At 43.6% G+C, this 72,089-nt stretch overlaps 2 protein-coding genes across 3 annotated transcripts in view; both read left to right on the top strand.

Moving 5' to 3' along the window:
• The window catches only part of oprk1 (opioid receptor, kappa 1), a 22,500-nt gene extending 20,947 nt beyond the window's left edge, over nt 1-1,553 (top strand). The window contains exon 6 of the mRNA XM_029703912.1: nt 961-1,553. Coding sequence (XP_029559772.1) covers nt 961-1,553 — 593 coding nt within the window. The remainder of the gene's footprint in view (nt 1-960) is intronic.
• Nucleotides 1,554-46,452: 44,899 nt separating this feature from the next.
• On the top strand, nt 46,453-63,444 carry LOC115157690 (charged multivesicular body protein 5). Of its 2 annotated transcripts, XM_029706137.1 has the most exons (9): nt 46,453-46,653; nt 47,185-47,289; nt 50,966-51,012; nt 56,014-56,107; nt 58,721-58,792; nt 58,873-58,981; nt 60,326-60,441; nt 63,100-63,146; nt 63,193-63,444. In XM_029706137.1, the coding sequence occupies exons 1-9, from the start codon at nt 46,585-46,587 to the stop codon at nt 63,194-63,196; spliced, it is 663 nt and encodes a 220-aa protein (XP_029561997.1). In that variant the 5' UTR covers nt 46,453-46,584; the 3' UTR covers nt 63,197-63,444. The 2 variants fall into 2 exon arrangements, with proteins under 2 accessions (XP_029561997.1, XP_029561996.1); XM_029706136.1 differs by having other exon boundaries at nt 63,100-63,444.
• Nucleotides 63,445-72,089: the final 8,645 nt, after the last annotated feature.

Raw genomic sequence — 72,089 nt, 5'->3', positions numbered from 1 at the left:
TGTCTATACACCAGACCACTGTCTATACATCAGACCACTGTCTATACACCAGACCACTGTCTAACTGATACACCAGTTAGATTTAGGGTTAGTTTGTGTTATTTAGAGTTAGTTAGGGATAATGTTATTGTTATATCTCTAGGTTAGGGTTAGTTAGGGATAATGTTATTGTTATTTCTCTAGGTTAGGGTTAGTTAGGGATAATGTTATTGTTATTTCTCTAGGTTAGGGTTAGTTAGGGATAATGTTATTGTTATATCTCTAGGTTAGGGTTAGTTAGGGATAATGTTATTGTTATATCTCTAGGTTAGGGTTGGTTAGGGATAATGTTATTGTTATATCTCTAGGTTAGGGTTAGTTAGGGATAATGTTATTGTTATATCTCTAGGTTAGGTTAGTTAGGGATAATGTTATTGTTATATCTCTAGGTTAGGGTTAGTTAGGGATAATGTTATTGTTATATCTCTAGGTTAGGGTTAGTTAGGGATAATGTTATTGTTATATCTCTAGGTTAGGGTTAGTTAGGGATAATGTTATTGTTATATCGCTAGGTTAGAGTTAGTTAGGGATAATGTTATTGTTATATCTCTAGGTTAGGGTTAGTTAGGGATAATGTTATTGTTATATCGCTAGCTTAGAGTTAGTTAGGGATAATGTTATTGTTATATCTCTAGGTTAGGGTTAGTTAGGGACAATGTTATTCTTATATCGCTAGGTTAGAGTTAGTTATGGATAATGTTATTGTTATATCTCTAGGTTAGGGTTAGTTAGGGATAATGTTGTTGTTATATCTCTAGGTTAGGGTTAGTTAGGGATAATGTTATTGTTATAATTCTAGGTTAGGTTAGTTAGGGATAATGTTATTGTTATATCGCTAGGTTAGAGTTAGTTAGGGATAATGTTATTGTTCTATCTCTAGGTTAAGGTTAGTTAGGGATAATGTTCTTGTTATATCTCCAGGTACTACAGAGTGTGCCCTCCAGTTCCCTGACCCCTATCTCTACTGGGACACAGTGATGAAGATCTGTGTGTTCATCTTCGGCTTCGTGGCCCCCCTCCTCATCGTCAGTGTGTGTTACACCCTCATGGTTCTGCGCCTGAAGAGCGTGCGGCTGCTCTCCGGCTCCCGGGAGAAGGACCGGAACCTGCGACGGATCACCCGTCTGGTTCTGGTGGTGGTAGCAGTGTTCATAGTCTGCTGGACGCCGATCCACATCTTTATCCTGGTCAAGATGCTGGCGCCCCCCGGTGGCGTCCTCGAGACCACGCCCGTCATGGCGGCCTACTTCTTCTGCGTTGCCCTGGGTTACACCAACAGCAGCCTCAACCCAATCCTCTACGCCTTCCTGGACGAGAACTTCAAACGCTGCTTCAGGGACTTCTGCTGCCCGGGGGGGAGGGGGGCTGCGGGGGACAGCCAGGGGGGGAGTCGAGTGAGGAGCACGTTGAGGAGCTACACCTGCCCACCTAGGGCTCGGGGGCAGGGGGGAGGCCAGGGGGGACAGAGGGAGGCCTGTATGGCTAGCGGTGGTGCTGGAACAGTCCTCCCTTAACTCCAACGGGTTGACTCAGATCACATCGTCTATCGCCGGGAGAGTATCACAGCACCGTCTTCTGATGTGCTCTTCTAGAGCAGTACGTCTTTCACCTCACCACCGCTATCTTAACCTGACCCAGTCCTAAAGAGACCCAGGTCTTCTAACTGAGGGACAGCAGTACATCCTTCACCTCACCACCGCTATCTTAACCTGACCCAGTCCTAAAGAGACCCAGATCTTCTGAGGGACAGCAGTACATCCTTCACCTCACCACCGCTATCTTAACCTGACCCAGTCCTAAAGAGACCCAGATCTTCTGAGGGACAGCAGTACATCCTTCACCTCACCACCGCTATCTTAACCTGACCCAGTCCTAAAGAGACCCAGATCTTCTAACTGAGGGACAGCAGCACATCCTTCACCTCACCACCGCTATCTTAACCTGACCCAGTCCTAAAGAGACCCAGATCTTCTGAGGGACAGCAGCACATCCTTCACCTCACCAATGCTAACTAATGTTCAGTCTCAGTTAATAGAGGTGACCTACTCTGATGGCTGTAGAAGATTTCACATTTCTTGCTTATTTCCTCCTGATTCTGGGTAATCTCCAACCGGGATTTCTGGAAGACCTGCTCATTTTCTACAGCCATCTGAATAGGTCACCTCTATTAACTGAGACTGGACATTAGTTCCCTTCCTGCTAGTACAGAGTGAAAAGCAAGACAAAGTCAACCATCAGTTTTTCACTAGTCTAATGTGTTCAGACCAGTCTTCTGTTCCTTTACTAGTCCTTAGATCTGAAGGGTTCTGAAAGACATTCTACTCCACTTTACCACATTGGGATAAAAAAAAAGCACAACGTTTGACCAGTTGAAATACTGTACTCTCTAAGGTTTGGCCGCTTGTGTAACCTTTATTTAACTAGGCAAGTCAGTTAAGAACAAATTCTTATTTACAATGACGGCCTACACCGTCCGAACCCGGACGACGCTGGGCCAATTGCGCGCTGCCCTACGGGACTCCCAATCACGGCCGGTTGGGATACAGCCTGCATTCGAATCAGGGTGTCTGTAGTGACGCCTCAAGCAGTGAGTATCACAACCGGCCGTGATTGGGAGTCCCATAGTGAGATGCAGTGCCTTAGACCACTGCGCCATTCGGGAGGCCTTGACCAGTTGAAGTACTGTAGTTTCTAAGGATCATTCTTTATTTCAAGGTCATGTGGAACCATCCTGTGTATCTAGACCAGGGCTCTCCAACCCTGTTCCTGGAGAGATACCATCCTGTAGGTTTTGACTCCAACCCTGTTCCTGGAGAGATACCATCCTGTGTATCTAGACCAGGGCTCTCCAACCATGTTCCTGGAGAGATACCATCCTGTGTATCTAGACCAGGGCTCTCCAACCCTGTTCCTGGAGAGATACCATCCTGTGTATCTAGACCAGGGCTCTCCAACCCTGCTCCTGGAGAGATACCATCCTGTGTATTCAGACCAAGGCTCTCCAACCCTGTTCCTGGAGAGGGTTGGAGTTAAAACCTCCAGGAGGGTATCTCTCCAGTAACAGGGTTGGAGTTAAAACCTCCAGGATGGTTTCTCTCCAGGAACAGGGTTGGAGTTAAAACCTCCAGGATGTTTTCTCTCCAGGAACAGGGTTGGAGTTAAAACCTCCAGGATGGTATCTCTACAGGAACAGGGTTGGAGAGCCCTGATCTATACTCATGTTGTCAACGTTCAGTGGGTTCGCATTACTGTAATACTATGCTATGGATTGTAAACTGTAACTTCACATTACTGTAATACTATGCTATGGATTGTAAACTGTAACTTCGCATTACTGTAATACTATGCTAAGGATTGTAAACTGTAACTTCGCATTACTGTAATACTATGCTATGGATTGTAAACTGTAACTTCACATTACTGTAATACTATGCTAAGGATTGTAAACTGTAACTTTGCATTACTGTAATACTATGCTATGGATTGTAAACTGTAACTTCGCATTACTGTAATACTATGCTATGGATTGTAAACTGTAAGTTTAGATGGATCTATCCGTTATATTTGTTAGCTTCTGTTGAAATACTAATTAAAATCGTAACAGAATGTAAACATTCATTTGAGACAACTACAAGGATTTAGTGTGAGCTTATCTTGTATTCAGTGTATAAAGGCTAGTGTTTCTGTTTGATGCAGCTCAACATATATTTACAGGATTTAGTATACAGACAATGTGTTTCTTAAAAAAATACTAAATTGACATTTCTGTTCATCTAAAATTTGTTTCAATCAACATATTTGGTGTTTCTACCCGTTGTGTTGTCAGTCAGTGATGTCTGAAAATGAGGTGTTTTTAAGAACATGAACAATTATTATTGCCTATCTCATCGTTCACTTGTGTAGCATCGTAGTTTCCACCATTAACCCACCAGGGAAAAGACAACCTGACATATAGCATATAGTATGAACAGAAAGCAGACATGTTTGTTTTGACTGTCTATACTAATATGTGTAGTAGTTCTCTCTGAGAAAAAAAAATATGACCATTTTTTAAAATTCTGAGCCTAACGGATCAGAACTATGAACTACGTAGACCTCTTATGAATCGGACCCTTTTTTTCAAATTTTCTCCTAAAATGACATACCCAAATCTAACTGCCTGTAGCTCAGGGCCTGAAATGACATACCCAAATCTAACTGCCTGTAGCTCAGGGCCTGAAATGACATACCCAAATCTAACTGCCTGTAGCTCAGGGCCTGAAATGACACACTCAAATCTAACTGCCTGTAGCTCAGGGCCTGAAATGACATACCCAAATCTAACTGCCTGTAGCTCAGGGCCTGAAATGACACACCCAAATCTAACTGCCTGTAGCTCAGGGCCTGAAGCAAGAATATGCATATTCTTAATACCATTTGAAAGGAAACACTTTGAAGTTTGTGGAAATGTGAAATTAATGTAGGAGAATATAACACATTAGATGTGGTAAAAGATAATACAAACAAAAAAACATGCATTTTTGAAATGCAGGAGAAAGGCCATAATGTATTATTGCAGGTTAGGCACAAATTAGATTTTCCCCACTAGATGGCAGCAGTGTGTGTGCAAAGTTCCAGATTGATCCAGTAAAGCCTTTCAATCCTGGACAATATTTTTTATCAAGTCTGCCCAAATGTGCAGAATTGGTCAATTGATACCTTTTCAATCAATCAATCAAATGTATTTATAAAGTCCTTTTTACATCAGCCTATGTCACAAAGGGCTATACAAAAATCCAGCCTAAAACCCCAAACAGCAAGCAATGCAGGTGTAGAAGCACGGTGGTTAGGAAAAACTCCCTAGAAAGGCCAAAACCTAGGAAGAAAACTAGAGAGGAACCAGGCTCTGAGGGGTGGCCAGTCCTCTTCTGGTTGTGCCGGGTGGAGATTACAACAGTACATGGCCAAGATGTTCAAACGTTCAGAGATGACCAGCAACAGGTCAGCACCACAGGAGTAAATGTCAGTTGGCTTTTGATAGCTGAGCATTCAGAGTTAGAGACAGCAGGTGCGGTAGAGAGAGAGACGAAGATAGCAGGTGCGGTAGAGAGAGAGTCGAAAACAGCAGGTCCGGGACAAGGTAACACATCCGGTGAACAGAACTATAGAGTACATAACTATAGAGAACATACAAAAATGATATGGCAATACAAAATGTAAGTTGACACACTCCCAGGAACGTCATACATGATGGATCATTAGCTTATAGACTAACTTTCACACATCTAGATGGCCGGGTGGGGTGGGTGGGGAGCCAGAGACAGCAGGGGTTTAAACTGCAGAATCCAGTTCCTACATTTTATTATAAAATTGATTTTATCAAACAAAACTATGCTACATTTTATCTCTGGGACCCTCAGAATGACAAATCAGGAGCAAGATTACTGAATGTAAGTACATTATTTACCTTCAGAGGTGAATGTATCAAACCAGTTGCCGTGATAAAAGTTGTTGTTGTTGTGCACTCTCCTGGAACAATAGCATGGTCTTTTTTCACTGTAATAGCTACTGTAAATTAGACGGTGCAGTTAGATTAATTCGAAGAAGTGCCCTGGGAAATTTTCTTGTTACTTACAATGTCATGCTAATCACATTAGCGCACGTTAGCTCAACCGTCTCGGTGGAGGGACACCGATCCCATACAGGTTACACTGTCTAGTTCTGTTCCTACTCTTTATGATATTAATATGATGCATTTCTTTCAGTCAATATTGGTGAATATAATGAACAATATAATGTCAACGTGTGATGATACTGTCAACGTGTGATGATACTGTCAACGTGTGATGATGCTGTCAACGTGTGATGATACTGTCAACGTGTGATGAGACTGTCAACGTGTTATCTCTGTATTAGAAGAGGCCACCCAGGAGCTTTGCACCTGCACCAGCATTGCTATGGTAACAGGGATAAATATGTTGATCTGTCCCTAACATTGACACATACATGACAGTGTTTACATCCCAGCCAGTCTAAAACATCACTACATACACTACATGACCAAAAGTATGTGGACACCTGCTCGTCGAGCATCTCATTCCAAAATCATGGGCATTAATATGGAGTTGGTCCCCCCCTTTGCTGCTATAACAGCCTCCACTCTTCTGGGAAGCCTTTCCACTAGATGTTGGAGCATTGCTTCGGGGACTTGCTTCCATTCAGCCACAAGAGCATTAGTGATGTTGGGCACTGATATTGGGCAATTAGGCCTGGCTCGCAATCCATCCCAAAGGTGTTCGATGGAGTTGAGGTCAGGGCTCTGTGCAGGCCAGTCAAGTTCTTCCACACTGATCTTGACAAACCTTTTCTGTATGGACCTCACTTTGTGCATGGGGGAATTGTCATGCTGAAACAGGAAAGGGCCTTCCCCAATCTGTTGCCACAAAGTTGGAAAGCACAGAACAGTCTAGAAGATCATTGTATGCTGTAGCGTTAAGATTTCTGTTCACTGGCAATAAGGAGCCTAGCTCAAACCATGGAAAACAGCCCCAGACCATTATTCCTCCTCCACCAAACTTTACAGTTGGCACTATGCATTGGGGCAGCTAACGTTCAGAACAGTTGTTTTGCTGACGTTGCTTCCAGAGGTAGTTTGGAACTTGGTAGAGAGTGTTGCAACCGACGACAGATTCTTTTTTACACGCTACGCATTTTAGCACTCGGCGGTCCCGTTCTGTGAGCTTGTGTTGCCTACCACTTCACGGCTGAGCCGTTGTTGCTCTTAGACCTTTCCACTTCACAATAACTTTAAAGGATTGTATACACCTGTCAGCAACGGGCTGATATAGCTGAATGCACTAGTTCGAAGGGGTGTATGTAGTATGTCTATTGTCAACTACTGATTAATGAAGAAACCTGCACACTGCTCTTGCTAGTATCACTGCTCTTTATTAAGCTTTACATATTGGCCTCAACGCCTTAGTTGTCTCCCCTGTGGGGGAGGGGAGAGCTTAATTAAGAGCAGTGATACTAGCAAGAGCAGTGTGCAGGTTTCTTCTTTTTTTCTCTCATATTATTATTTTGTTCCCATGTACTGTACCTGCAACAAAGACAGCTCAAATGTACGAGTGCCTTTTGAACTATAGGTTATTAACATGGTGAAATAACTACATCCAAATCTGACCATAATTCTATCCTCCTGATTCCTGCTTACAAGTAAAAACTAAAGCAGGAAGTACCAGTGACTCGCTCAATACGGAAGTGGTCAGATGACGCGGATGCTACGCTACAGGACTGTTTTGCTGCACAGACTGGAATATTCATCTAACAGTTTTGAGGAGTACACCACCTCAGTCACCGGCTTCATCAATAAGTGCATTGACAACGTCGTCCCCACAGTGACCGTACGTACATATCCCAACCAGAAGCCATGGATTACAGGCAACATCCTCATCAAGCTAAAGGCTAGAGTTGCCGCTTTCAAGGAGCTGGACACTAATCCGGACGCTTATAAGAAATCCTGCTATGCCCTCAGACGAACCATCAAACAAGCAAAGTGTCAATAGAGGACGCGCGTTGGATGGGAATCCCAAAGGGAAACCCAGACGCGGGCTGCCCAGTGACACCAGCCTACCAGACGAGCTAAATGCCTTTTATGCTCGCTTCGAGGCAAGTAACACCGAAACATGCATGAGAGCATCAGCTTTTCCGGACGACTGTGTGATAACGCTCTTGGTAGCCAATGTGAACAAGACCTTTAAACAGGTCAACATTCACAAGGCCGCAAGGCCAGACGGATTACCAGGATGTGTACTCAGAGCATGCGCTGACCAACTGGCTACCGTCTTCACTGATATTTTCAACCTCTCCCTGACCGAGTCTGTAATATCTACATGTTTCAAGCAGACCACCATAATCCCTGTGCCCAAGGAAGTGAAGGTAACCTGCCCACCCCGTAGCACTCACCTCGGTAGCCATGAAGTGCTTTGAAAGGCTGGTCATGGCTCACAACAACAGCATTCTCCCGGATACCATAGACCCACTCAAATTCACATACCGCCCCAACAGATCCACAGATGACATGATCTCTATTGCACTCCACACTGCCCTTTCCCACCTGGACAAAAGGAACACCTATGTGAGAATGCTGTTCATTGACTACAGCTCAGCGTTCAACACCATAGTGCCCACGAAGCTCATCACTAAGCTGAGGACCCTGGGACTAAACACCTCCCTCTGCAACTGGATCCTGGACTTCATGACGGACCGCGCCCAAGTGGTAAGAGTAGGCAACAACACGTCTGCCATGCTGATCCTCAACACTGGGGCCCCTCAGGGGTGTGTACTTAGTCCCCTCCTGTACTCCCTGTTCACCCACAACTGTGTGGCCAAATACAACTCCAATACTATCATTAAGTTTGCTGACGACACAACGGTAGTAGGCCTGATCACCGACAATGATGAGACAGGCTACAGGAAAAGGCGGGCTGAACAGGCCCCCATTAACATCGACGGGGCTGTAATGGAGCGGGTCGAGAGTTTCAAGTTCCTTGGTGTCCACATCACCAACGAACTATCATGGTCCAAACACACCAAGACAGTCGTGAAGAGGGCACGACAACATCTTTTGCCCCTCAGGAGACTGAAAAGATTTGGCATTGGTCCCCAGATCCTCAAAAAGTTCTACAGCTTCACCATCGAGAGCATCCTGACCGGTTGTATCATCGCATGGAATGGCAACTGCTCGGCATCTGACCGTAAGGTGCTACACAAGTTAGTGAGTATGGCTCAGTACATCACCAGGGCCAAGCTTCCTGACATCCAGGACATACACTACTGTTCAAAAGTTTGGGGTCACTTAGAAATGTCCTTGTTTTTGAAAGAAAAGAAAAAAAATGATCCATTAAAATAACATAAAATTGATCAGAAATACAGTGTAAACATTGTAAATTACTATTGTAGCTGGAAACGGCATATTTTTTAAGAAGTATCTACATAGGCGTACAAAGGCCCATTATCAGCAACCATCACTCCTGTGTTCCAATTGCACGTTGTGTTAGCTAATCCAAGTTTATCATTTTAAAAGGCTAATTAATCATTAGAAAACCATTTTGCAATTATGCTAGCACAGCTGAAAACTGGCCTTCTTTAGACTAGTTGAGTATCTGGAGCATCAGCATTTGTGGGTTCGATTACAGGCTCAAAATGGCCAGAAACAAAGCCCTTTCTTCTGAAACTCGTCAGTCTATTCTTGTTCTGAGAAATGAAGGCTATTCCATGCGAGAAATTGCCAAGAAACTGAAGATCTCATACAACGCTATGTACTACTCCCTTCACAGAACAGCGCAAACTGACTCTAACCAGAATAGAAAGAGGAGTGGGAGGCCCCAGTGCACAATTGAGCACAGACTGTGTTGTCCCACAGGTTGGGACAACACAGAGCAAAATGGCAGACTGAACACAGCTATGTAGACCACCTCAAACATAAAAACGTAATATTCAATATCGGTAAATTAGACTAAATATTAGCACTACACAATCTGGTGGGTAATAACCTTCAATCTGGATAATAACACAAAACAAATCTTAAAACTAGAGAAATGTATCAATAAATATTATGAAAACAAGCAACACCCAAACATGACGGAGAGTAAGACAGGGGAACCGATTTCAAAATGAAAAGTGACTCTTCTACAGACACAGACGATTTAATATTTTCCCCACCGGGAATGGTAAAGGTCAAAACTGATCTGTTAAAATAAATAAATGACAAACTGGGTATACTTGAACTAGTCAGTAAGGATATAAAAGAGTTGAAAGCCTCGAGATGAGTGACGAAAACGCTGCAACATTGGAGAAAGATACAAACAAGCTAAAAGGGACAGTCAATAAGATTGAAACCGAAATGAATGAACTTAAAAAGGAGAACATTGTTCTGTGAGAAGCCTTACTTGACATACAGACTAGATCCATGAGAGAGAATCTGGTACTAACAGGTATCCAAGAGAAAGAAGGAGAAGTTCCTGAATCTGTAGTTAGAGAGTTCCTCCTTACAGCGCTTCAGATTCCATGCCAAGCTATCGACAAAATCCAACTCGAACATGTACACCGCTTCGGGCAGAGGTATGACCGCCCAATCATTGCCAAATTTGCTTCCTTTAAAGATCAAATAATGGTTAAAAGCCTGGGTAAAAGACTTGCTGGCACGAAAATAGGCATGAGAATGACCAGTTCCCGAAGGAAGTTGCAGAACGACGTAAAGTTCTGTATCCAATTTTCAAGGAAAATAGATTAAAAGGGAAACGAGTAGCTCTCGTCGTTGATAAACTATATATTGATAACCAGTTGTTCAGAGACAAAGACTACTCCATGGCTATTTAAACAATTACGAAGTTCTTATAGACGAGGAAAATAATGAAACATAAAATTCTAGCACTGTTATGAATTGTAACAATACAACAAACATATATAGATTTTTTATCTATCTTCAAATATAACTAATTGGAACACAAAAGCACTAATTCAACATGGTGAAGATAAAAACTCAGTAAACAGAAGGCACAGTATGTGTGGATGGTGTGTGTGTTTTTTTGTTGTTTTTTTGTTGTTTGGGAAAGTGTGGTGTTGAGTGAGAATGGAAATGCATATCCCAGAACCAATGTATTGCTGTGAGCCGGGGTGTGAGAGAGCTTTCAACTATACCTTAGACACCCATCTGAATGACCCAGATACTAAGGAGAAGTCCCTATCTGTTTTATGGGCCTGCTGTAAGCGGCTGTAAGCGGCCTGTATGCAGCCAAAATGCGGTCAGAGACCTAGAGCAGCAATCGCCATCACACTGCACACTGCCCTATCCCATCAGGATAAGAGGAATACCTATGTAAGAATGCTGTTCATTGACTACAGCTCAGCATTCAACACCATAGTACCCTCCAAGCTCATCATCAAGCTGGAGGCCCTGGGTCTCAACCCCGCCCTGTGCAACTGGGTCCTGGACTTTCTGACGGGCCGCCCCCAGGTGGTGAAGGTAGGAAACAACACCTCCACTCCACTGATCCTCAATACTGGGGCCCCACAAGGGTGCGTTCTCAGCCCTCTCCTGTACTCCTTGTTCACCCACGACTGCGTGGCCATGCACGCCTCCAACTCAATCATCAAGTTTGCAGATGACACAACAGTGGTAGGCTTGATAACCAACAATGACGAGACAGCCTACAGGGAGGGGGAGAGGGCTCTGGGAGTGGTGTCAGGAAAACAACCTCTCACTCAACGTCAACAAAACAAAGGAGCTGATCGTGGACTTCAGGAAACAGCAGAGGGAGCAGCCCCCTATCCACATCGACGGGACAGTAGTGGAGAAGGTGGAAAGTTGTAAGATCCTCGGCGTACACATCACAGACAAACTGAAATGATCCACCCACACAGACAGTGTGGTGAAGGCGCAACAGCGCCTCTTTAACCTCAGGAGGCTGAAGAAGTGTGGCTTTTCACCCAATACCCTGACAAACTTTCACAGATGCACAATCGAGAGCATCCTGTCGGGCTGTATCATAACAACGCTGCAAAGACTACTCCGCTACACGTAGGGTTATGTACAACAACCTCTGCTACCAGCCCTTATTGAACCTCTTCAACGCTGCAAAGACTAGTCCACAGCAGGTAGGGTTATGTACAACAACCTCTACTACCAGCCCTAATTTTGATTCAGTTTCATAATTACAGTTGTTTAGGATGTTGCTTTATTGGAATCCACTTTCCATGTTATTTTATCAACCGCTACTCTTCCTGGGGTCTACACATTAACACCAAAAACACACCATATAGACGCAGCGATGAATTCGATCTTGATTGGTCAATTCATGTTAAAGTGAGTTTTTCCCTTCTTTTCTCCGTCAGCACATCTGCTGACCTCAGCTGAACCCAGCTGGGAACTCCATTCCCTAAATGGCCACCAGATGGCGGCGCAATCAATTCACTAAGTTTTCTTGCAAAAAGGGGGATTTAATTTATTATCATTATTATTTGATCATGAGTCACTACTGAGACCAAGGTCTCTTTTACAGATGAGCCCTGAATGACAGAAAATACACATCAATATCAATACAAATGCAAGCAGAGAGAAAAACACGGTCATAAAGAACACATTCATCAGTATTAAGATCCTCGATCAGCTTCCTGAATTGCCCTAGAGGCACCAGAACAACACATTGAAGAACATTTTGAAGATTTTTTTTTCTTACACTTTATTTGTTGAACACTGATTTACCTAACTCAGACCAAAGGAGAGACCAAAGGATTTCCCAGAGTTAGCCAGCCCTGAGACCAGGTGTGGTGACTCGTATGTCTATAGTTTAGTAATGATGTTAGGTACAGTAAAATGGATTTCTAAATGAAAACAGCAATGTATCAACCTACGTGACATCAAAAGAGGGCCAACCAACCTTCTGGTAGAGAATGCCGTGATGACATCACAGAAGGCCAACAAACCTTCTGGTAGAGAATGCCGTGATGACATCACAGAGGGCCAACAAACCTTCTGGTAGAGAATGCCGTGATGACATCACAGAGGGCCAACCAACCTTCTGGTAGAGAATGCATGGATGACATCACAGAGGGCCAACCAGCCTTCTGGTAGAGAATGCATTGATGACATCACAGAGGGCCAACTAACCTTCTGGTAGAGAATGCCGTGATGACATCACAGAGGGCCAACCAACCTTCTGGTAGAGAATGCATTGATGACATCACAGAGGGCCAACAAACCTTCTGGTAGAGAATGCCGTGATGACATCACAGAGGGCCAGCCAACCTTCTGGTAGAGAATGCCGTGATGACATCACAGAGGGCCAACCAACCTTCTGGTAGAGAATGCCGTGATGACATCACAGAGGGCCAACAAACCTTCTGGTAGAGAATGCCGTGATGACATCACAGAGGGCCAACAAACCTTCTGGTAGAGAATGCCGTGATGACATCACAGAGGGCCAACAAACCTTCTGGTATAGAATGCCGTGATGACATCACAGAGGGCCAACAAACCTTCTGGTAGAGAATGCATTGATGACATCACAGAGGGCCAACCAACCTTCTGGTAGAGAATGTCGTGATGACATCACAGAGGGCCAACCAACCTTCTGGTAGAGAATGCCGTGATGAGTACTAAAATTGGCACCTGTTATCCAACCTTTATTTAACCAGGAAAAGCCCACTGAGACCCAGAGTCTCTTTTTCAAGGAAGACCTGGCCAAGAAGGCAACAATCAATAGATTACAGAATTAAAACATACAACAATACAATACAACATGATCCAGCCTAATAGAAGCATTTACACTCCTCTGTAACAGAGTTTCCCATCAATATTTTAAATTAATTCAGTGGCACTAACATATCTAGATCAAATCAAATCAAATTTATTTATATAGCCCTTCGTACATCAGCTGAAATCTCAAAGTGCTGTACAGAAACCCAGCCTAAAACCCCAAACAGCAAGCAATGCATGTGAAAGAAGCACGGTGGCTCGGAAAAACTCCCTAGGAAAAACTCCCTAGAAAGGCCAAAAACCTAGGAAGAAACCTAGAGAGGAACCAGGCTATGAGGGGTGGCCAGTCCTCTTCTGGCTGTGCCGGGTGGATATTATAACAGAACATGGTCAAGATGTTAAAATGTTCATAAATGACCAGCATGGTCAAATAATAATAATCATAGTAGTTGTCGAGGGTGCAACAAGCACGTCCGGTGAACAGGTCAGGGTTCCGTAGCCGCAGGCAGAACAGTTGAAACTGGAGCAGCAGCATGGCCAGGTGGACTGGGGACAGCAAGGAGTCATCATGCCAGGTAGTCCTGAGGCATGGTCCTAGGGCTCAGGTCCTAGGGCTCAGGTCCTTAAGAAAGAAAGAGAGAAAGAGAGAAAGAGAGAATTAGAGAGAGCATACTTAAATTCACACAGGACACCGGATAAGACAAGAGAATACTCCAGATGTAACAGACTGACCCCAGCCCCCCGACACATAAACTACTGCAGCATAAATACTGGAGGCTGAGACAGGAGGGATCAGAAGACACTGTGGCCCCATCCGATGATACCCCCGGACAGGGCCAAACAGGCAGGATATAACCCCACCGACTTTGCCAAAGCACAGCCCCCACACCACTAGAGGGATGTCTACAACCACCAACTTACCGTCCGAAGACAAGGCCGAGTATAGCCCACAAAGATGAAGCATGGATTGTAGACTAATACTGTGAATGTCCTTGGGACTTTAAGTAGCAACCACCTAGCAGACCGGGTATGGTAACATAGCAACCACCTAGCAGACCGGGTATGGTAATGTAGCAACCACCTAACAGACCGAGTATGGTAACATAGCAACCACCTAGCAGACCGGGTATGGTAACATAGCAACCACCTAGCAGACCGGGTATGGTAACATAGCAACCACCTAGCAGACCGGGTATGTTAACATGGCAACCACCTAGCAGACCGGGTATGGTAACATAGCAACCACCTAGCAGACCGGGTATGGTAACATAGCAACCAATTAGCAGACCGGGTATGGTAACATAGCAACCACCTAGCAGACCGGGTATGGTAACATAGCAACCACCCAGCAGACCGGGTATGGTGACATAGCAACCACCTAGCAGACCGGGCAAGGTGACATAGCAACCACCTAGCAAACCAGGTATGGTAACTGCTGGTGGTTGAGGAGACCAGACTACAGGTAAAGAGGGAGTTTACCCAAAATGGCTTTGTAGATGAACACATATAAATGTATCTTTCTGCGCATATAAAGTGAGGTCCAACCTACCATTTGGTACAATGTGCAATAGTGGGTGAGTGACTTGGCATTTGTAATAAAGCACAAGGATGCCTAGATAAACAGAGTCCAGTCTCTGGTAGATAGAGGAGGCTGTTTGATAAACAGAGTCCAGTCTCTGTAAGACAGAGGAGGCTGCATGATAAACAGAGTCCAGTCTCTGGTAGACAGAGGAGGCTGCATGCATATACAACAAGTCACCGTAATCAATTACAGAGAGAAAAGTGGCCTGAACAAGCTTCTAGCCATAAACGGGAAGCAATCCTTATTACAAAAATAAAAACCCAATTTCAATTTAAGCTTTGTCACAAGATTATCCACATGAATTTTAAAGGACAACTTGTCATCCAACCATATACCTAGGTATTTGTAGGATGACACTTTTTCAATGGATAAGCCACCAGAGGTGACAATGCTAACCTTCTCTGGCAGAGTTCGAACTCTGGTAAAGGTCATGAATTTATGTTTTTGTACATTCAAGACCAGTTTGAGACCATAAAGGGAGGCCTGCAGTGACTGAAAAGCAGTCTGGGAGCACTTCAACAGCCTGAACCAGAGAAGGAGCACATGAATATATGACTATCATTTCCCAAATCATTAATAAACATTGAGAACAACACGGGAGCTAAAACGGAACCCTGGGGGACACCTCTATTAATCTCTAGAAAGCTAGACTTGTGATCGTCAGTATATACACATTGTGTTCTGTCGGAAAGATAGTTCCTAAACCAATTTACTGCCCCTTCACTGAGACTAGCTAGCAACAATTCATGGTCAACCCGAATCAAAGGCCTTTGATAAATCCACAAACAGAGCAGCACAATGTTGCTTTTTATCAAGTACATTAATGATGTAATTTGCCACTGCCATAGCTACAGTTGTGCTGTGCCCCGATCTAAAGCCAGACTGAACCCTGCTCAGTATGTTCTTCTCAATTAAGACATTTAACTGGGAGTTCACTAGGGATTCATAGACTTTGTCCAGGATAGGGAGTTCACTAGGGATTCATAGACTTTGTCCAGGATAGGGAGTTCACTAGGGATTCATAGACTTTGTCCAGGATAGTGAGTTCACTAGGGATTCATAGACTTTGTCCAGGATAGGGAGTTCACTAGGGATTCATAGACTTTATCCAGGATAGGGAGTTCACTATGGATTCATAGACTTTGTCCAGGATAGGGAGTTCACTAGAGATTCATAGACTTTGTCCAGGATAGGGAGATTAGAGAGAGGACCATAGTTATTAGCCTCTGAGGGATCTCCACCCTTTAGCAGTGGGAGGACATCAGCTGATTTCTAAATGCTGGGTATGGAATTGGTCAAGAGACTCAAGTTGAAAATGTGAGCCACGGGTTCAGTAATAATACCAGCTGCTATCTTTAAGAGGTTGTCTGGACCTGCAGACGTTAGTGTCCATTGCTTTTAGCGCTTTATAGATATCAGCATAAGAAACAGGCTCAAAGTTAAAATGGTTGACATGAGAGCCTATATCATAGTTGACTGTAACAGAGCTTACATTAGAGGCCTGGGCCCCACCATTATCAAAAACTGAACCAGCAGATATGAAGTGCTTGTTAAAAACTCCTACAATATCGGCTTTATCCTTCACTTCATTAGAATCCATCATTAAACGGTCAGGAAGGCCACATTAAAACCTGACACTGATTTGATTAGCTTCCAGAACTTGGTAGGGTTGTTTAGGTTCTCTGTGACTGTATTTAAATAGTCATCTGATTTGGACTTCCTGATCAATCCTGTGAATTTGTTTCTTAAAGCTCTGAAGGAGGCCCAGTCAACAGGAGCATTTGTTTCTTAAAGCTCTGAAGGAGGCCCAGTCAACAGGAGCATTTGTATGTCTAGCTTGATTCCAAGAGAAATTTCTCTTTCTAATTAATTCTGCCAAGTTATCTGAAAACCAGGGATTGTCTCTTCCACTGATTCTACATTTCTTCACAGGGGCATGCTTATCACAAATGGACACAAATATCATATGAAAATAGTCCCAGGCAGTGTCAACATCAGGAATCAGACTTACTCTGTCAATATTATGGTACAGATCATATAAGAACGCTTGCTCATCAAACTGTCTAAAATGTCTTTTAAAAATATAACGGGGTTTGGCTTTGGTCATTTTTGTATTTCTAACACAAGTGATTGCACAATGATCACTGATATCATTACAGAATATCCCCAGTCCATGTGTATTTCATCACTGACATCATTACAGAATATCCCCAGTCCATGTGTATTTCATCACTGATATCATTACAGAATATCCCAGTCCATGTGTATTTCATCACTGATATCATTACAGAATATCCCAGTCCATGTGTATTTCATCACTTATATCATTACAAAATAACCCAGTCCATGTGTATTTCATCACTTATATCATTACAAAATAACCCAGTCCATGTGTATTTCATCACTTATATCATTACAAAATAACCCAGTCCATGTGTATTTCATCACTGATATCATTACAGAATATCCCAGTCCATGTGTATTTCATCACTGATATCATTACAGAATATCCCAGTCCATGTGTATTTCATCACTTATATCATTACAAAATAACCCAGTCCATGTGTATTTCATCACTGATGTCATTACAGAATATCCCAGTCCATGTGTATTTCATCACTGATGTCATTACAGAATATCCCAGTCCATGTGTATTTCATCACTGATATCATTACAGAATATCCCAGTCCATGTGTATTTCATCACTGACATCATTACAGAATATCCCAGTCCATGTGTATTTCATCACTGACATCATTACAGAATATCCCCAGTCCATGTGTATTTCATCACTGATGTCATTACAGAATATGCCCAGTCCATGTGTATTTCATCACTGACATCATTACAGAATATCCCCAGTCCATGTGTATTTCATCACTGACATCATTACAGAATATCCCAGTCCATGTGTATTTCATCACTGATATCATTACAGAATATCCCAGTCCATGTGTATTTCATCACTGATATCATTACAGAATATCCCAGTCCATGTGTATTTCATCAATGATATCTTTACAGAATATCCCAGTCCATGTGTATTTCATCACTGATATCATTACAGAATATCCCCAGTCCATGTGTATTTCATCACTGATATCATTACAGAATATCCCAGTCCATGTGTATTTCATCACTGATATCATTACAGAATATCCCAGTCCATGTGTATTTCATCACTGATATCATTACAGAATATCCCAGTCCATGTGTATTTCATCAATGATATCATTACAGAGTATCTGTCACGGTTGTCGTCGGTGAAGGAGGACCAAAACGCAGCAGGCACGCGGTTGTTCATTTTGAACATTTATTAAACTCCAAAATGAACATACAAAAATAACAAAACGAAACCACGAACAACAAAACAGTCTGGCAAAGCCTAAGGCTCAACACAGAACAATCACCCACAAATAACAAACACAAACACACCCTAATATATGGGACTCTCAATCAAAGGCAGATAGACAACACCTGCCTTCAACTGAGAGTCCCAACCCCAATTAACCAAACATAGAAAACGACACACTAGACTCAACATAGAATTCATGAAACTCACCCAGTGCCCAAAACCCCGGAATACTAAATCAAATGCCCTCCTAACTCATACAACACCCAGAACCACATAAAAAAAATACCCTCTGCCACGTCCTGACCAAACTACAATACTAATTAACCCTTATACTGGCCAGGACGTGACAGTATCCCCAGTCCATGTGCATTTCATCACTGACATCATTACATAATATCCCCAGTCCATGTGTATTTCATCACTGACATCATTACAGAATATCCCAGTCCATGTGTATTTCATCACTGACATCATTACAGAATATCCCCAGTCAATGTGTATTTCATCACTGATATCATTACAGAATATCCCAGTCCATGTGTATTTCATCACTGATGTCATTACAGAATATCCCAGTTCATGTGTATTTCATCACTGATATCATTACAGAATATCCCCAGTCCATGTGTATTTCATCACTGATATCATGACAGAATATCCCAGTCCATGTGTATTTCATCACTGACATCATTACAGAATATCCCAGTCCATGTGTATTTCATCAATGATATCATTACAGAATATCCCCAGTCCATGTGTATTTCATCACTGATATCATAACAGAATATCCCAGTCCATGTGTATTTCATCACTGACATCATTACAGAATATCCCAGTCCATGTGTATTTCATCACTGACGTGATTACAGAATATCCCAGTCCATGTGTATTTCATCACTGATATCATTACAGAATATCCCAGTCCATGTGTATTTCATCACTGACGTCATTACAGAATATCCCCAGTCCATGTGTATTTCATCACTGATATCATTACAGAATATCCCAGTCCATGTGTATTTCATCACTGACATCATTACAGAATATCCCAGTCCATGTGTATTTCATCACTGATATCATTACAGAATATCCTAGTCCATGTGTATTTCATCACTGACGTGATTACAGAATATCCCAGTCCATGTGTATTTCATCACTGACGTCATTACAGAATATCCCCAGTCCATGTGTATTTCATCACGACATCATTACAGAATATCCCAGTCCATGTGTATTTCATCACTGATATCATTACAGAATATCCCAGTCCATGTGTATTTCATCACTGATATCATTACAGAATATCCCAGTCCATGTGTATTTCATCACTGACGTGATTACAGAATATCCCAGTCCATGTGTATTTCATCACTGACGTCATTACAGATTATCCCCAGTCCATGTGTATTTCATCACTGACATCATTACAGAATATCCCAGTCAATGTGTATTTCATCACTGATATCATTACAGAATTTCCCAGTCCATGTGTATTTCATCACTGATTTCATTACAGAATATCCCCAGTCCATGTGTATTTCATCACTGATATCATTACATAATATCCCAGTCCATGTGTATTTCATCACTGATATCATTACAGAATATCCCCAGTCCATGTGTATTTCATCACTGATATCATTACAGAATATCCCCAGTCCATGTGTATTTCATCACTGACATCATTACAGAATATCCCAGTCCATGTGTATTTCATCACTGATATCATTACAGAATATCCCCAGTCCATGTGTATTTCATCACTGACGTCATTACAGAATATCCCCAGTCCATGTGTATTTCATCACTGATGTCATTACAGAATATCCCCAGTCCATGTGCATTTCATCACTGATATCATTACAGAATATCCCAGTCCATGTGTATTTCATCACTGACATCATTACAGAATATCCCAGTCCATGTGTATTTCATCACTGATATCATTACAGAATATCCCAGTCCACGTGTATTTCATCACTGATGTCATTACAGAATATCCCCAGTCCATGTGTATTTCATCACTGATATCATTACAGAATATCCCAGTCCATGTGTATTTCATCAATGATATCATTACAGAGTATCTGTCACGGTTGTCGTCGGTGAAGGAGGACCAAAACGCAGCAGGCATGCGGTTGTTCATTTTGAACATTTATTAAACTCCAAAATGAACATACAAAAATAACAAAACGAAACCACGAACAACAAAACAGTCTGGCAAAGCCTAAGGCTCAACACAGAACAATCACCCACAAATAACAAACACAAACACACCCTAATATATGGGACTCTCAATCAAAGGCAGATAGACAACACCTGCCTTCAACTGAGAGTCCCAACCCCAATTAACCAAACATAGAAAACGACACACTAGACTCAACATAGAATTCATGAAACTCACCCAGTGCCCAAAACCCCGGAATACTAAATCAAATGCCCTCCTAACTCATACAACACCCAGAACCACATAAAACAAATACCCTCTGCCACGTCCTGACCAAACTACAATACTAATTAACCCTTATACTTGCCAGGACGTGACAGTACCCCCCCTTAAAGGTGCTAACCCCGGAAGCATCTTAAAAACAAAAAACAAAAAAAACAACAACCTCAAACAACAAAAACAACAAAACAATTTCCCCTTACTAAAGGGAGGGAAGGGAGGGTGGCTGCCGTCAACGACGGCACTGTGCTACACCCCCCCTCCCCAACCCACCTATATCAGGAGGTGGCTCCGGTTCTGGCCGTTCCAGGCAGTCGGGCCACTCTGGCAGTTCGGGGCAGTCTGGGCAGTCTGGCTGCTCGGGGCAGTCTGGCAGCTCGGTGCAGTCTGGCAGCTCGGGGCAGTCTGGCAGCTCGTGCAGTCTGGGCAGTCTGGCAGCTCGGGGCAGTCTGGGCAGTCTGGCAGCTCGGGACAGTCTGGGCAGTCTGGCAGCTCGGGACAGTCTGGGCAGTCTGGCAGCTCGGGACAGTTTGGGCAGTCTGGCAACTCGGGACAGTCTGGGCAGTCTGGCAACTCGGGACAGTCTGGGCAGTCTGGCAACTCGGGACAGTCTGGGCAGTCTGGCAACTCGGGACAGTCTGGGCAGTCTGGCCACTCCGGCAGTTCAGGGCAGTCTGGCCACTCCGGCAGTTCAGGGCAGTCTGGCCACTCCGGCAGTTCAGGGCAGTCTGGCCACTCCGGCAGTTCAGGGCAGTCTGGCCACTCCGGCAGTTCAGCGCAGTCTGGCCACTCCGGCAGTTCAGCGCAGTCTGGCCACTCCGGCAGTTCAGCGCAGTCTGGCCACTCCGGCAGTTCAGGGCAGTCTGGCCACTCCGGCAGTTCAGGGCAGTCTGGCCACTCCGGCAGTTCAAGGCAGTCTGGCCACTCCGGCAGTTCAGGGCAGTCTGGCCACTCCGGCAGTTCAGCGCAGTCTGGCCACTCCGGCAGTTCAGCGCAGTCTGGCCACTCCGGCGACTGTTGACTGGCGGGCAGCTCCGAAGACTGTTGACTGGCGGGCAGCTCCAACGACTGTTGACTGGCGGGCCGACGACTGTTGACTGGCGGGCAGCTCCGACGACTGTTGACTGGCGGGCAGCTCCGACGACTGTTGACTGGCGGGCAGCTCCGACGACTGTTGACTGGCGGGCAGCTCCGACGACTGTTGACTGGAGGGCAGCTCCGACGACTGTTGACTGGAGGGCAGCTCCGACGACTGTTGACTGGCGGGCAGCTCCGACGACTGTTTACTGGCGGGGCTGGGTTTACGCACTTGAAGGCTAGTGCGGGGAGCGGGAACAGGACGAGTCGGACTGGGTTGACGCACTTCCGGGTCCGCACGAGAGACAGGAGCTGGAAACCCAGGGCTATGGAGGCGCACAGCCGGTCTAGATCTTACCTCCTGCACAACCCGCCTTGGCTGGATGGAACTAGTAGCCCTGTACGAGCGGGGTGCTCGTGCAGGGCAGACTGGGCTGTGCAGGGGCCTGATGGTAGCCGTGCGTAGAGCGGGAGTTGGGTAGCCTGGTCCTCGGAGGCGTACCGGCGACCAGATGCGCTGCACAGGCATCCTCCTACCAGGCTGGATGCCCGCTCTAGCACGGCACCTGCGAGGGGCTGGAATAACTCGCACCGGACTGTGCTTGCGTATGGGTGAGATAGTGCGCTTCTCATCGAAACGTAGCGCTCTCCACCCCATACGCTCCTCCATATAACCACGGGTAGCTGGCTTCCGGCTCTTCCTACGCCTAGCCAAACTACCCGTGTGCCCCCCCCAAAACATTTATTGGGGGTGCCTCTCGTGCTTCTCCCTCAGCGCGTCTCTGGCCTCGTACCTCCGCCTCTCTGCCTTGGCTGCCTCAATTTCCCACTGCGGGCGGCGATAATCCCCAGCCTGGTGCCAAGGTCTGGCCCCGTCTAGAACTTCCTCCCAGGTCCACTTCTCCCGCCAGTCCAACTCGAAGTCCCTCTGCTCCTTCTCTGCTGCTTGGTCCATAGTTGGTGGGTGATTCTGTCACGGTTGTCGTCGGTGAAGGAGGACAAAACCGCAGCAGGTACGTGTAGGCTCATCTTGACGTTTATGTATTTTCAAAATGAACATGCAAAAATAACAAAACGAAATACGATCGACAAAAACAGTCTGGCTAGGAATAAGGCTAAGCACAGAACAATCACCCACAAATAACAAACACACCCTAATATATGGGACTCTCAATCAAAGGCAGATAGACAACACCTGCCTTCAACTGAGAGTCCCAACCCCAATTAACCAAACATAGAAAACGACACACTAGACTCAACATAGAATTCATGAAACTCACCCAGTGCCCAAAACCCCGGAATACTAAATCAAATGCCCTCCTAACTCATACAACACCCAGAACCACATAAAACAAATACCCTCTGCCACGTCCTGACCAAACTACAATACTAATTAACCCTTATACTGGCCAGGACGTGACAGTATCCCCAGTCCATGTGCATTTCATCACTGACATCATTACAGAATATCCCCAGTCCATGTGTATTTCATCACTGATATCATTACAGAATATCCCAGTCCATGTGTATTTCATCACTGACATCATTACAGAATTTCCCAGTCCATGTGTATTTCATCACTGACATCATTACAGAATATCCCCAGTCCATGTGTATTTCATCACTGATATCATTACAGAATATCCCAGTCCATGTGTATTTCATCACTGATGTCATTACAGAATATCCCAGTCCATGTGTATTTCATCACTGATATCATTACAGAATATCCCCAGTCCATGTGTATTTCATCACTGATATCATTACAGAATATCCCAGTCCATGTGTATTTCATCACTGACATCATTACAGAATATCCCAGTCCATGTGTATTTCATCACTGATATCATTACAGAATATCCCAGTCCATGTGTATTTCATCACTGATATCATTACAGAATATCCCCAGTCCATGTGTATTTCATCACTGATATCATTACAGAATATCCCAGTCCATGTGTATTTCATCACTGATATCATTACAGAATATCCCAGTCCATGTGTATTTCATCACTGATATCATTACAGAATATCCCCAGTCCATGTGTATTTCATCACTGATATCATTACAGAATATCCCAGTCCATGTGTATTTCATCACTGACATCATTACAGAATATCCCAGTCCATGTGTATTTCATCACTGATATCATTACAGAATATCCCAGTCCATGTGTATTTCATCACTGACATCATTACAGAATTTCCCAGTCCATGTGTATTTCATCACTGACATCATTACAGAATATCCCCAGTCCATGTGTATTTCATCACTGATATCATTACAGAATATCCCAGTCCATGTGTATTTCATCACTGATGTCATTACAGAATATCAAAGTCCATGTGTATTTCATCACTGATATCATTACAGAATATCCCCAGTCCATGTGTATTTCATCACTGATATCATTACAGAATATCCCAGTCCATGTGTATTTCATCACTGACATCATTACAGAATATCCCAGTCCATGTGTATTTCATCACTGATATCATTACAGAATATCCCCAGTCCATGTGTATTTCATCACTGATATCATTACAGAATATCCCAGTCCATGTGTATTTCATCACTGATATCATTACAGAATATCCCCAGTCCATGTGTATTTCATCACTGACATCATTACAGAATATCCCAGTCCATGTGTATTTCTTCACTGATATCATTACAGAATATCCCAGTTCATGTGTATTTCATCACTGATATCATTACAGAATATCCCAGTCCATGTGTATTTCATCACTGATATCATTACAGAATATCCCCAGTCCATGTGTATTTCATCACTGATATCATTACAGAATATCCCAGTCCATGTGTATTTCATCACTGACATCATTACAGAATATCCCAGTCCATGTGTATTTCATCACTGATATCATTACAGAATATCCCCAGTCCATGTGTATTTCATCACTGATATCATTACAGAATATCCCAGTCCATGTGTATTTCATCACTGACATCATTACAGAATATCCCCAGTCCATGTGTATTTCATCACTGACATCATTACAGAATATCCCAGTCCATGTGTATTTCTTCACTGATATCATTACAGAATATCCCAGTCCATGTGTATTTCATCACTGATATCATTACAGAATATCCCAGTCCATGTGTATTTCATCACTGATATCATTACAGAATATCCCCAGTACATGTGTATTTCATCACTGATATCATTACAGAATATCCCCAGTCCATGTGTATTTCATCACTGATATCATTACAGAATATCCCCAGTCCATGTGTATTTCATCACTGACGTCATTACAGAATATCCCAGTCCATGTGTATTTCATCAATGATATCATTACAGAATATCCCCAGTCCATGTGTATTTCATCACTGATATCATTACAGAATATCTCAGTCCATGTGTATTTCATCACTGACATCATTACAGAATATCCCAGTCCATGTGTATTTCATCACTGATATCATTACAGAATATCCCCAGTCCATGTGTATTTCATCACTGATATCATTACAGAATATCCCAGTCCATTTGTATTTCATCACTGACATCATTACAGAATATCCCCAGTCCATGTGTATTTCATCACTGACATCATTACAGAATATCCCAGTCCATGTGTATTTCTTCACTGATATCATTACAGAATATCCCAGTCCATGTGTATTTCATCACTGATATCATTACAGAATATCCCCAGTCCATGTGTATTTCATCACTGATATCATTACAGAATATCCCCAGTACATGTGTATTTCATCACTGATATCATTACAGAATATCCCCAGTCCATGTGTATTTCATCACTGATATCATTACAGAATATCCCCAGTCCATGTGTATTTCATCACTGACGTCATTACAGAATATCCCAGTCCATGTGTATTTCATCAATGATATCATTACAGAATATCCCCAGTCCATGTGTATTTCATCACTGATATCATTACAGAATATCTCAGTCCATGTGTATTTCATCACTGACATCATTACATAATATCCCCAGTCCATGTGTATTTCATCACTGATATCATTACAGAATATCCCCAGTCCATGTGTATTTCATCACTGATATCATTACAGAATATCCCCAGTCCATGTGTATTTCATCACTGATATTATTACAGAATATCCCAGTCCATGTGTATTTCATCACTGACATCATTACAGAATATCCCCAGTCCATGTGTATTTCATCACTGATATCATTACAGAATATCCCCAGTCCATGTGTATTTCATCACTGATATCATTACAGAATATCCCAGTCCATGTGTATTTCATCACTGATGTCATTACAGAATTTCCCAGTCCATGTGTATTTCATCACTGACATCATTACAGAATATCCCCAGTCCATGTGTATTTCATCACTGATATCATTACAGAATATCCCAGTCCATGTGTATTTCATCACTGATGTCATTACAGAATATCCCAGTCCATGTGTATTTCATCACTGATATCATTACAGAATATCCCCAGTCCATGTGTATTTCATCACTGATATCATTACAGAATATCCCAGTCCATGTGTATTTCATCACTGACATCATTACAGAATATCCCAGTCCATGTGTATTTCATCACTGATATCATTACAGAATATCCCCAGTCCATGTGTATTTCATCACTGATATCATTACAGAATATCCCAGTCCATGTGTATTTCATCACTGATATCATTACAGAATATCCCAGTCCATGTGTATTTCATCACTGACATCATTACAGAATATCCCCAGTCCATGTGTATTTCATCACTGACATCATTACAAAATATCCCAGTCCATGTGTATTTCTTCACTGATATCATTACAGAATATCCCAGTCCATGTGTATTTCATCACTGATATCATTACAGAATATCCCAGTCCATGTGTATTTCATCACTGATATCATTACAGAATATCCCCAGTCCATGTGTATTTCATCACTGATATCATTACATAATATCCCAGTCCATGTGTATTTCATCACTGATATCATTACAGAATATCCCCAGTACATGTGTATTTCATCACTGATATCATTACAGAATATCCCCAGTCCATGTGTATTTCATCACTGATGTCATTACAGAATATCCCCAGTCCATGTGTATTTCATCACTGATATCATTACAGAATATCCCAGTCCATGTGTGTTTCATCACTGATATCATTACAGAATATCCCAGTCCATGTGTATTTCATCACTGACATCATTACAGAATATCCCCAGTCCATGTGTATTTCATCACTGATATCATTACAGAATATCCCCAGTCCATGTGTATTTCATCACTGATATCATTACAGAATATCCCAGTCCATGTGTATTTCATCACTGATATCATTACAGAATATCCCCAGTCCATGTGTATTTCATCACTGACGTCATTACAGAATATCCCAGTCCATGTGTATTTCATCAATGATATCATTACAGAATATCCCCAGTCCATGTGTATTTCATCACTGATATCATTACAGAATATCTCAGTCCATGTGTATTTCATCACTGACATCATTACATAATATCCCCAGTCCATGTGTATTTCATCACTGATATCATTACAGAATATCCCCAGTCCATGTGTATTTCATCACTGATATCATTACAGAATATCCCCAGTCCATGTGTATTTCATCACTGATATTATTACAGAATATCCCAGTCCATGTGTATTTCATCACTGACATCATTACAGAATATCCCCAGTCCATGTGTATTTCATCACTGATATCATTACAGAATATCCCAGTCCATGTGTATTTCATCACTGACATCATTACAGAATATCCCCAGTCCATGTGTATTTCATCACTGACATCATTACAGAATATCCCAGTCCATGTGTATTTCTTCACTGATATCATTACAGAATATCCCAGTCCATGTGTATTTCATCACTGATATCATTACAGAATATCCCCAGTCCATGTGTATTTCATCACTGATATCATTACAGAATATCCCCAGTACATGTGTATTTCATCACTGATATCATTACAGAATATCCCCAGTCCATGTGTATTTCATCACTGATATCATTACAGAATATCCCCAGTCCATGTGTATTTCATCACTGACGTCATTACAGAATATCCCAGTCCATGTGTATTTCATCAATGATATCATTACAGAATATCCCCAGTCCATGTGTATTTCATCACTGATATCATTACAGAATATCTCAGTCCATGTGTATTTCATCACTGACATCATTACATAATATCCCCAGTCCATGTGTATTTCATCACTGATATCATTACAGAATATCCCCAGTCCATGTGTATTTCATCACTGATATCATTACAGAATATCCCCAGTCCATGTGTATTTCATCACTGATATTATTACAGAATATCCCAGTCCATGTGTATTTCATCACTGACATCATTACAGAATATCCCCAGTCCATGTGTATTTCATCACTGATATCATTACAGAATATCCCCAGTCCATGTGTATTTCATCACTGATATCATTACAGAATATCCCAGTCCATGTGTATTTCATCACTGATGTCATTACAGAATTTCCCAGTCCATGTGTATTTCATCACTGACATCATTACAGAATATCCCCAGTCCATGTGTATTTCATCACTGATATCATTACAGAATATCCCAGTCCATGTGTATTTCATCACTGATGTCATTACAGAATATCCCAGTCCATGTGTATTTCATCACTGATATCATTACAGAATATCCCCAGTCCATGTGTATTTCATCACTGATATCATTACAGAATATCCCAGTCCATGTGTATTTCATCACTGACATCATTACAGAATATCCCAGTCCATGTGTATTTCATCACTGATATCATTACAGAATATCCCCAGTCCATGTGTATTTCATCACTGATATCATTACAGAATATCCCAGTCCATGTGTATTTCATCACTGATATCATTACAGAATATCCCAGTCCATGTGTATTTCATCACTGATATCATTACAGAATATCCCCAGTCCATGTGTATTTCATCACTGACATCATTACAAAATATCCCAGTCCATGTGTATTTCTTCACTGATATCATTACAGAATATCCCAGTCCATGTGTATTTCATCACTGATATCATTACAGAATATCCCAGTCCATGTGTATTTCATCACTGATATCATTACAGAATATCCCCAGTCCATGTGTATTTCATCACTGATATCATTACATAATATCCCAGTCCATGTGTATTTCATCACTGATATCATTACAGAATATCCCCAGTACATGTGTATTTCATCACTGATATCATTACAGAATATCCCCAGTCCATGTGTATTTCATCACTGATGTCATTACAGAATATCCCCAGTCCATGTGTATTTCATCACTGATATCATTACAGAATATCCCAGTCCATGTGTGTTTCATCACTGATATCATTACAGAATATCCCAGTCCATGTGTATTTCATCACTGACATCATTACAGAATATCCCCAGTCCATGTGTATTTCATCACTGATATCATTACAGAATATCCCCAGTCCATGTGTATTTCATCACTGATATCATTACAGAATATCCCAGTCCATGTGTTTTTCATCACTGATATCATTACAGAATATCCCCAGTCCATGTGTATTTCATCACTGATATCATTACAGAATATCCCAGTCCATGTGTATTTCATCACTGATATCATTACAGAATATCCCAGTCCATGTGTATTTCATCACTGACATCATTACAGAATATCCCCAGTCCATGTGTATTTCATCACTGACACCATTACAAAATATCCCAGTCCATGTGTATTTCTTCACTGATATCATTACAGAATATCCCAGTCCATGTGTATTTCATCACTGATATCATTACAGAATATCCCAGTCCATGTGTATTTCATCACTGATATAATTACAGAATATCCCCAGTCCATGTGTATTTCATCACTGATATCATTACATAATATCCCAGTCCATGTGTATTTCATCACTGATATCATTACAGAATATCCCCAGTACATGTGTATTTCATCACTGATATCATTACAGAATATCCCCAGTCCATGTGTATTTCATCACTGATATCATTACAGAATATCCCCAGTCCATGTGTATTTCATCACTGATGTCATTACAGAATATCCCCAGTCCATGTGTATTTCATCACTGATATCATTACAGAATATCCCAGTCCATGTGTATTTCATCACTGATATCATTACAGAATATCCCAGTCCATGTGTATTTCATCACTGATGTCATTACAGAATATCCCCAGTCCATGTGTATTTCATCACTGATGTCTTTACAGAATATCCCCAGTCCATGTGTATTTCATCACTGATATCATTACAGAGTATCCCAGTCCATGTGTATTTCATCACTGAAATCATTACAGAATTTCCCAGTCCATGTGTATTTCATCACTGACATCATTACAGAATATCCCCAGTCCATGTGTATTTCATCACTGATATCATTACAGAATATCCCCAGTCCATGTGTATTTCATCACTGATATCATTACAGAATATCCCAGTCCATGTGTATTTCATCACTGATGTCTTTACAGAATATCCCCAGTCCATGTGTATTTCATCACTGATGTCTTTACAGAATATCCCCAGTCCATGTGTATTTCATCACTGATATCATTACAGAATATCCCAGTCCATGTGTATTTCATCACCGATATCATTACAGAATATCCCAGTCCATGTGTATTTCATCACTGATGTCATTACAGAATATCCCCAGTCCATGTGTATTTCATCACTGATATCATTACAGAATATCCCCAGTCCATGTGTATTTCATCACTGATATCATTACAGAATATCCCAGTCCATGTGTATTTCATCACTGATATCATTACAGAATATCCCAGTCCACGTGTATTTCATCACTGACATCATTACAGAATATCCCAGTCCATGTGTATTTCATCACTGATGTCATTACAGAATATCCCCAGTCCATGTGTATTTCATCACTGATATCATTACAGAATATCCCAGTCCATGTGTGTTTCATCACTGATATCATTACAGAATATCCCAGTCCATGTGTATTTCATCACTGACATCATTACAGAATATCCCCAGTCCATGTGTATTTCATCACTGATATCATTACAGAATATCCCCAGTCCATGTGTATTTCATCACTGATATCATTACAGAATATCCCAGTCCATGTGTATTTCATCACTGATATCATTACAGAATATCCCCAGTCCATGTGTATTTCATCACTGATATCATTACAGAATATCCCAGTCCATGTGTATTTCATCACTGATATCATTACAGAATATCCCAGTCCATGTGTATTTCATCACTGACATCATTACAGAATATCCCCAGTCCATGTGTATTTCATCACTGACATCATTACAAAATATCCCAGTCCATGTGTATTTCTTCACTGATATCATTACAGAATATCCCAGTCCATCTGTATTTCATCACTGATATCATTACAGAATATCCCAGTCCATGTGTATTTCATCACTGATATCATTACAGAATATCCCAGTCCATGTGTATTTCATCACTGACATCATTACAGAATTTCCCAGTCCATGTGTATTTCATCACTGACATCATTACAGAATATCCCCAGTCCATGTGTATTTCATCACTGATATCATTACAGAATATCCCAGTCCATGTGTATTTCATCACTGATATCATTACAGAATATCCCCAGTCCATGTGTATTTCATCACTGATATCATTACAGAATATCCCAGTCCATGTGTATTTCATCACTGATGTCATTACAGAATATCCCAGTCCATGTGTATTTCATCACTGATATCATTACAGAATATCCCCAGTCCATGTGTATTTCATCACTGATATCATTACAGAATATCCCAGTCCATGTGTATTTCATCACTGACATCATTACAGAATATCCCAGTCCATGTGTATTTCATCACTGATATCATTACAGAATATCCCCAGTCCATGTGTATTTCATCACTGATATCATTACAGAATATCCCAGTCCATGTGTATTTCATCACTGATATCATTACAGAATATCCCAGTCCATGTGTATTTCATCACTGACATCATTACAGAATATCCCCAGTCCATGTGTATTTCATCACTGACATCATTACAAAATATCCCAGTCCATGTGTATTTCTTCACTGATATCATTACAGAATATCCCAGTCCATGTGTATTTCATCACTGATATCATTACAGAATATCCCAGTCCATGTGTATTTCATCACTGATATCATTACAGAATATCCCCAGTCCATGTGTATTTCATCACTGATATCATTACATAATATCCCAGTCCATGTGTATTTCATCACTGATATCATTACAGAATATCCCCAGTACACGTGTATTTCATCACTGATATCATTACAGAATATCCCAGTCCATGTGTATTTCATCACTGATATCATTACAGAATATCCCCAGTCCATGTGTATTTCATCACTGATGTCATTACAGAATATCCCAGTCCATGTGTATTTCATCACTGACATCATTACAGAATATCCCCAGTCCATGTGTATTTCATCACTGATATCATTACAGAATATCCCCAGTCCATGTGTGTTTCATCACTGATATCATTACAGAATATCCCAGTCCATGTGTATTTCATCACTGATGTCATTACAGAATATCCCCAGTCCATGTGTATTTCATCACTGATATCATTACAGAATATCCCAGTCCATGTGTATTTCATCACTGATATCATTACAGAATATCCCAGTCCATGTGTATTGTGAGGGGTCTTCGTTAGAATAATGTCCAATAGCGTTGATTTGTTAGGTGCTCTGGGATTCGGTCTTGTAGGCGCATTAATTGAGTGAGATTCAGAGAGTCACACAGTTCTTTAAAAGAGTCCGATACACATGTAAGCATGTCCCAGTTCAAATCTCCTAAGATAATGAATTCTGAGTCATTTAGCTTGTGCAGGACATCAGAAAGAGTTAAGTGCGTCTCCCGAAGCCGAGGGCGGTCTGCGGCAGCCGAGGGCGGTCTGAACCAGCAGCCGAGGGCGGTTTGTACCAGCCGAGGGCGATCTGCGGCAGCCGAGGGCGGTCTGTACCAGCAGCCGAGGGCGGTCTGCAGCAGCCGAGGGCGGTCTGCAGCAGCCGAGGGCGGTCTGCAGCAGCCGAGGGCGGTCTGCAGCAGCCGAGGGCGGTCTGTACCAGCTGCCGAGGGCGGTCTGTACCAGCTGCCGAGGGCGGTCTGTACCAGCTGCCGAGGGCGGTCTGTACCAGCTGCCGAGGGCGGCCTGCGGCAGCCGAGGGCCGTCTGCGGCAGCCGAGGGCGGCCTGCGGCAGCCGAGGGCGGCCTGCGGCAGCCGAGGGCGGCCTGCGGCAGCCGAGGGCGGTCTGCGGCAGCCGAGGGCGGTCTGTACCAGCTGCCGAGGGCGGCCTGCGGCAGCCGAGGACGGTCTGTACCAGCAGCCGAGGGCGGTCTGTACCAGCAGCCGAGGGCCGTCTGTGGCAGCAGAGGGCGGTCTGTTGCAGCAGAGGGCGGTCTGTAAGCAACCGAGGGCGGCCTGTAGCAGCCGAGGGCGGTCTGCAGCAGCCGAGGGCGGTCTGCAGCAGCCGAGGGCCGTCTGCAGCAGCCGAGGGTCGTCTGCAGCAGCCGAGGGCCGTCTGCAGCAGCCGAGGGCGGTCTGTACCAGCAGCCGAGGGCGGTCTGTACCAGCAGCCGAGGGCGGTCTGTGGCAGCAGAGGGCGGTCTGTAGCAGCAGAGGGCGGTCTGGAGCAGCAGAGGGCGGTCTGTAAGCAACCGAGGGCGGCCTGTAGCAGCCGAGGGCGGTCTGCAGCAGCCGAGGGCGGTCTGCAGCAGCCGAGGGCGGTTTGTAGCAGCCGAGGACGGTCTGTAGCAGCAGAGGGCGGTCTGCAGCAGCCGAGGGCGGTCTGTAGCAGCCGAGGACGGTCTGCGGCAGCCGAGGGCGGTCTGTGGCAGCCGAGGACGGTCTGTAGCAGCAGAGGGCGGTCTGTAAGCAACCGAGGGCGGCCTGTAGCAGCCGAGGGCGGTCTGCAGCAGCCGAGGGCGGTCTGCAGCAGCCGAGGACGGTCTGCAGCAGCCGAGGACGGTCTGTAGCAGCCGAGGACGGTCTGCAGCAGCCGAGGACGGTCTGTAGCAGCAGAGGGCGGTCTGTAAGCAGCCGACCACAGTGATGTGGGAGTCCTTATATGTGTTCACTTTAACTGCAAGCAATTCAAAATGTTTGGCTTTAGTAATCGAGAGAATTTCAGAAGTTAAACTCGGATTTAACAAATTGCAACCCCTCCTCCTTTACCCACCCGATCTAAAAACCGTGTACCCATCACACAGATTTCTTTAGGCAAGTTTGATATAACCATTACGTCTGCATTTGTTAATTTGGCCCATATTCTAATCATGTCTATTTTTGGAAATAGACTTCTGACATTAACATGCAAGACCTGCTCTGTAATAAAGCGCAGTGCGCTATGATAAACTGCATATAACGGCTTTAATGAAGCAGCATTTATATAGACGATGTCGCCGTAGTCAAGGACCGATAAGAACGTCAACTGAATAATCAGCTTTCTACTATGTAGCGAGAGGCAGGACCTATTTCTAAAGAAGAAGCCCATTTTTAATCTCAGCTTCTTAACTAACTCATCAATATGCATTTTCAAAGACAGCTTTTCCTCTTTCAAATCAAATCAAATCAAATGTATTTATATAGCCCTTCGTACATCAGCTGATATCTCAAAGTGCTGTACAGAAACCCAGCCTAAAACCCCAAACAGCAAACAATGCATGTGAAAGAAGCACGGTGGCTCGGAAAAACTCCCTAGGAAAAACTCCCAAGAAAGGCCAAAACCTAGGAAGAAACCTAGAGAGGAACCAGGCTATGAGGGGTGGCCAGTCCTCTTCTGGCTGTGCCGGGTGGATATTATAACAGAACATGGTCAAGATGTTAAAATGTTCATAAATGACCAGCATGGTCAAATAATAATAATCATAGTAGTTGTCGAGGGTGCAACAAGCACGTCCAGTGAACAGGTCAGGGTTCCATAGCCGCAGGTAGAACAGTTGAAACTGGAGCAGCAGCATGGCCAGGTGGACTGGGGACAGCAAGGAGTCATCATGCCAGGTAGTCCTGAGGCCTGGTCCTAGGGCTCAGGTCCTCCGAGAGAAAGAAAGAAAGAGAGAAAGAGAGAATTAGAGAGAGCATACTTAAATTCACACAGGACACCGGATAAGACAAGAGAAATACTCCAGATGTAACAGACTGACCCTAACCCCCGACACATAAACTACTGCAGCATAAATACTGGAGGCTGAGACAGGAGGGATCAGAAGACACTGTGGCCCCATCCGATGATACCCCCGGACAGGGCCAAACAGGCAGGATATAACCCCACCCACTTTGCCAAAGCACAGCCCCCACACCACTAGAGGGATATCTCCAACCACCAACATATCATCCCGGGACAAGGCCGAGTATAGCCCACAAAGATCTCCGCCACGGCACAGCCCAAGGGGGGGCGCCAACCCAGACAGGAAGACCACGTCAGTGACTCAACCCACTCAAGTGACGCACCCCTCCCATGGACGGCATGGAAGAACACCAGTAAGCCAGTGACTCAGCCCCTGTAAAAGGGTTAGAGGCAGAGAATCCCAGTGGAGAGAGGGGAACCGGCAAGGCAGAGACAGCAAGGGCGGTTCGTTGCTCCAGCCTTTCCGTTCACCTTCACACTCCTGGGCCAGACTATACTTAATCATAGGACCTACTGAAGAGATAAGTCTTCAGTAAAGACTTAAAGGTTGAGACTGAGTCTGCGTCTCTCACATGGGTAGGCAGACCATTCCATAAAAATGGAGCTCTATAGGAGAAAGCCCTACCTCCAGCCGTTTGCTTAGAAATTCTAGGGACAATTAGGAGGCCTGCGTCTTGTGACCGTAGCGTACGTGTAGGTATGTACGGCAGGACCAAATCGGAAAGATAGGTAGGAGCAAGCCCATGTAATGCTTTGTAGGTTAGCAGTAAAACCTTGAAATCAGCCCTTGCCTTAACAGGAAGCCAGTGTAGAGAGGCTAGCACTGGAGTAATATGATAAAACATTTTGGTTCTAGTCAGGATTCTAGCAGCCGTATTTAGCACTAACTGAAGTTTGTTTAGTGCTTTATCCGGGTAGCCGGAAAGTAGAGCATTGCAGTAGTCGAGCCTAGAAGTAACAAAAGCATGGATACATTTTTCTGCATCATTTTTGGACAGAAAGTTTCTGATTGTTGCAATGTTACGTAGATGGAAAAAAGCTGTCCTTGAAACAGTCTTGATATGTTCTTCAAAAGAGAGATCAGGGTCCAGAGTAACGCCGAGGTCCTTCACAGTTTTATTTGAGACGACTGTACAACCATCCAGATTAATTGTCAGATTCAACAGAAGATCTCTTTGTTTCTTGGGACCTAGAAGAGGCATCTCTGTTTTGTCCGAGTTTAAAAGTAGAAAGTTTGCAGCCATCCACTTCTTTATGTCTGAAACACAGGCTTCTAGCGAGAGCAATTTTGGGGCTTCACCATGTTTCATTGAAATGTACAGCTGTGTGTCGTCCGCTTAGCAGTGAAATTTAACATTCTGTTTTCGAATGACATCCCCAAGAGGTAAAATATATAGTGAAAACAATAGTGGTCCTAAAACGGAACCTTGAGGAACATCGAAATTTACAATTGATTTGTCAGAGGACAAACCATTCACAGAGACAAACTGATATCTTTCCGACAGATAAGATCTAAAGCAGGCCAGAACTTGTCCATGTAGACCAATTTGGGTTTCCAATCTCTCCAAAAGAATGTGGTGATCGATGGTATCAAAAGCAGCACTAAGATCTAGGAGCACGAGGACAGATGCAGAGCCTCGGTCTGACGTCATTAAAAGGTCATTTACCACCTTCACAAGTGCAGTCTCAGTGCTATGATGGGGTCTAAAACCAGACTGAAGCGTTTCGTATACATTGTTTGTCTTCAGAAAGGCAGTGAGTTGCTGCGCAACAGCTTTTTCAATTTTTTTTGAGAGGAATGGAAGATTCGATATAGGCCGATACTTTTTTATAATTTCTGGGTCAAGATTCGGCTTTTTCAAAAGAGGCTTTATTACTGCCACTTTTAGTGAGCTTGGTACACATCCGGTGGATAGAGAGCCTGTAGTGGCTTCCTTTCCTCTTTACCATAGCCACTGCCCAAGCCTGAAGCGGGGTTGTTTGGTACGCATACAGTCCACACTCAAGGTTTCCAAACAGCCAAACATTCAATGTGATCCAGGGATATGGTGCAACACAAATGTTTATTCTTCTTATATCTAACAGGAAAATGAATATCCAATCAACTTAAAACATAGATTACTTGATATGGAAAATACACAATATGACCTGTCTGTATGTCTGTATGTCTGTATGTATGTATTGTCAAAAAACTATACCGCTCCCGCGTCTAGCAAGGACTCCTCCCCCCGAAGGCCCAACTACCTGCCTTTATCCTAACACATTTACTGCAGTACAATGAATGGGCAAGAGGGGGGGGACAAAAACTAAGTTACACTAATAACAAATGAATACATCTCAATCAGGTAAATATAAATCATAAAGGTACGTACCTAATATTTCATCATATACATTCATATTTACACAAATATACATGGAGCTCTGAATGTTCTGTCTTTTATACAAATATGTCAGAATCGGCTCTAACAGAGCCGTTTATTATGTTCAACATAGGAGGGCCAAGCACAGGAAGCAGCTCTTTCAGTAGTTTAGTTGGAATAGGGTCCAGTATGCAGCTTGAGGGTTTAGAGGCCATGATTATTTTCATCATTGTGTCAAGAGATATAGTCCTAAAACAGTTTAGTATCTCCCTTGGTCCTAGGTCCTGGCAGAGTTGTGCAGACTCAGGACAATGGAGCTTTTGAGGAATACGCAGATTTAAAGAGGAGTCCGTAATTTGCTAAAGGATAGATAATAGACTGTAACAGCAGTATACTGTAGGTAGGGGTAAAGGATAGATAATAGACAGTAACAGCAGTATACTAAAGGTAGGGGTAAAGGATAGATAATAGACAGTAACAGCAGTATACTGTAGGTAGGGGTAAAATAACTAGACAACAGAAGAGATAATAGACAGTAACAGCAGTATACTGTAGGTTGGGGTAAAGGATAGATAATAGACAGTAACAGCAGTATACTGTAGGTAGGGGTAAAGGGTAGATAATAGACAGTAACAGCAGTATACTGTAGGTAGGGGTAGAGTCCAGTGTGTGGGTAGAGTCCAGTGTGTGGGTAGAGTCCAGTGTGTGGGTATAGTCCAGTGTGTGGGTAGAGTCCAGTGTGTGGGTAGAGTCCAGTGTGTGGGTAGAGTCCAGTGTGGGGGTAGAGTCCAGTGTGGGGGTAGAGTCAAGTGTGGGGGTAGAGTCCAGTGTGTGAATAGAGTCCAGTCTGTGGATAGAGTCCAGTGTGTGGGTAGACTCCAGTGTGTGAATAGAGTCCAGTGTATGGATAGAGTCCAGTGTGTGGATAGAGTCCAGTGTGTGAATAGAGTCGAGTGTGTATGGGTAGAGTCCAGTGTGTGCGGTAGAGTCCAGTGTGTGGATAGTGTCCAGTGTGTGGCTAGAGTTAAGTGTGTGGAGTAGAGTCCAGTGTGTGGGTAGAGTCCAGTGTGTGGGTAGAGTCCAGTGTGTGGGTAGAGTCCAGTGTGTGGTTAGTGTCCAGTGTGTGGGTAGAGTTCAGTGTGTTGGTAGAGTCCAGTGTGTTGGTAGAGTCCAGTGTGTGAATAGAGTCGAGTGTGTGGGTAGTGTCCAGTGTGTGGGTAGAGTCCAGTGTGTTGGTAGAGTCCAGTGTGTGTATAGAGTCCAGTGTGTGAATAGAGTCCAGTGTGTGGGTAGAGTCCAGTGTGTGGGTAGAGTCCAGTGTGTGAATCGAGTCCATTGTGTGGGTAGTGTCCAGTGTGTGGGTAGAGTTCAGTGTGTTGAGTAGAGTACAGTGTGTGGGTAGAGTCCAGTGTGTGAACAGAGTCCAGTGTATGGATAGAGTCCAGTGTGTGGATAGAGTCCAGTGTGTGGATAGAGTCCAGTGTGTGAATAGAGTCCAGTGTGTGGATAGAGTCCAGTGTGTGGGTAGAATCCAGTGTGTGGGTAGAGTCCGGTGTGTTGGGGTAGAGTCCAGTGTGTGGGTAGAGTAAAGTGTGTGGATAGAGTCCAGTGTGTGGATAGAGTCCAGTGTGTGGGTAGAGTCCAGTGTGTGGGTAGAGTCCAGTTTTGGGGTAGAGTCCAGTGTGTGGGTAGAGTCCAGTGTGTGGGTAGAGTCCAGTGTGTGGGTAGAGTCCAGTGTGGGGGTGGAGTCCAGTGTGGGGGTAGAGTCCAGTGTGTGGATAGAGTCCAGTGTGTGAATAGAGTCCAGTGTGTGGGTAGAGTCCAGTGTGGGGGTAGAGTCCAGTGTGTGGGTAGAGTCCAGTGTGTGGGTAGAGTCCAGTGTGTGAATAGAGTCGAGTGTGTATGGGTAGAGTCCAGAGTGTGGAGTAGAGTCCAGTGTGTGGGTAGTGTCCAGTGTGTGGCTAGAGTTAAGTGTTTGGAGTAGAGTCCAGTGTGTGGGTAGAGTCCAGTGTGTGGGTAGAGTCCAGTGTGTGGGTAGAGTCCAGTGTGTGGGTAGTGTCCAGTGTGTGGGTAGAGTCCAGTGTGTTGGTAGAGTCCAGTGTGTGTATAGAGTCCAGTGTGTGAACAGAGTCCAGTGTGTGGGTAGAGTCCAGTGTGTGGGTAGAGTCCAGTGTGTGAATCGAGTCCATTGTGTGAGTAGTGTCCAGTGTGTGGGTAGAGTCCAGTGTGTGGGTAGAGTCCAGTTTTGGGGTAGAGTCCAGTGTGTGGGTAGAGTCCAGTGTGTGGGTAGAGTCCAGTGTGTGGGTAGAGTCCAGTGTGGGGGTAGAGTCCAGTGTGTGAATAGAGTCCAGTGTGTGGGTAGAGTCCAGTGTGTGGGTAGAGTCCAGTGTGGGGGTAGAGTCCAGTGTGTGGATAGAGTCCAGTGTGGGAATAGAGTCCAGTGTGTAGATAGAGTCCAGTGTGTGGGTAGAGTCCAGTGTGTGGGTAGAGTCCAGTGTGTGGGTAGAGTCCAGTGTGTGAATAGAGTCCAGTGTGTGGGTAGAGTCCAGTGTGTGGGTAGAGTCCAGTGTGTGGGTAGAGTCCAGTGTGTGGGTAGAGTCCAGTGTGTGAATAGAGTCCAGTGTGTGGATAGAGTCCAGTGTGGGGGTAGAGTCCAGTGTGTGAATAGAGTCCAGTGTGTGGATAGAGTCCAGTGTGTGAATAGAGTCCAGTGTGTGGATAGAGTCCAGTGTGTGAATAGAGTCCAGTGTGTGGGTAGAGTCCAGTGTGTGGATAGAGTCCAGTGTGTGGGTAGAGTCCAGTGTGTGGATAGAGTCCAGTGTGTGGGTAGAGTCCAGTGTGTGGGTAGAGTCCAGTGTGTGGGTAGAGTCCAGTGTGTGAATAGAGTCCAGTGTGTGGATAGAGTCCAGTGTGGGGGTAGAGTCCAGTGTGTGAATAGAGTCCAGTGTGTGGATAGAGTCCAGTGTGTGAATAGAGTCCAGTGTGTGGATAGAGTCCAGTGTGTGAATAGAGTCCAGTGTGTGGGTAGAGTCCAGTGTGTGGATAGAGTCCAGTGTGTGGATAGAGTCCAGTGTGTGGATAGAGTCTAGTGTGTGAATAGATTCCAGTGTGTGGATAGAGTCCAGTGTGGGTGTTAGAGCCGATTTGGACATATTTGTATAAAAGACAGAACATTCAGAGCTCCATGTATATTTGTGTAAATATGAATGTATACGATGAAATATTAGGTACGTACCTTTATGATTTATATTTACCTGATTGAGATGTATTCATTTCTTGTTAGTGTAACTTAGTTTTGTCCCCCCCCTCTTGCCCATTCATTGTACTGCAGTAAGTGTGTTAGGATAAAAGCAGGAAGTTGGGCCTTTGGGGGGGGAGTCCTTGCTAGACGCGGGAGCGGTATAGTTTTTTGACCATACAGACATACAGATATACAGACAAGTCATATTGTGTATTTTCCATATCAAGTAACCTATGTTTTAAGTTGATTGGATATTCATTTTCCTGTTAGATATAAGAAGAATAAACATTTTTGTTGCACCATATCCCTGGATCACATTGAATGTTTGGCTTTTTGGAAACCTTGAGTGTGGACTGTATGCGTACCAAACAACCCCGCTTCAGGCTTGGGCAGTGGCTATGGTAAAGAGGAAAGGAAGCCACTACAGTGGGGATAGAGTCCAGTGTGTGAATAGAGTCCAGTGTGTATGGGTAGAGTCCAGTGTGTGGGTAGAGTCCAGTGTGTGGATAGAGTCCAGTGTGTGGGTAGAGTCCAGTGTGTGGGTAGAGTCCAGTGTGTGGATAGAGTCCAGTGTGTGGGTAGAGTCCAGTGTGTGGGTAGAGTCCAGTGTGTGGGTAGAGTCCAGTGTGTGGGTAGAGTCCAGTGTGTGAATAGAGTCCAGTGTGGGGGTAGAGTCCAGTGTGTGAATAGAGTCCAGTGTGTGGGTAGAGTCCAGTGTGTGGGTAGAGTCCAGTGTGTGAATCAAGTCCATTGTGTGAGTAGTGTCCAGTGTGTGGGTAGAGTTCAGTGTGTGGAGTAGAGTCCAGTGTGTGGGTAGAGTCCAGTGTGTGGGTAGAGTCCAGTTTCGGGGTAGAGTCCAGTGTGTGGGTAGAGTCCAGTGTGTGGGTAGAGTCCAGTGTGTGGGTAGAGTCCAGTGTGGGGGTAGAGTCCAGTGTGTGAATAGAGTCCAGTGTGTGGGTAGAGTCCAGTGTGTGGGTAGAGTCCAGTGTGGGGGTAGAGTCCAGTGTGTGGATAGAGTCCAGTGTGGGAATAGAGTCCAGTGTGTAGATAGAGTCCAGTGTGTGGGTAGAGTCCAGTGTGTGGGTAGAGTCCAGTGTGTGGGTAGAGTCCAGTGTGTGAATAGAGTCCAGTGTGTGGATAGAGTCCAGTGTGGGGGTAGAGTCCAGTGTGTGAATAGAGTCCAGTGTGTGGATAGAGTCCAGTGTGTGAATAGAGTCCAGTGTGGGAAGAGGGTCCAGTGTGTGGATAGAGTCCAGTGTGTGGGTAGAGTCCAGTGTGTGGGTAGAGTCCAGTGTGTGGGTAGAGTCCAGTGTGTGGGTAGAGTCCAGTGTGTGAATAGAGTCCAGTGTGTGGATAGAGTCCAGTGTGGGGGTAGAGTCCAGTGTGTGAATAGAGTCCAGTGTGTGGATAGAGTCCAGTGTGTGAATAGAGTCCAGTGTGTGGATAGAGTCCAGTGTGTGAATAGAGTCCAGTGTGTGGGTAGAGTCCAGTGTGTGGATAGAGTCCAGTGTGTGGATAGAGTCCAGTGTGTGGATAGAGTCTAGTGTGTGAATAGATTCCAGTGTGTGGATAGAGTCCAGTGTGGGTGTTAGAGCCGATTTGGACATATTTGTATAAAAGACAGAACATTCAGAGCTCCATGTATATTTGTGTAAATATGAATGTATACGATGAAATATTAGGTACGTACCTTTATGATTTATATTTACCTGATTGAGATGTATTCATTTCTTGTTAGTGTAACTTAGTTTTGTCCCCCCCCTCTTGCCCATTCATTGTACTGCAGTAAGTGTGTTAGGATAAAAGCAGGAAGTTGGGCCTTTGGGGGGGGGAGTCCTTGCTAGACGCGGGAGCGGTATAGTTTTTTGACCATACAGACATACAGATATACAGACAGGTCATATTGTGTATTTTCCATATCAAGTAACCTATGTTTTAAGTTGATTGGATATTCATTTTCCTGTTAGATATAAGAAGAATAAACATTTTTGTTGCACCATATCCCTGGATCACATTGAATGTTTGGCTTTTTGGAAACCTTGAGTGTGGACTGTATGCGTACCAAACAACCCCGCTTCAGGCTTGGGCAGTGGCTATGGTAAAGAGGAAAGGAAGCCACTACAGTGGGGATAGAGTCCAGTGTGTGAATAGAGTCCAGTGTGTATGGGTAGAGTCCAGTGTGTGGGTAGAGTCCAGTGTGTGGATAGAGTCCAGTGTGTGGGTAGAGTCCAGTGTGTGGGTAGAGTCCAGTGTGTGGGTAGAGTCCAGTGTGTGGATAGAGTCCAGTGTGTGGGTAGAGTCCAGTGTGTGGGTAGAGTCCAGTGTGTGGGTAGAGTCCAGTGTGTGAATAGAGTCCAGTGTGGGGGTAGAGTCCAGTGTGTGGATAGAGTCCAGTGTGTGGATAGAGTCCAGTGTGTGGGTAGAGTCCAGTGTGTGGGTAGAGTCCAGTGTGTGGGTAGAGTCCAGTGTGTGGGTAGAGTCCAGTGTGGGGGTAGAGTCCAGTGTGTGGAGTAGAGTCCAGTGTGTGGGTAGAGTCCAGTGTGTGGGTAGAGTCCAGTGTGTGGGTAGAGTCCAGTGTGGGGGTAGAGTCCAGTGTGGGGGTAGAGTCCAGTGTGGGGGTAGAGTCCAGTGTGTGGATAGAGTCCAGTGTGTGGATAGAGTCCAGTGTGTGGATAGAGTCCAGTGTGTGGATAGAGTCCAGTGTGTGGGTAGAGTCCAGTGTGTGGGTAGAGTCCAGTGTGTGGGTAGAGTCCAGTGTGTGGGTAGAGTCCAGTGTGGGGGTAGAGTCCAGTGTGTGAATAGAGTCCAGTGTTTGGATAGAGTCCAGTGTGGGGGTAGAGTCCAGTGTGTGGGTAGAGTCCAGTGTGTGGGTAGAGTCCAGTGTGTGAATAGAGTCCAGTGTGTGGATAGAGTCCAGTGTGTGGATAGAGTCCAGTGTGTGGGTAGAGTCCAGTGTGTGGGTAGAGTCCAGTGTGTGGGTAGAGTCCAGTGTGTGGGTAGAGTCCAGTGTGTGGGTAGAGTCCAGTGTGGGGGTAGAGTCCAGTGTGTGGAGTAGAGTCCAGTGTGTGGGTAGAGTCCAGTGTGTGGGTAGAGTCCAGTGTGTGGGTAGAGTCCAGTGTGGGGGTAGAGTCCAGTGTGGGGGTAGAGTCCAGTGTGGGGGTAGAGTCCAGTGTGTGGATAGAGTCCAGTGTGTGGATAGAGTCCAGTGTGTGGATAGAGTCCAGTGTGTGGATAGAGTCCAGTGTGGGGGTAGAGTAAAGTGTGTGAATAGAGTCCAGTGTGTGGATAGAGTCCAGTGTGTGGTTAGAGTCCAGTGTGGGGGTAGAGTCCAGTGTGTGGATAGAGTCCAGTGTGTGGGTAGAGTCCAGTGTGGGGGTAGAGTCCAGTGTGGGGGTAGAGTCCAGTGTGGGGGTAGAGTCCAGTGTGTCGGTAGAGTCCAGTGTGGGGATAGAGTCCAGTGTGGGGGTAGAGTCCAGTGTGGGGGTAGAGTCCAGTGTGGGGGTAGAGTCCAGTGTGGGGAGTAGAGTCCAGTGTGTGGATAGAGTCCAGTGTGTGGATAGAGTCCAGTGTGGGGGTAGAGTCCAGTGTGGGGGTAGTGTCCAGTGTGTGGGTAGTGTCCAGTGTTGGGCTAGAGTCCAGTGTGTTCGTAGAGTCCAGTGTGTTCGTAGAGTCCAGTGTGTGGGTAGAGTCCAGTGTGTGGATAGAGTCCAGTGTGTGGGTAGAGTCCAGTGTGTGGGTAGAGTCCAGCGTGTGGGTAGAGTCCAGCGTGTGGGTAGAGTCCAGCGTGTGGGTAGAGTCCAGCGTGTGGGTAGAGTCCAGCGTGTGGGTAGAGTCCAGCGTGTGGGTAGAGTCCAGCGTGTGGGTAGAGTCCAGCGTGTGGGTAGAGTCCAGCGTGTGGGTAGAGTCCAGCGTGTGGGTAGAGTCCAGCGTGTGGGTAGAGTCCAGCGTGTGGGTAGAGTCCAGTGTGTGAATAGAGTCAAGTGCAAAAAAGGGTCAATGCAGATAGTCCGGGTAGCTATGGATTAACTAAATATTTTGCAGTCTGATGGCTTGGAGGTAGAAGCTGTTCTCAGGGTCCTGTTGGTTCCAGACTTGGTGCATCGGTACCACTTGCTGTGCATTAGGAGAAAGAACAGTCTTGTTTAGCTTGAAGGTAGAAGCTGTTCAGGGTCCTGTTGGTTCCAGACTTGGTGCATCGGTACCACTTGCTGTGCATTAGGAGAAAGAACAGTAGTAGGGAGATCAGTCCATGTCTTGGGTGGCTGGAGTCTTTGACAGTTTTTTTGGGCTTTCCTCTGACACTGCTGGTAGAGAGGTCCTGGATGGCATACTGACATACTGGTCCGTACCCACCCTCTGTAGCGCCTTGAGGTCGGGTACCTTGCAGTTGCCATACCAGGCGGTGATACAGCCAGTCAACATGCTCTCAATGGTGCAGCTGTAGAGCTTTTTGAGAATCTGAAGCCCAAATCTTTTCAGTCTCCTGAGGGAAAGAAGCGCTGCCGTGCTCTCTTCATAAATGTGTTAATGTGTGTGGACCTTGTTATTTCCTTAGTGATCATGACGATAAGGAACTTGAAGCTCACGACCCGCTCCACTACAGCCCTGTTGATGTGAATGGGGCGTTTGCCATTCCTGTAGTGCATGATTAGCTCCTTTGTCTTGCTGACAAAGGGAGAGGTTGTTGTCCTGGCACCACACTGCCATGTCTCTGAGCTTTTCCGGGGGCTCCGGATGACCAGCTGCTGTCCCTCTCCCAGGCTGTCCCAGGCTGTCCCAGGCTGTCCCAGGCTGCCCCAGGCTGTAGTCCCCACCTGCTTCAAGGAGACCACCGTCATCCCAGTGCCCAATGAAAACAAGGTGACATGCCTGCAACTCTCATCTCTCCTTTTGCCAAAGTTATAGAATTACTGTTCGGAAACAAATGAAATAATTCAAAATAGCCTACTACACCATGAGAAGGACCATAATTTAGCCACAGAGGATCAATAGCTTTTCTTTTTTTTAAATAGCCTAGCTGTGGATTGTGTGTAGCCCAATAACAAGGCATAGCCTACGGTCAGGAATGGCAAATCTGTCAGTGAACAAACAGCATGCAGACAAAACAGGCCTTTCGCAATATTTCAAATACAATCAGGGGAAACCACAGGTTTGTTAAGAAATGGCTCCTGCCGAAAAGACTGTAGGCTACCAATATATTACATCAACTTCCAAATATTGTTGTACAAAGTAAAACAAGAGAGATACTGTACAGGCTTTTGCCAGGATGCATTAGCCATCACCTGCAAGTGAGCTGCAATCATTGGGTGAGTCAGTGAAACTTTAAAGCAATTTTTAGGACTATAATTTCCTTGTCATATTGTAGCTTACAATGTGTCTGTCTCCACACACCTAGGCCAAGGCTATTGATGGATTAAACACAAGGTTGTTTTTATTGATATCAGATTCTCCGTTTCTCAGTGTCAAAGTAGCCTGTGATTTTGATCATTTGTGTGGTATAAAAAAATAAAATATTATGCCAAAGTCTGCAGTCATGTAAAATGACGCATAATTAAATTGCATTAAAATGCGTTAATAAAAGGTCAACATTTACCCAGGAACCTAGGCGACAAAAAAATCTGCCCCATGTGTGAAACTTCTGTAAGTGCCTCTACTTTACTGATCAATGCCACTACGCAAATGCAATGCGATGATATGCATGCAATGCTTTATTATAAAGATCATATTTTTTCTCATGCATAATCACTGTTTTCATTGATGGTTTATAACTTGGTCGGTCACCCCCTCCAGGCCAGGCCAGAGTAATAACAGACACATATAATAATAACATATAATAATATATTAACAGATAGAAATCTGCCCTGCATGTGCAGCACCTGTTCTCACCACACGAGGGCGACCTTTGCTCAAACGTCATTGTCCACCGTCATTACCAATAGCATCACTTCGTGTGGGTACCGCAGCTTCCGGGTGTGTTCAGCGGTGGTTTACATATATATTTGATGCATTGTGTTTTATGACAGGTTATACGGCTTCTGGGAGTTATATATTGTCAAAATGAACCGAATATTTGGTCGGGGAAAACCCAAAGCACCTCCTCCTAATCTATCGGACTGCATAGGAAATGTAAGTTTTATCTGGTGGTGTGTTTGTTTTTCAGCTAGTTATGATGACAACCAGTCGGCTAAAGTTAGCCAGCTAACGTTACCTAGCGGGTTAGGATTAGGGGGGGTTAGGGTTAGTGATAGGGTTGTTCATCTGTAGAAATCAAAACAACAGAACTCACCAACATCTAATCACATTACGGTTCAACTGTAGAGCCATTTCCCTGGATGGATCATGTCACTGCAGCTAGTTAGGGTCATTTTCCATCTCGGGTCAAACAGCTAATAAACTGCCTTCTTTCCCAACGTGGTAATCCTGTAATTTGGTGTCTTGCTGCTTCAGGCTATTACAGTATTGTAATTGGTTTCTCCTGTTGTCTGTCCAGGTCTCATGTCTCTCCTAGCTGTAGGCCTGTCTGGGGACTGTCCCAAGGGGCTGCATTTTCCTTCAGTTTAGTCCAAACATGTCATTTAAAGGAAGGACTGTGGTATCTGTGTCTTTAGATAGTATTTATTGATACATCTGTGATTAACTGAGAGCTGTGTGATGTAGGTGGATGCCAGGGCGGAGTCGATGGATCAGAAGATCTCCCGTCTGGACGCTGAACTGATGAAGTATAAAGACCAAATGAAGAAGATGAGAGACGGACCCTCTAAGGTTAGAGGGAAAATCCATCTGAAATCAATCACTTTTTTTGACAGCATCCCTTTTGATTTAAACACAACTTTCCATCCATGTTTGCCCATGGAAGAAATGGTCAGAAAGTGACTTTTGGGACCTGAATGCCAAAACATTCAGGAGATAAAGGGTCCTCAAAGTTTACCCATTTTGCATACCCCACCATACCCCGAGACATCCATTTCTACATCACTGGGAAAAATAAACTGATGATTTGTAATAAAAAAAATTATGACATTTAACATAAATTATCTAAGAAAGTGTAAACTCTTTTTCATATCTGCATGTTGTAGCTTAGACCCTATTTCACATCATCTGAGGTTGTGTTGTGCCTGTCATCGGTTCACACACAACATGCTCTTGAATACAGAATGGGTGTCATTTCAACCATAGGTCCATTCTATGAGTTATGTTTCTATCTCTTCAGAACACTACGTTTAGATGGTACACCATTGACATTTTATTGACATTTTTACTTCTAATTACTACAATAAAATGGCTGCCGTCCCACCCGCCGTCGCATGTCAACTTAAATGGAAAAGTCTATTTTATTATCTACACTTATCTAAACGCAACATGCAAAAACTTCAAACATTTTACTAGAGTTACAGTTCATATAATGAAATCAGTCAACTGAAATAAATGAATTAGGACCTAATCTATTAATTTCACGACGAGGAATACAGATCTGCATCTGTTGGTCACAGATAGGGCTGACCTCATTTAGTTGACTGGGTGATTGTTTGGTCAATAGGCTGTTGGTCGACCCAAGATATTTTCTAGTCGAGCAGTGGAAAATATATTAAAAAGCCACAGTCCCCTGTGGCTCAGTTGATAGAGCATGGTGTTTGCAACGCCAGGGTTGTGGGTTCGGTTCCCACGGGGGACCAGTACGGAGAAAAAAAGGTATGAAATGTATGCATTCACTACTGTAAGTCGCTCTGGATAAGAGCGTCTGCTAAATGACTAAAATGTAAATGTAAAAAAAAAAGTTGTTTGCGGGGCGCACTTGCAGGGCCTAACTTGTGAGAATTTTTTGGGGGGTTTATTTCATTTACGAGATGTCAATTTATTAATTGTCTTTTGTTTGGAGCGCTCCTGTCAATCTTAAGGACACGCACCTGATTAGGCATAGAATGGACGCGCACCTGATTAGGCATAGAATGGACACGCACCTGATTAGGCATAGAATGGACACGTACCTGATTAGGCATAGAATGGACGCGCACCTGATTAGGCATAGAATGGACACGCACCTGATTAGGCATAGAATGGACACGCACCTGATTAGGCATAGAATGGACACGCACCTGATTAGGCATAGAATGGACGCGCACCTGATTAGGCATAGAATGGACACGCACCTGATTAGGCATAGAATGGACACGCACCTGATTAGGCATAGAATGGACGCGCACCTGATTAGGCATAGAATGGACACGCACCTGATTAGGCATAGAATGGACACGCACCTGATTAGGCATAGAATGGACGCGCACCTGATTAGGCATAGAATGGACGCGCACCTGATTAGGCATAGAATGGGCCTTTAGGCTACCTGCCTTTAGGTCTTTAGGCTACCTGGCCTGCTCCTAAATGTAGGCATATAAATGTGCCTATTTGGCGATCCGACAGTATTTCTGATTGGCTTAAAGCACCACCAAACCAAAGTCTGTTTTTACATCCATTGAGAATGACAATAGTTCTTCAACGTAGCCAATTTGAAAAATCTTTCCAGCTCTCTCTCCCTTTCCATAACCACTCGGCATGAAAGGGGGAAAAATATCATAAAATAGACCTTCCTGATTACTTCTTATCCCTTGCTCAAATAGCCTACAGCCGTGTCTGTCAGTCTGGAGCTCACTGGTGTGGGAAACTCTGAGGGACCAGAATATTTTATACAATCTTGCAAGTTTGCTAGCAAGCTTCAGGCTGGACCAAGTTAATAGTTGATACAATGTTTCAAGTTGGTTGCAGACAGGCCATGTGTAAACAATGTGATTTTCGGATATTGTTTTTATCAGAATGTTTTCTACCAGCAGACTACAAAGTTTGTATTTGTTGTCTTTATGTCGGCTATAGATATTGACAGATTTGTATCATTTTAATTTAGATAGAATTTTGATTAACCACATGACATTGATTTTGAGATGAAATAGAACTGTTCCATGAAAATGTGCATATGAAAACCATTACTGGCAAGCAGATCAGTAGAAATGGTAGGTTAACTTGGCACTCCAAATGGAGGTTGTAGACCGCTGGTGTAGCCTGTTCTGGCAACTTCAGGAACATAATGGCAGAATCTGCCAAGGCCAGCAACAGCAGCTATATTGATCTCTGGCTCCCTCTTTAGTAATTTGTGTGTCTTCATTTTTAATCGCTTAAAGCATCAGACAAGCTCAGTAGCCTACATATAGTTGATTTCATGTGTCTATATATGGAAAAATGCACGTTTAAAAATGTTGACTAATAGATTGGTCGAAACAACAAAACTCTGTCGACCAAGATTTTTTTAAAACAGGAAGAGCCCTACTCGCAGATACCTTAAATAAGGTGGGGGCGGGGATCAGAAAACCAGTCAGTATCTGGTGTGACCACCATTTACCTCGTGCAGCGTGACACATCTCCTTCGCTGTCAAAAAGTGGTTTAATGCAAATGATTTCACCCTAGAGCAGCGTTTCCCAAACTCGGTCCCCGGGACCCCAAGGGGAGCACGGTTTTATTTTCCCCCAACACTACACAGCTGATTCAGATTATCAACTAGTCATCATTAAAACCAAAACGTGCTCCCCTTGGGGTCCTGAAGACCGAGTTTCGGAAACGCTGCCCTTGACTGACCGCTTACACTAACCTCTGATGCCTGCAAGTCTATGTGTCAGTATGTCGGTCAGTCTGTCTTGCCTGCCTGTCCGTCTGTCTTGCCTGCCTGTCAGTCTGTCTTGCCTGCCTGTTAGTCTGTCTTGCCTGCCTGTCAGTCTGTCTTGTCTGCCTGTCAGTCTGTCTTGCCTGCCTGTCAGTCTTGTCTGTCTTGCCTGCCTGCCTGTCAATCTGTCTTGCCTGCCTGCCTGTCAGTCTGTCTTGCCTGCCTGCCTGTCAGTCTGTCTTGCCTGCCTGCCTGTCAGTCTGTCTTGCCTGCCTGCCTGCCTGTCAGTCTGTCTTGCCTGCCTGCCTGCCTGTCAGTCTGTCTTGCCTGCCTGCCTGTCAGTCTGTCTTGCCTGCCTGCCTGTCAGTCTGTCTTGCCTGCCTGCCTGTCAGTCTGTCTTGCCTGTCAGTCCGTCTTGCCTGCCTGTCAGTCAGTCCGTCTTGCCTGCCTGTCAGTCCGTCTGTCTTGCCTGCCTGTCAGTCCATCTGTCTTGCCTGCCTGTCAGTCAGTCTGTCTTGCCTGCCTGTCAGTCTGTCTCTGTCCTACTGTCTGTCTCGTCTGTCAGTCTGTCTTGCCTATCTGCCTGCCTGTCTGTCTCTGGTTGTTAGTCTGTCTTGCCTGCCTGTCTTCCTGCCTGTCTTGCCTGCCTGTCTTCCTGCCTGTCTTCCTGCCTGTCTTCCTGTCTGTCTGTCAGTCTGCCAGTCTTCCTGCCTGTCTGTCAGTGTTCTTGGGAGGGGAAAGCTGATGGACTAATAAAGTCTTCTTCTCTCCTATCTCCTCTTCCACTCCAGAACATGGTGAAGCAGAAAGCTATGAGGGTTCTGAAGCAGAAGAGACAGTAAGATGATGTTCATTTCAGTACTACTGTATAAGCAAGATACCACTGTTGTTTAGAAACAAACACTCAGTAAATGAGTCAAATTGTCAGCTTGGAACAAATGACCATATTGTATTCCAGGTATGAATAATGATATTTTATATTGAAGATATGTGATATATTGTATTCTACACTGAGTGGACAAAACATTAGACATAGACTGACCAGGTGCATCCAGGTGAAAGCTATGATTCCTTATTGATGTCACTTGTTAAATCCACTTCGATCAGTGTAGATCAGGGTTCCCCAACTGGTGGCCTGTGGGACAAATCTGTCCCTCCAACAATATTATTTGTCACCCCAAATCCCCAAAAATGAATTATGAACATTCTTTTAATTTAAAAAAGATTTTAAATTTTTTTAAATCTCAGACCCGAGATGCAAAAAGTCCCAAGAAGGAAGTTAACCCACCTAAATAATGCAAAACTTACATTTTAATTTCATTCATGAGGAGAGAGAATGCAGGAGACAGTCAACTAATAAAGCAGGCCGCGGACCATTCTGTGGTGCTGAAACATCAAGCTGCAGCCAATAGGTGAACAGCACCTGGTGCTGAAACATCAAGCTGCAGCCAATAGGTGAACAGCGCCTGGTGCTGAAACATCAAGCTGCAGCCAATAGGTGAACAGCGCCTGGTGCTGAAACATCAAGCTGCAGCCAATAGGTGAACAGCGCCTGGTGCTGAAACATCAAGCTGCAGCCAATAGGTGAACAGCGCCTGGTGCTGAAACATCAAGCTGCAGCCAATAGGTGAACAGCGCCTGGTGCTGAAACATGAAGCTGCAGCCAATAGGTGAACAGCGCCTGGTGTTGAAACATCAAGCTAACTTGTTATGCAAGTGTTGCCCAGCAACAGATGGAGAAAACCTACACCAGCTGAATAATTCATTTCTACAATAACCTTCATTTTAATTTGACTTTACAAACATCAAGAGGGCTTAATTGGAGTCTAATTCTTCCTGAGCCTAGGCCTATATAAAAATAATTGAACTAAGGCTGTCATTTAAATGTAGAGTCCTACATAAACAATCATTTAAATGTAGAGTCCTACATAAAACAATCCTTTAAATGTAGCATCCTACATAAACAATCAGTTAAATGTAGAGTCCTACATAAACAATCAGTTAAATGTAGAGTCCTACATAAACAATCAGTTAAATGTAGAGTCCTACATAAACAATCAGTTAAATGTAGAGTCCTACATAAACAATCAGTTAAATGTAGAGTCCTACATAAAACAATCATTTAAATGTAGCATCCTACATAAACAATCAGTTAAATGTAGAGTCCTACATAAACAATCAGTTAAATGTAGAGTCCTACATAAACAATCAGTTAAATGTAGAGTCCTACATAAACAATCATTTAAATGTAGAGTCCTACATAAAACAATCAGTTAAATGTAGAGTCCTACATAAACAATCAGTTAAATGTAGAGTCCTACATAAACAATCAGTTAATTGTAGAGTCCTACATAAACAATCATTTAAATGTAGAGTCCTACATAAAACAATCAGTTAAATGTAGAGTCCTACATAAACAATCAGTTGAATGTAGAGTCCTACATAAACAATCAGTTAATTGTAGAGTCCTACATAAAACAATCCTTTAAATGTAGCGTCCTACATAAACAATCAGTTAATTGTAGAGTCCTAGGTTGAGACTAGAGGAAGGACAAGAGTTAAAATAAAACTATTGTAAAATAGACTGTGTCCATAAAATGTATATAGTATGTATAAGATGGAAGTACAGGCCTAAGTGTTGTTGTTCACAAGTTTACTCCAGTTGGGGGAGGGATGGTAGGGTTGGAGGGTAATGAAGGAAATGTATAAAAAAATAAATAATATGTGTATTTTTTTTATTTAACCAGGTGGCCAGTTGAGAACAAGTCCTTTATTTAACCAGGTAGGCCAGTTGAGAACAAGTCCTTTATTTAACCAGGTAGGCTAGTTGAGAACAAGTCCTTTATTTAACCAGGTAGGCTAGTTGAGAACAAGTCCTTTATTTAACCAGGTCGGCCAGTTGAGAACAAGTTCTCATTTACAAATGTGACCTGGCCAAGATAAAGCAAAGCAGTGCGACACAAACAACAACACAGAGTTACACATGGAATAAACAAACATACAGTCAATAATACAATAGAAAAGAAGTCTATATACAGTGTGTGCAAATGGCATGAGGAGGTACGGCAATAAATAGGCCATAGTAGCGAAGTAATTACAATACAGCAAATCAACACTGGAGTTATAGATGAGCAGATGATGATGTGCAAGTAGAAATACTGGTGTGCAAAAAACTAAATAAAAACAATATGAGGATGAGGTAGGTAGATTTGTTGGGCTATTTACAGATGGACTATGTACAGCTGCAATGATCGGTAAGCTGCTCTGACAGCTGATGCTTAAAGTTAGTGAGGGAGATATGTCTCCAACTTCAGCGATTTTTGCAATTCGTTCCAGTCATTGGCAGCAGAGAACTGGAAGGAAAGGCGGCCAAACGAGGTGTTGGCTTTGGGGATATACAGGGGCGGCAGGTAGCCTAGTGGTTAGAGTGTTGGGCCAGTTGAAGTTGGAATCCCCGAGCTGACAAGGTAAAAATCTGTTGTTTTGCCCCTGAACAAGGCAGTTAACCCACTGTTCCCCGGTAGGCCGTCATTGTAAATAAGAATTTGTTCTTAACTGACTTGCCTAGTTAAAAAAAGGTCAAATAAATAAAAAATAAATAAAAATATGTATGTGTATATGTATGTATTTATATTTTTTGCAGAGATATATGCAAAAAATATATATGGGGGATTGGAAGTGATGCAGACAATTACATTAATGGAAGCTACAATCTATCAACAATATTAAAGTTGATCTACCCCTTAAAAAAAATAAAAAATGCTACATTTTATTTTCAAATAAGACACTCTGGCTTGTCATTGGGAAAATATGGTAAGATGAACGCATCTCTCTACATTCTTCCCTGAAACATCCATTTTCATTATCCACCTTTCTTTTGATACTTTTTGAGAGCGATATTATCTGTTACTATCAAGTTAATTATTCTGAAGGAATGTTGAGTCCATGGTGCTTGCCTACGGAGCTGTGAGGGGAACGGCACCTCTGTACCTTCAGGCTCTGATCAGGCCCTACACCCAAACAAGGGCACTGCGTTCATCCACCTCTGGCCTGCTCGCCTCCCTACCTCTGAGGAAGCACAGTTCCCGCTCAGCCCAGTCAAAACTGTTCGCTGCTCTGGCACCCCAATGGTGGAACAAGCTCCCTCACGACGCCAGGACAGCGGAGTCAATCACCACCTTCCGGAGACACCTGAAACCCCACCTCTTTAAGGAATACCTGGGATAGGACAAAGTAATCCTTCTAACCCCCCCTAAAAGATTTAGATGTACTATTGTAAAGTGGTTGTTCCACTGGATATCTTAAGGTGAATGCACCAATTTGTAAGTCGCTCTGGATAAGAGCGTCTGCTAAATGACTTAAATGTAAAAAGATTAGTGTAACCCTCAGTAGACTACATAGAACTGTTTCCCCCACCAATCAGCGCACAGAGAAATAGAAACTACAGTAGACTACATAGAACTGTTTCCCCCACCAATCAGCGCACAGAGAAATAGAAACTACAGTAGGCTACGTAGATCTGTTTCCCCCACCAATCAGTGCACAGAGAAATAGAAACTACAGTAGACTACGTAGAACTGTTTCCCCCACCAATCAGCGCACAGAGAAATAGAAACTACAGTGGACTACATAGAACTGTTTCCCCCACCAATCAGCGCACAGAGAAATAGAAACTACAGTAGGCTACGTAGAACTGTTTCCCCCACCAATCAGCGCACAGAGAAATAGAAACTACAGTAGGCTACGTAGAACTGTTTTTCCCCACCAATCAACGCACAGAGAAATAGAAACTACAGTAGGCTACGTAGAACTGTTTTTCCCCACCAATCAACGCACAGAGAAATATACAATATAATTGAATAGAGACATTGGTTATAGTGTAATCAGATCAAAATTGATTGTTATTGTCACTAAATGCATTATGTACTAATCAGATGTGTTAAACATGTTGTTCCATTTGTAGTGTAAGCCAATTAATTGTGCTAATATTGTTCTGGCCCGCCGACTATTAGCTCAGACAAACTTTGGCCCGAGGCCAAACATAGTTGGCAAACCCTGGTTCAGATGAAGGGGAGGAGACGGGTTAAAGAAGGGTTTTTAAGCCTTGAGACAATTGAAACATGGATTGTGTGCCATTCAGAGGGAGAATGGACAAGACAAAATATTTAAGTGCTTTTGAACGGGGTATGGTTGTAGGTGCCAGGCGAACCGGTTTGTGTCAAGAACTGCAGAGCTGCCGGGTTTTTCACACTCAACAGTTTCTTGTGTGTATCAATAATGGTCCACCACCCAAAGGACATCCAGCCAACTTGACACAACTGTGGGAAGCATTGGAGTCAACATGGACCAGCATCCCTGTGGAACGCTTTCAAAACCTTGTAGAGTCCATGTTCTGATGAATGGAGGCTGAGGACAAAAGGGGGTTCCTAGTGTTTTGTACACTCAGTGTATATTATGTTGCAGGTATGAATAATTATGTGTTATATTCCAGGTATGAATAATGACCATGTTATATTCCAGGTATGAATAACGACCATGTTATATTCCAGGTATGAATAATGACCATGTTATATTCCAGGTATGAATAATGACCATGTTGTATTCCAGGTATGAATAATGACCATGTTGTATTCCAGGTATGAATAATGACCATGTTGTATTCCAGGTATGAATAATGACCATGTTGTATTCCAGGTATGAATAATGACCATGTTGTATTCCAGGTATGAATAATGACCATGTTGTATTCCAGGTATGAATAATGGCCATGTTATATTCCAGGTATGAATAACGACCATGTTATATTCCAGGTATGAATAATGACCATGTTATATTCCAGGTATGAGGGCCAGAGAGACCAGCTGGCTCAGCAGTCCTTCAACATGGAACAGGCCAACTACACTATACAGTCCCTCAAGGATACCAAAACTACAGTAAGACCTGTCACTAACTACACTGTATCTGCTGTATAGCCCCACTACACCATCCAGTCACTAAAGGACACTACAACTACAGTAGGACACTAAAACTACAGTAGAACACTACAACTACAGTAGGACACTACAACTACAGTAGGACACTAAAACTACAGTAAGACCTGTCACAAACTACACTGGTAATTATGCCGTAACTACGCTATAACTACACTACAACCAAACTACACTGTAACTACATTACATAATAACCACACAATAACTCCACTACCCTGTAACTACACCACACAATAACTACACCAACACTACACTACACTATAACTACACCATAACTTCACTACACTATAACAACACTGTAACTACACTAACTACACCATACCTACACTACACTATAACCACACAATAACTACACTACACTGTAACTACACTATAACTACACCATACCTACACTACTCTGGAACTACACTATAACTACACTACACCATACCTACACTACTCTGGAACTACACTACACCGTAACTACACTACACACTAACTACACCATAACTATACTACACTGTAACTTCACTATAACTACACTAACCAAACTACACTATAACTACACCATAACTTCACTACACCGTAACTACACTACACTATAACTACACCATAACTTCACTACACTGTAACTTCACTATAACTACACTAACCAAACTACACTATAACTACACCATAACTTCACTACACTGTAACTTCACTATAACTACACTAACCAAACTACACTGTAACTACACCATAACTGCACTACACTGTAACTACACCATAACTGCACTACACTGTAACTACACAATAACTACACTACACTGTAACTACACTACACTGTAACTACACTATACTACACTACACTATAACTACACAATAACTACACTACACCGTAACTACACTACACACTAAGTACACCATAACTATTCTACACTAACTTCACTATAACTACACTAACCAAACTACACTAACTACACCATAACTACACTACACTGTAACTACACCGTAACTACACTACACTGTAACTACACTATAACTACACTACACTGTAACTACACTATACTATAACTACACCATAACAACACTATGACCAAACTACACTCTGACTACACTATAACTACACTACACTGTGACTACACTATAACTACACCTTAACCAAACTACAGTGTAACTACACTAACTGCACAATAACTGCACAACACTATGGCTACACTGTAACTACACCGTAACTACATCATAGTGACACTACACTATAACTACACTACACTGTAACTACACCGTAACTACACTACACTGTAACTACACTATAACTACACTACACTGTAACTACACTATACTATAACTACACCATAACAACACTATGACCAAACTACACTCTGACTACACTATAACTACACTACACTGTGACTACACTATAACTACACCTTAACCAAACTACAGTGTAACTACACTAACTGCACAATAACTGCACAACACTATGGCTACACTGTAACTACACCGTAACTACATCATAGTGACACTACACTATAACTACATTACACTGTAACTACACTGTAAAGACACTATACCTGCACTGTAACTACACTACACTGTAAAGACACTAACTACATCATAGCGACACTACACTATAACTACATTACACCGTAACTACACTGTAATGACACTAACTATAATGTAATGACACTAACTACACTGTAATGACACTAACTACACTGTAATGACACTAACTATAATGTAATGACACTAACTACACTGTAATTACACTATACCTGCACTGTAACTACACTACACTGTAACTACACTGACACTACACATAACTACCATGTTACTACACTCTTACTACCATGTAACTACACTGTTACTACCATGTAACTACATTGTAACTACACTGTAACAACACCATGCAAATGTATCTTAATTCTGCACACAATCAGGTTACCGAAAGTGCATACAGTGGGTGATGTCATCAGTATTCTGCCTTCAAGTCTCCGGAAAACGTGTGTTTTGCGAGCGAGAGGCACCTTTCATTATAACGTTCGAGGAAATACATTCCTAGCATGGAACGTGTCTGCTGGCCTCTTAAATGTTAACCAGCTAGCTAAGAAAATATTTGGTTGGCTACAGTTATGCTAAGCCATTTGCAAATCCTTTTAGCTGTGCTTGCTAGCTTGCTGGCTAACTACAGAGGTTAGCTGGCTAGTTAGCTACAGTAGTTGGCTACTGCCATGAAGTTGTTGTTGTGTTATCATATTTAGCCTGTTCCATCGTTCGCAGAATGCATACATTTGAATATAGCGCGGGAGAAGGGAATCCGGACACACGGTGGACACTTTTAAATGTAGGTGTAGATGCATGACACGTTTTGTAATTCCATGATCAGAATTCTATGATCAGAATACAAAAAACTGCTTTAACTGTCATGTCTAGACAGGGCCTCAGACTACAATAAGGATTACACGATCTGTCTCTGTTCAGTTCTCTTCTGTCCCACGGAAGAGAACTGAAACATGCATGCAAAGCAGAGGGAATGGGTTTGATTAGATATAAAGGATCAGTCCTTGACTACTTGTCCTTTGTATTGTTGGTTCCCAGGTGGAGGCTATGAAGATTGGAGCTAAAGAGATGAAGAGGGCTTACAAGGACGTGAAGACCGATCAGATAGAAGTAACTCATTTCATGTGTTTATATCAGTTCCCTCACAGTATACGCTGTGTAGCTTCTTCATCATGTATGATGTGGTGTAGGACCTACAGGATCAGCTGGAGGACATGATGGAGGATGCCAACGAGGTTCAGGAGTCTCTGAGTCGCAGCTACGGAACTCCTGAGATAGACGAGGACGACCTGGACGCAGGTAGGATGTCTAACAGCAGGTAGGGGTGGGTCTAACAGCAGGTAGGGGTGTGGGTCTAACAGCAGGTAGGGGTGTGGGTCTAACAGCAGGTAGGGGTGTGGGTCTAACAGCAGGTAGGGGTGTGGGTCTAACAGCAGGTAGGGGTGTGGGTCTAACAGCAGGTAGGGGTGTGGGTCTAACAGCAGGTAGGGGTGGGTCTAACAGCAGGTAGGGGTGTGGGTCTAACAGCAGGTAGGGGTGTGGGTCTAACAGCAGGTAGGGGTGTGGGTCTAACAGCAGGTAGGGGTGTGGGTCTAACAGCAGGTAGGGGTGTGGGTCTAACAGCAGGTAGGGGCGTGGGTCTAACAGCAGGTAGGGGCGTGGGTCTAACAGCAGGTAGGGGTGTGGGTCGATCAGCAGGTAGGGGTGTGGGTCTAACAGCAGGTTGAGGTGTCTAACAGCAGGTAGGGGTGTGGGTCTAACAGCAGGTAGGGGTGTGGGTCTAACAGCAGGTAGGGGTGTGGGTCTAACAGCAGGTAGGGGTGTGGGTCTAACAGCAGGTAGGGGTGTGGGTCTAACAGCAGGTAGGAGTATGGGTCTAACAGCAGGTAGGGGTGTGGGTCGAACAGCAGGTAGGGGTGTGGGTCTAACAGCAGGTTGAGGTGTCTAACAGCAGGTAGGGGTGTGGGTCTAACAGCAGGTAGGGGTGTGGGTCTAACAGCAGGTAGGAGTATGGGTCTAACAGCAGGTAGGGGTGTGGGTCGAACAGCAGGTAGGGGTGTGGGTCTAACAGCAGGTAGGGGTGTGGGTCTAACAGCAGGTAGGGGTGTGGGTCTAACAGCAGGTAGGAGTATGGGTCTAACAGCAGGTAGGGGTGTGGGTCTAACAGCAGGTAGGGGTGTGGGTCTAACAGCAGGTAGGGGTGTGGGTCTAACAGCAGGTAGGGGTGTGGGTCTAACAGCAGGTAGGGGTGTGGGTCTAACAGCAGGTAGGGGTGTGGGTCTAACAGCAGGTAGGGGTGGGTCTAACAGCAGGTAGGGGTGTGGGTCTAACAGCAGGTAGGGGTGGGTCTAACAGCAGGTAGGGGTGTGGGTCTAACAGCAGGTAGGGGCGTGGGTCTAACAGCAGGTAGGGGTGTGGGTCTAACAGCAGGTAGGGGTGTGGGTCTAATAGCAGGTAGGGGTGTGGGTCTAACAGCAGGTAGGGGTGTGGGTCTAACAGCAGGTAGGGGTGTGGGTCTAACAGCAGGTAGGGGTGTGGGTCTAACAGCAGGTAGGGGCGTGGGTCTAACAGCAGGTAGGGGTGGGTCTAACAGCAGGTAGGGGTGTGGGTCTACAGCTGGTTGATGTTGTTGTGTTTTGTCAGAGCTGGATGCCCTAGGGGATGAGTTGTTACTGGATGATGACAGTTCCTACCTGGATGAGGCTTCCTCTGCCCCCTCCATCCCAGAGGGCGTACCCAACGACAGTAAAACCAACAAGGTAAGACACAGCCCTCGCCTGCACAGAGCCCTGACCTCAACCCATCGATCACCTTTGGAATGAATTGGAACACCGACTGTGAGCCAGGCCCAATCGCCCAACATCAGCGCCCGACCTCACTAATGCTTGTGGCTGAATGGAATCAAGTCTCCGCAGCAATGATCCAACATCTAGTGGAAAGCCTTCCCAGAAGAGTGGAGGCTGTTATAGCAGCTATGTTCCAACATCTAGTGGAAAGCCTTCCCAGAAGAGTGGAGGCTGTTATAGCAGCAATGTTCCAACATCTAGTGGAAAGCCTTCCCAGAAGAGTGGAGGCTGTTATAGCAGCAATGTTCCAACATCTAGTGGAAAGCCTTCCCAGAAGAGTGGAGGCTGTTATAGCAGCAATGTTCCAACATCTAGTGGAAAGCCTTCCCAGAAGAGAGGAGGCTGTTATAGCAGCAAAGGGGGGACCAACTCCATATTAATGACTTCCCAGAAGAGTGGAGGCTGTTATAGCAGCAATGTTCCAACATCTAGTGGAAAGCCTTCCCAGAAGACTGGAGGCTGTTATAGCAGCAAAGGGGGGACCAACTCCATATTAATGACTTCCCAGAAGAGTGGAGGCTGTTATAGCAGCAAAGGGGGGGGCAACTCCATATTAATGCCTTCCCTGAAGAGTGAAGGCTGTTATAGCAGCAAAGGGGGGACCAACTCCATATTAATGACTTCCCAGAAGAGTGGAGGCTGTTATAGCAGCAAAGGGGGGGACCAACTCCATATTAAAGCCTTCCCAGAAGAGAGGAGGCTGTTATAGCAGCAAAGGGGAAGGACCAACTCCATATTAATGCCCATTATTTTGGAATGAGATGTTCAATCAGCAGGTGTCCACGTACTTTTGGTCATGTAGTGAACTGATACGGTGCATTTGGAAAGTATTCAGACCCCTTGACTTTTTCCACATTTTGTTACGTTACAGCCTTGTTTTAAAATGGAATCAACATTATCTCGTAATGACAAAGCAAAATAGTTTTTTAGACATTTTAGCAAATGTATTAAAAATAACACCCTTCACTCAGTACTTTGTTGAAGCACCTTTGGCAGCGATTACAGCCTCGAGTCTTCTTGGGTATGACGCTACAAGCTTGGCACACCTGTATTTGGGGAGTTTCTCCCATTCTTCTCTGCAGATCCTCTCAAGCTCTGTCAGGTTAGATGGGGAGCGTCGCTGCACAGATATTCTCAGGTCTCTCCAGAGATGTTCGATCTGGTTAAAGTCCTTGTTCTGGCAGGTCATTGTCCTGTTGGAAGGTGAACCTTGGCCCCAGTCTGAGGTCCTGAGCACTCTGGAGCAGATTTTCATCAACGATCTCTGTGTACTTTGCTCCGTTCATCTTTCCTTCGTTCCTGACTCCCAGTCCCTGCCACTGAAAAACATCCCCACAGCATGATGCTGCCACCACCATACTTCACCGTAGGGATGGTGCCAGGTTTCCTCCAGACGCTTGGCATTCAGGCTAAAGAGTTACATCTTGGTTTCATCAGACCAGAGAATCTTGTTTCTCATGGTCTGAGAGTCCTTTAGGTGCCTTTTGGCAAACTTTTTACTGAGGAGTGGCTTCTGTCTGGCCACTCTACCGTAAAGGCCTGATTGAGAGGAACTCTGGAGCTCTGTCAGAGTGGCCATCAGGTTCTTGGTCACCTCCCTGTCCAAGGCCCTTCTCCCCCGATTGCTCGGTTTGGCCGGGCGGCCAGCTCTAGGAAGAGTCTTGGTGGTTCTAAACTTCTTCCATTTAAGAATGATGGAGGCCACTGTGTTCTTGGGGACCTTCAATGCTGCAGACGTTTGTTGGTACCCTTCCCCAGACCTGTGCCTCGACACAATCCTGTCTCGGCGTTCTACGGACAATTCCTTTGGCCTCATGGCTTGGTTTTTGTTCCGACATGCACTGTCAACTGTGGGACCTTATATAGACTGGTGTGTGCCTTTCCAAATCATGTCCAATCAATTGAATTTACCACAGATGGACTCCAATCAAGTTGTAGAAACATCTCAAGGATGATCAATGGAAACAGGATGAACCTGAGCTCAATTTCAAGTCTCATGGCAAAGGGTCTGAATACTTATGTAAATAAGGTATTTCTGTTTTTTTTGTCATTATGGGGTATTGTGTGTAGATTGAGGAAACATTTTTTTTAATCAATTTTAGAATAAGCATGTAACATAGCAAAATGTGGAAAAAGTGAAGGGGTCTGAATACTTTCCAAATGCGCTGTACTTCAATTCATTTTTTTAACTGGTACCCAGCTACCTTCATACTAGTCTTGTGGGGCTTGTGGGTGTCCTAGAGCAAAACAAGCAACATGTTCTTGTGAGTCCCACCTTTCCATAGAGGGGCTACTAGTATGTAGCCCAAACCGTTCGTACGCTACAGACGATTTTGTGAGGAGCGATTTTCGGGATGCCTCATAGTCTGACAAACACCTCTCTAGCTCTGTCACCTTTCACCTCAGATGTGATGTCTCCTGGTCTGACAAACACCTCTCTAGCTCTGTTACCTTTCACCTCAGATGGGATGTCTACTGGTCTGACAAACACCTCTCTAGCTTAAACTGACTGATATGTTATTGTTATTGAATCTAGGGTTTTTTTTAACAAGTATTTTCTTGTTTTTCCAGGATGGTGTTCTGGTGGATGAATTTGGTCTGCCACAGATTCCTGCTACATAAAACTACAGATCCCTGCTACATAAAACTACAGATCCCTGCTACATAAAACTACAGATCCCTGCTACATAAAACTACAGATCCCTGCTACATAAAACTACAGATCCCTGCTACATAAAACTACAGATTCCTGCTACATATAACTACAGATCCCTGCTACATAAAACTACAGATCCCTGCTACATAAAACTACAGATTCCTGCTACATAAAACTACAAATTCCTGCTACATAAAACTACCGATCCCTGCTACATAAAACTACAGATTCCTGCTACATAAAACTACAGATTCCTGCTACACTTTTATATGTAGAGTAACATTTCTACATTACAATGATCTGACCTGAGAACAGGTTACATAACTTACTACCACTGTATTACTAAGGTATTGATGCTGCTTTGGAGATGAGTTTATATTGTTACCGATAGGGTTTACATTTACCTAAAGCCGTCCCTTTAAATGCGGTGTACCTTTAATTAGAAGGTTCTCGACAGACTCGGTGGAATATATGGAGAATATTAGGGGTCAATGACAGAAAGCCATGGAAATACATACATTTGTTTCCTTTTCAGCACCAATTGGTAGATTTTAAAATGCTCTGATCTTGTATATTATTTAGGGTTAGGAAAGTAAAAACCGGTTTGGAGAGCCTTTACGCACTAAATATATTGGTGAATCAAAACTATAGTGGTTTGATTCATCCTGAAAGTTGTCATATTCAGTTGTTCAATCCATGAAGTATTGGAAGGGGAGAAAAGTGTACATTGGGGTTGACCAGTAGTCCTGTAAAACTATCCTAATAATCATCACTAGTCGTGGAACTGGGATGACAACGGTCCAGTCGTCTAGAACCGTGCTCCAGGCTCCAGGTATAAACTGCTATGTGTGGTCTGCTTTCCATAATGATTCACATCATAGGCTAAATCACCACGAAGGATGGGGGACATGTCCCCCCCCCCCCCCCCCCCAACATTCAGAACGGGTCAATTCCCCCCCCCCCCCAATCATTTCAGGCAATGTGTTTTAAAATGTTTTTTAAAAATCGCCCTTGATTCAAATAGGCTACAGGTCCCAAATTATGCCAGAACTTGTAATACATGAGCTTAATATGATCTATCACTATTGCTAGCGATCCTCAGGAACAACCAACATGACAGAGGGAAGAAAGGTCAACTAACAATGTAATGTAATGATGCAACATGTAAGGAAACTAACACTGAAGTGACAGTTCTAAACGTACACTACCGTTCAAAAGTTTAGGGTCACTTAGAAATGTCCTTGTTTTTGAAAGAAAAGCACAATTTTGGTCCATTTAAAATAACATCAAATTGATCAGAAATACAGTGTAGACATTGTTAATGTTGTAAATGACTATTGTAGCTGGACACGGAATGGAATATCTACATTTAATGGAATATCTACATAGGCGTACAGAGGCCCATTATCAGCAACCATCACTCCTGTGTTCCAATGGCACGTTGTGTTAGCTAATCCAAGTTGATCATTTTAAAAGGCTAATTGATCATTAGAAAACCCTTTTACAATTATGTTAGCACAGCTGAAAACTGTTGTCCTGATTAAAGAAGCAATAAAACTGGCCTTTAGACTAGTTGAGTATCTGTAGCATCAGCATTTGTGGGTTCAATTACAGGCTCAAAGTGGCCAGAAACAAAGGACTTTCTTCTGAAACTAGTCAGTCTATTCTTGTTCTGAGAAATGAAGACTATTCCATGCGATAAATTGCCAAGAAACTGAAGATCTCGTACCATGCTGTGTACTACTCCCTTCACAGAACAGCACAAACTGGCCCTAACCAGAATAGAAAGAGGAGTGGGAGGCCCCGGTGCACAACTGAGCAAGAGGACAAGTACATTAGAGTGTCTAGTTTGAGAAACAGACGCCTCACAAGTCTTCAACTGGCAGCTTTATTAAATAGTTCCCACAAAACACCAGTCTCAACGTCAACAGCAAAGAGGCGACTCCGGGATGCTTGTCTTCTAGGCAGAGTTGCAAAGAAAAAGCCATATCTCAGACTGGCCAATAAAAAGAAAAGATTAAGATGGGCAAAAGAACACAGACACTGGACAGAGGAATATTGGACAAAAAGTGTTATGGACAGACGAATCTAAGTTTGAGGTGTTCGGATCACAAAGAAGAACATTCGTGAGACGCAGAAGAAATGAAAAGATGCTGGAGGAGTGCTTGACGCAATGTGATGGTCTGGGGGTGCTTTGGTGGTGGTAAAGTGGGAGATTTGTACAGGGTAAAAGGGATCTTGAAAAAGGAAGGCTATCACTCCATTATGCAACGTCATACCCTACCCTGTGGACGGCGCTTAATTGGAGCCAATTTCCTCCTACAACAGGACAATGACCCAAAGCACAGCTCCAAACTAGGCAAGAACAATTTAAGGAAGAAGCAGTCAGCTGGTATTCTGTCTATAATGGAGTGGCCAGCACAGTCACCGGATCTCAACCCTATTGAGCTGTTGTGGGAGCAGCTTGACTGTATGGTACGTAAGAAGTGCCCATCAAGCCAATCCAACTTGTGGGAGGTGCTTCAGGGAGCATGGGGGTGAAATCTCTTCAGATTACCTCAACAAATTGACAACTAGAATGCCAAAGGTCTGCAAGGCTGTAATTGCTGCAAATGGAGGATTCTTTGACGAATGCAAAGTTGAAGGACACAATTATTATTTCAATAAAAGGTCATTATTTATAACCTTGTCAATGTCTTGACTATATTTCCTATTCATTTTGCAACTCATTTCATGTATGTTTTTATGGAAAACAAGGACATTTCTAAGTGACACCAATCTTTTGAACGGTAGTGTATGTGGGTATAACTGACGGTGTCTACCGAAAGTGGCTAATATTTAACACCATACAAATTGTAAAAGTCCAGGCGTATAATAAAACATTGTAGAAATCATAAATCAACTCAGTAGGTTTGGCTTTGTACTGTCATCATGACTAGAGAAGCCTTTAGCTTGGGTCTCCACATCTCATCCCTGACAGTTATAAAGGCCATTTCATAACCTTCACTGTGGAAAAGGTGATATGTTCATTTAGTTTGCTGTGATGTGACTGGTTTCACATTTGTCTCCAGCGATTTTATGGTAAAAGTGATCTGAAACAATTGTAATTTATAATCCCCTTTTCCAAACGGTTAACTCATTATTTTTATTTTCTTAACCTTTATTTAACTAGGCAAGTCAGTTAAGAACAAATTCTTATTTTCAATGACGGCCTAGAAACAGTGGGTTAACTGCCTTGTTCAGGGGCAGAACGACAGATTTGTACCTTGTCAGCTTGGGGATTTGAACTTGCAACCTTTCAGGTACTAGTCCAACACTCTAACCATTAGGCTACCTGCTGGTTACTAGTCCAACTCTCTAACCACTAGGCTACGCTGCCTTATCAAGTTTTAAATTACAGTGCATGGAGAATGGTGTTATTTCTTTCGGGGAAAGGAAAGCAGGCTGGATGTTGTTCCACTTGGAACCGACAGGTTTTCATCCCATGGTGGAATTATGAGGGAATTACATTAAGTCAAGGTTAGAATATGACGTATCTGTAGAAACACATCAGACTCACCTTTCATTTCTTTTATCGACCATCCCGAACAAATAGCGGGTGAATAGCATGCTATTCTCATGCTTAAATTCAAGGTCAGAATACGCATAGAGAGAAAAGTGCATAAAAAGGGAATTCCCCACTTTGAGCATAATTATTTCTACACTGAACAAAAATATAAATGCAACATGCAACAATTTCATATAGTTCAGTTACAGTTCACATGAGGAAGTCAGTCAAATGAAATGAATTCATTCTGCCCTAATCTATGGATTTCACATGACTGGTAATACAGATCTGCATCTGTTGGTCAAAGGTACCTTTAAAATAGGTGGGGACGTGGATCAGAAAATCAGTCAGTATCTGGTGTGACCACCATTTGTCTCATGCAGCTCGACACATCTCCTTCACATAGAGGTGATCAGGCTGTTGATTGTGGCCTGTGGAATGTTGTCCCACTCCTCTTCAATGGCTGTGTGAAGTTGCTGTATATTGGAGGGAACTAGAACACGCTGTCATACACGTCAATCCAGAGCATCCCAAACATGCTCAATGGATGACATGTCTGGTGAGTATGCAGGCCATGGAAGAACTGGGACATTTTCAGCTTCCAGGAATTGTGTAGATATCCTTGCGACGTGGGGCCGTGCATTATCATGCTGAAACATGGTGATGGCGGCGAATTAATGGCCCAACAATGGGCCTCAGGATCTCACAGTATCTCTGTGCGTTCAAATTTCCATAGATAAAATGCAATTCTGTTCATTGTCCGTAGCTTATGTCTGCCCATACCATAACCCCACCGTTACCATGGGGTACTCTGTTCACAATGTTGACATCAGCAAACTGCTCGCCCACACGATGCCATTCATCTGTGAAGAGCACACTTCTCCAGCATGCTAGTTGCCATCGAAGGTGAGCATTTGCCCACTGAAGTCAGCTATGACGCCGAACTGCAGTCAGATCAAGACCCTGGTGAGGACGACGAGCACACAGATGAGCTTCTCTGAGACGGTTTCTGACAGTTTGTGTTGAAATTCTTCAGTTGTGCAAAACCACCGTTTCATCAGCTGTCCTGGTGGCTGGTCTCAGACGATCCTGCAGGTGAAGAAGCCGGATGTGGAGGTTATGGGCTGGTGTGGTTACACGTGGTCTGTGGTTGTGAGGCCGGTTGGACATACTGCCAAATTCTCCAAAATTACGGTGGAGGCAACTTGTGGTAGAGAAATTAACATTCAATTATATTGCAAAAGCTGTGGTGGACCTTTCTGCGTTCAGCATGCCAATTACACGTTCAAAACTTGAGGGCATTGTGTTGTGTGACAAAACTGCACATTGGCCTTTTATTGTCCCCAACACAAGGTGCACCTGTGTAATGATCATGCTGTTTAATCAGCTTCTTGATATGCCACACCTGTCAGGTGGATGGATAATCTTGGCAAAGGAGAAATGCTCACTAACAGGGATGTAAACAAATTTGTCCACAATATTTTTGAGAAATAAGCTTTTTGTACATATGGAACATTTCTAGGATCTTTCATTTCAGCTCATGAAACACGGGACCAACACTTTACACATTTTATATATATTTTTGTTCAGTGTATATAGTCTAGACCAGGGCTATTCAACTATACTGAACAAAAATGCATATCCCAGTTGACTAGCTTTTGTGGAGAAGTCTCTCTCCTTCCTATCAGTAGAGAACGGGTCCCTATAATAAACTGCAACACCTCTGTAGGCACTTAAACTCATCAAATCTCGTTGCAAAGTTAGTTTTCAGTTTATCTAAAACTCCGACATCAAGGGATCTGTACTGATGACTGAATGTGGACTGAATGTGGACTGAATGTGGACTGAATGTGGACTGAATGTGGACTGAATGTGGACTGAATGTGGACTGAATGTGGTGCAGTGTAGGGAAATGGAGGGTTGAATAGCCCTGGCCTACACTTCCTCCTTCTGAACTTCTAACATAAGTGAGGTGGGTGTGGCTTCGTGACTGATCGCAGCAACAGCTGCTCACCGACACAGTTCCTCCACCGCCAAAACATCCGCTATGCGGGTGTCTGCTATCAGCCTTAACGCTTGATTTGATTGAATCTAGGCCTGTGTTTTTAATGCTTGATTTGATTGAATCTAGGCCTGTGTTTTTAACGCTTGATTTGATTGAATCTAGGCCCGTGTTTTTAACGCTTGATTTGATTGAATCTAGGCCTGTGTTTTTAATGCTTGATTTGATTGAATCTAGGCCTGTGTTTTTAATGCTTGATTTGATTGAATCTAGGCCCGTGTTTTTAACGCTTGATTTGATTGAATCTAGGCCCGTGTTTTTAACGCTTGATTTGATTGAATCTAGGCCCGTGTTTTTAACGCTTGATTTGATTGAATCTAGGCCTGTGTTTTTAACGCTTGATTTGATTGAATCTAGGCCTGTGTTTTTAACGCTTGATTTGATTGAATCTAGGCCTGTGTTTTTAACACTTGATTTGATTGAATCTAGGCCTGTGTTTTTAATGCTTGATTTGATTGAATCTAGGCCTGTGTTTTTAACGCTTGATCTGATTGAATCTAGGCCTGTGTTTTTAAGGCTTGATTTGATTGAATCTAGGCCTGTGTTTTTAACGCTTGATTTGATTGAATCTAGGCCTGTGTTTTTAACGCTTGATTTGATTGAATCTAGGCCTGTGTTTTTAATGCTTGATTTGATTGAATCTAGGCCCGTGTTTTTAATGCTTGATTTGATTGAATCTAGGCCCGTGTTTTTAATGCTTGATTTGATTGAATCTAGGCCTGTGTTTTTAACGCTTGATTTGATTGAATCTAGGCCTGTGTTTTTAATGCTTGATTAGATTGAATCTAGGCCCGTGTTTTTAATGCTTGATTTGATTGAATCTAGGCCTGTGTTTTTAACGCTTGATTTGATTGAATCTAGGCCCGTGTTTTTAACGCTTGATTTGATTGACTCTAGGCCCGTGTTTTTAATGCTTGATTTGATTGAATCTAGGCCTGTGTTTTTCATGCTTGATTTGATTGAATCTAGGCCCGTGTTTTTAACGCTTGATTTGATTGACTCTAGGCCTGTGTTTGTAATGCTTGATTTGATTGAATCTAGGCCTGTGTTTTTAACGCTTGGATCTTATTGAATCTAGGCCTGTGTTTTAACGCCTGATCTGATTGAATCTAGGCCTGTCATTTTAACAACTCCATTGTTGCCATTGTCAAGCCAAACATTTGGCGTGCCAGGGAGTTAGCATGATAGCACAAACAGACTGGCCCTCAGGCTACCCACCCCCTCCCTGTCTAGCATATCCTCAGTAAGTATTGTCCTGTACAGTATTTATTGGCCTGTACTAATATAACAGTTCTTCTGTATGATGGCTGAAACCATCGGTCGAGATGTTGCCAGGAACATTCCTTTCTGTCTGTAAGATGTGTTTTGGAAACGAATGTAATAAAGGAACGGAGTTCCGATACTCTAAATGTTTATCAACATGAAATCGTGCTGCTTCATTTTCTCCTTTTTAATAGGTTGATTTCTTCTTCTTGGTGGATGGTTTAGCTTTGCGGCAGGCTGGTGTGTTTAGGGTTATCTGTTGTTTTACTGGAGTCTGAACTCTAGCTGAAGTTCAATCTGCTGAAGTTCAGCTTTACAGCGTGAATGAAATGTTCCTGATTTAGCGGAAGACTGCATTCACGGTAAACGCTGCACATGTCCGAGCAGTAAGAAATGACCTTTAATCTGACTCCAACAGCTGTCCTGTCAGAAACAACAAACTCACTCAAAAACATAATAAATATTCTCCAAAAATGTTTTATTGGTGTGGATCCTCATCTTCCTCTTGTTCTGGTAAACTTACAGTCGGTTATCTACAGTATATGGACTGTACTCTGTGGGTTAACTAACCAGTTCTACAGTATATGGACTGAACTCTGTGGGTTAACTAACCAGTTCTACATGATGGACTGAACTCTGTGGGTTAACTAACCAGTTCTACATGATGGACTGAACTCTGTGGGTTAACTAACCAGTTCTACAGTATATGGACTGGACTCTGTGGGCTAACTAACCAGTTCTACAGTATATGGACTGGACTCTGTGGGTTAACTAACCAGTTCTACAGTATATGGACTGGACTCTGTGGGTTAACTAACCAGTTCTACAGTATATGGACTGAACTCTGTGGGCTAACTAACCAGTTCTACAGTATATGGACTGAACTCTGTGGGTTAACTAACCAGTTCTACATGATGGACTGGACTCTGTGGGTTAACTAACCAGTTCTACAGTATATGGACTGAACTCTGTGGGTTAACTAACCAGTTCTACAGTATATGGACTGGACTCTGTGGGTTAACTAACCAGTTCTACATGATGGACTGAACTCTGTGGGTTAACTAACCAGTTCTACAGTATATGGACTGGACTCTGTGGGTTAACTAACCAGTTCTACAGTATATGGACTGGACTCTGTGGGTTAACTAACCAGTTCTACAGTATATGGACTGAACTCTGTGGGTTAACTAACCAGTTCTACAGTATATGGACTGGACTCTGTGAGTTAACTAACCAGTTCTACAGTATATGGACTGAACTCTGTGGGTTAACTAACCAGTTCTACAGTATATGGACTGAACTCTGTGGGTTAACTAACCAGTTCTACATGATGGACTGGACTCTGTGGGTTAACTAACCAGTTCTACAGTATATGGACTGGACTCTGTGGGTTAACTAACCAGTTCTACATGATGGACTGAACTCTGTGGGTTAACTAACCAGTTCAACAGTATATGGACTGGACTCTGTGGGTTAACTAACCAGTTCTACAGTATATGGACTGGACTCTGTGGGTTAACTAACCAGTTCTACAGTATATGGACTGGACTCTGTGGGTTAACTAACCAGTTCTACATGACCAACTGAACTCTGTGGGTTAACTAACCAGTTCTACAGTATATGGACTGAACTCTGTGGGTTAACTAACCAGTTCTACATGATGAACTGAACTATGTGGGCTAACTAACCAGTTCTACAGTATATGGACTGAACTCTGTGGGTTAACTAACCAGTTCTACATGATGGACTGGACTCTGTGGGTTAACTAACCAGTTCTACATGATGGACTGGACTCTGTGGGTTAACTAACCAGTTCTACAGTATATGGACTGAACTCTGTGGGTTAACTAACCAGTTCTACATGATGAACTGAACTATGTGGGCTAACTAACCAGTTCTACATGATGGACTGAACTCTGTGGGTTAACTAACCAGTTCTACATGATGAACTGAACTATGTGGGCTAACTAACCAGTTCTACATGATGAACTGGATAGCTCAATAAAGTGTCCTCTCAGGCAGTCAACACAGTA

This window comes from Salmo trutta, chromosome 21, assembly GCF_901001165.1.
Source record: "Salmo trutta chromosome 21, fSalTru1.1, whole genome shotgun sequence".
In the NCBI taxonomy this organism is placed as follows: Eukaryota; Metazoa; Chordata; class Actinopteri; order Salmoniformes; family Salmonidae; genus Salmo; species Salmo trutta.
The sequence above is the reverse complement of the archived record's forward strand: the minus strand, read 5'-3'. Positions and strand labels throughout refer to the sequence as shown.

What these genes read in the sequence shown, in the direction of transcription:
- LOC115157690 (XM_029706137.1), top strand. Translation starts at nt 46,585, where the DNA reads ATGAACCGAATATTTGGTCGGGGAAAACCCAAAGCACCTCCTCCTAAT. An exon ending in TGAGAGACGGACCCTCTAAG is followed by an intron (nt 47,290 to 50,965) that starts GTTAGAGGGAAA and finishes CTTCCACTCCAG; the next exon opens with AACATGGTGAAGCAGAAAGC. An exon ending in TGAAGACCGATCAGATAGAA is followed by an intron (nt 58,793 to 58,872) that starts GTAACTCATTTC and finishes GATGTGGTGTAG; the next exon opens with GACCTACAGGATCAGCTGGA.